Source organism: Convolutriloba macropyga, chromosome 8 (genome assembly GCF_964194025.1).
Source record: "Convolutriloba macropyga chromosome 8, txConMacr16.3, whole genome shotgun sequence".
NCBI classification, from domain to species: Eukaryota; Metazoa; Xenacoelomorpha; order Acoela; family Convolutidae; genus Convolutriloba; species Convolutriloba macropyga.
This window is the reverse complement of record NC_134475.1, coordinates 1,294,903-1,366,991: the sequence shown is the minus strand read 5'-3', so window position 1 is coordinate 1,366,991 and position 72,089 is coordinate 1,294,903. Positions and strand designations below refer to the sequence as shown.

Below are 72,089 nucleotides of genomic sequence, written 5' to 3'. Positions count from 1 at the left end.
AATGGATTTACGATGCATATCTTATCTCAATAGCACATGAGATCACTTTTACATCATTTATTTTAAAATAAATTTCCCCAAAAACAAAGCCAAGTATAATTATCAGTAATGATTATACACTGTACTTTCAATATTTACACAGGAAGGCCTAGAAATAGAAAGAGAGGAAAAATGGGAAAAATAATGTTATCTCCCATCTTCGATTTTAACGTACTCTCTTTCGTTATCAAAGCAAATTTCAAGTGTCGTTTCCTTGCTCAATAATTAAAAGAATATAGATTTTTCTACTGTCAACAAACAAACAAACGCAACTTTAATGCTTCCTTGTTAGTGGGAGAACATTCGAGGAACAGGAGAACTTGAAATTTGCTAATACCGCAAGATTAAAAGCAGCAAAAGTGACAAAAAATATTACAAATTAGCTTAATATATTAAAAGTTATTGCAAGTTATAACTTCCTTAATTATCATGAAAAAATGAGCAGCTAGCTTTGCTCGAGTAAATTTCTGCAGTTCATTCCATTTAACGTTATTTGATAAACGTGAAAACTAATTAATTCCGATCCATTTCCTATAAATATTGGAGAAAATAGTTGAAAACAGAATAGCAAAAGGCTACAAGAACGTGAAAAGTAAATTTTGACAGTGCTTTTAGTCTTTTATTCACGAGCAGTATTAATGATTTCACGCTACAATAGCAAAAATGAATTCAGGATTTCCCGTTCGGAACATTAAGGGAGAATTAATTCACCAAATCGGAAGTAATTCTACCTGCTAATTAAATTAATCACCCCCTCATCCCGCGATCATAAACAGCTCCAACTGTTTTCCATTGTTTGTTCACGCTGATTTGTATTTTCTCACCCTACATTTGCGGAAGTTGCGTCTTGTGCTTTCGGTAGGGTATATATTTTGCATCCTCGCTGAGATTATCAATATATGAGCAAAAAAGGGCAATCGATTGAAAATTGTCTGCTCTCTCTTCTTCCGAAAGTTCACAGCTAGTATTTGTCAATAAAAAGCCACACGAGGATAGAAAAACAAACAAAATGTATATTGAATGTGCAGTCTCTGTTTCAAGACAACTAACATTACTGTGATGTAAACGCATGAAAAGGAAAGGGCTATTGAAGTTTCGTCATCAGACAACAGCTGATTTTGTTTCAACCAAATATATATGGCCAAAAAATTTCTTCGCCGTTTTAACTCATTTTTTTTAGATGTTGCAAAACCTATTTCCAAATTTTTTGATCTGGTTATTTAATTTTATAGCCAGCAGGTTTACAAGTTAGAAGTCATTTTTACATAACAAAAAGCAAATCAAAGTTAGGGTTTGTTGTTAGGTATTGCCAATCAGGATTATTTTGTTAAAAATATAACATCATTTTAAAAAGACCTGATTGGCCTTTGTGTTCAAATAATAGTGTTGACTGCTGAAACTATAACTTACGTTCCACTAATATTTTTGATTTTATATTTCTGTTATAGGATTTTCATTTATTATTTGAAATAACGTCTCCGTGGACGTAAAAAAAACTGAAGATGAGAAATAAAGAACCAGTATAGCCGAGATAAAACGATGCTAAGCTGTTGCCTTTATTCTTATAGTTTTGTTCACCAAGTTACCATTTGTTTTTTGACAAATAACCCAGCACTACGAAAATATCAACCTTGAATTTGTAAAATTTAAGCGACAAAATTGTTAGGTTAGTAAAAAATAGAGTATGATGAATCCAATGCAGTTATTTTTGTTAAGTTCTCTGAGGACGCGCAAAACTCAGCCTCCCGTAATTATTTGAATAACCGTGGCATAATCGTGAACACTAACACTGTTTTTTATTTATCTGCATATCGAAATTGCTGAAAATTAAAGATAACTTTGTTACATTTCCAGTGGTTTTCCTTGATGCAAAACCTAGTTTCATTTTTAAACTAGCTATTAATTTTAATAACCAGCAGGTTTACAAGTCAGAAGTAGTTTTAATCAAACAAATTTTTACAAATTGCAATTGAATGTTAGGGCTAGATGTTATGTATTGCCAATCAGGGTTATTTGGTTCAAAATGTAACGTCATTTTAAAAAAAATGGTCCATGTGCTTAAATAAAAGTTTTACCTGCTGGAATCTTAAATTACCGTACCGCTGACGTGTGCAAATTTGAATTTCTATTACAGGATCTTGATTCATTAATTGAAATATTGTTTTCGCGCACATATATCAATACTGAAGATGAGAAATAAAGAACCAGTATGGTCGAGAAGGCCTTTTTTCTTTGATTTTATTCGTCGCCAATTTACCGTTGTATTGTGACGTTTAAGCAAGCACTAAAATTGTATCAACATTGAATTTGCAAGTTTTGAATTAAAAGATTGTTAGGTTATTAAAGACAAGAGTTTGATAAAAACCAATTTAGGTTTTTTTAAGTTCTCTTACGCAAAGCCTCCCGTGAAAGTTATGACTAACAGTGGCATAGTAGAGAACGCAATAAAAGTTTTCAAATTATCTGCCTTTTGAAATAGCTGAAAAGCTAAAGATGATTGTATTATATTTCCAGCGGTTTTTTAAGTTTTCATTTTTCAAACTAGAAAATAGCAAAGAGAAAAGGAGAAGGAGATGGAGAGAAAGAGAGAGAGAGAGAGAGAGAGAGAGAGAGAGAGAGAAATAGAGAAAGAGAGTGAGTGAGGGAGAGAGAAAGAGCAATAGAAAGAAAGAAAGAAGGAAAGGAAAAATGAAAGAAAGACAGAAAAAAATGAAAGAATTAAAGAAAGAAAGAAAGAAAGAAAGAAAGAAAGAAAGAAAGAAAGAAAGAAAGAAAGAAAGAAAGAAAGAAGAGAGAACAGGAGAAAGAAGAACAAGGAGAAAGAAGAGAGAGAGAGAGAGAGAGAGAGAAAGAGAGAGAGAGAGAAATTCACTTCATTTTTGAACAAATGTTTAGAAAGAGCAAAACAAAACAAAAAGATTGAATGGAGTGTCAACGTAAAAATTATGAAGCTAATTTTTTGCTTTATCTTTTCTGTATTATAACAAAGTAGCAGTAAAATAGGGAAGTATAGTCTGACCAACAGTTAGTCAACTGGCACTCTTTTGGTACTATTTTAATTAACCACCGTTTCGAATAGAAGTCTATGATGAAATCGGAACGCTGGGTAGCTAAATGAAGAATTATCATGTTTAAAAGATTGACAAACATCGCCTGAAACGACCTATCTAGAAAAACGTGAAACAAGTAAACATCTTACTATTCAAAAGGACCATGCATTAACTACAGGAGTTTTTTGCTCATTCGAATTCTAATGATACTCGATTTCTTTAAATTTAGCCAAATGTTTCAAGCTCTGCGTGGCGGTCCAATAATTTTTAATAGCTTTGGCCATGAAGTCAACTGAACAAAACGAATAGGTTATTAAATCCCAGTTTCGTTCATTATTAACAAGAAAATACAATCTGTTGTTGCTTTCGGGAGTTTTCAAAACAAAGAAGTATAAATCGATCTCCAAAATTCTATCTCAAGTTTATTATTTTGTTGAAAATTTTACGGCACTATGAGGGCACACTTCGTTACGATGAAAAAGTCTTTGTATTGAATTCCGAATTACTACTCGCCAAAGCACGTAGAACCGTGGCATGCATTGGGGTATTATATTTCACAAAGAGGCTGTTGGATTGAGAACTTGAACTGGGTTCAAAGAACGGCCGATACCCACTAGAGTGGTTTTTTAAAGAGCCTAAGCAGAGAATCTAGGCTCACATGCAAATGTTAGAAATGTCTAAAAGTAAAATGTTGACTTGACTCATTTTGCCATGCAAAGTTTTTGCTGCCAGGAAATTGTTTGTAAATTTTCATTTTCCAATAAACAAAGCTTTGAAAAGAGAGTCTATTGTACTTTAGAAAAATGACAAGCCAGAAAATAAAAAAATTATTTTTTTGCTGAGACATCAGTATTTCTTCTATTTTATATCTATATTTCTTCTACGATCAAGAGAGTTTTCAATACTGATATTTTGAAAGTTTTGAGATGATCTTTGTTTTGCACAGGAATGGTAGCCTTCTCTTATAGAAGAGTGAGCATTTTAGTGAATTTTATTCAGATTTAAAATGATACTATCAGATTAACGGATGTTTTTTTCAACATCTGTAACATTTTTAATGTCTGTAACCTCACACGCTTTTATTAATCGAAGCATGTATTTTTTAGATTCTTTTGAAACTAGGGCGAATTTTGAATTTTTGAATTCTTTTGAAAAGCGTATTTTGAAGTATCTTCAAATGTCTTCGAAATTGACCAGTAAGGGCTTTGACGGGAAACTGTGAAAATGGGGTAAAATTTGGAGTGTTTTTGTAGCCACCAGTTTTTAATCGATTCCGATAATACCTCTTAGCGGGTCAACAGTGTCAACAGCGTCAAGGTTGTTCTTTTTGCAACTTTTTTAATTTTTGCAAAAAATTTTCACTTTAGGCATCAAAATTACTCTTTTGTTTGATTTGATTTTGTTATGGTATGAATTGAGATATTATACTTGGCCGAACTTTTATTCAAAATTACCAGACACAGAGACACGCTTAAATAGCAAAGAACTGAGAACGGGTAATAACTCGGGCGAACAAATTGTTCTTGTTTATTAAATCTTTACATCTTTTATCTAAAATTAGATCATAAATAGCCATTATTATACATATATGCTTACTAAACATGCTTTATAAATATATGAATTTGTGACCCCAATTTAAAAATTGAATCCAAAATACTAGAAATAATAGCACCCTGCTTGTAATGTCATATTTAACTTTTCAATTTTAATTAAAACTTAAGTTTTAATTATTTTTGTTCAAATTCAACAATTATTCTTGCTATTGTTTATTGCACGTCAAGTTAATCTTTTAATCCCTTTTCAAAATAAAGCGCAGCCTCTGATTGGATCCGATCGCGAATGAATCAGCCAATCAGAATGCGGCATTTGCAATATGAAGTGCGCGCACTGCAGTTTGAAGTTGTCTTCATAAATGCAAATAACTACCCCAAAAATTAATAAATCATTGTTGACTTTTAAATATTGTCTCTCAGTTGAAATTATTTGTCATTTCGCACCATACTCACAAAAATTAAATATTTGATAAAGTACTAAAATGAGTAAGTTTATCTTTTTTCTTGTCGTTTTTCTACAACTAATTTTAATTTCTTTGCAACAGTATATAACACCCCAAAATATTTGTACAAGGAGTGGGGATTTTTCGTCGGCAGATTCGTTGAATCGGTTTCAAAACAGCGACAACTTCGGACCGTCTTTAGACGACGCCTACTGCAATGTTTTATCGCCGACGTTTAGAAATGCTTTACGAGCTGGCGTTTCCGACTACGAAATTCCAAATCTCGACCAATCTCAATTTTCTAACCTAACCAACCCGTTATTGTTAACCTTTTCGGATAGAACTGTTGAACTATTTTCAAATGAGCAAATCGCCGCAGTTATGGAGAGCAAAACGTCGGGTCTGGTCGCTAAAGCGGACTTATTAGCCCGGAATTGGAGAAATGCGGATGTCGAAGGAGTTCTGGACAAGTCCAAAACAAGCAGTGGAATATGGTCGGAAAAAGTAATCAAATCATCGATTCTTTACCAAACTTCGTACTATAAAATGGAGGGTCAATCAAGTGGGTGTTTTTGGGACCGGAGCTTCAGGCGTGAAAACTCTTTTTTCGACGAAGACATTCGGATTCAGAACATTGAAGGGGTCACGGTTGAAATGATTGACACTCTTTCCTACTGCGGGGTAACTTTTCACCTGGTCGCCTGGGGTAAACTGAGCCAGACAACACTGGAAAAGCCCAAATGTCGTAGACTTATCTCAGTATCGAAAGAGAAAGGGCTGACTGGAATAACTTCAAGAGACAACAGTGTTTACAGTTTCCAATGTATGAATTTGGACGATGTTAAGTTTGACGGTTTAAAAACGCAAGTTTGGCGAATCAGAAATGTGCGATACACTAATTTGCCGATGTTTCTCGGAGCCGAAATCTTTTACCAGAACATTGCTTACTTAGACCCCCAATACACTGTAAATGATCTGGCCAATTTCTTCAAATACACAACGATTAAAGAGCTTCAAGTCTTGTTAGCAGATTACTACGTTTTGAGGAACTATAATTCTGGTCTTTTAATTCCTTATGCCACAAATGGAAAACTTTTCCACCAAGTTTTTGCAGCTTTCAATCATGTTTATCAACGTGGAATAATTGAGACATTAAATTTCCCTGAACTTTTTAGCCCAGAATGGATTGTCCGGACGTTAAGACAGGCTAGTATTACATACGAGGTTAAAGTACCCAATTTAAACCCAGAAGTTCGATTGACAACTGCTCAAAAACGCGCTTTTCTTTTCGTAAAGTTGAGCCTGAAAGAACTTTCGGAAAACGGCGACGGGTTACCCGCGAATGGGGTTGAAACCTGCGACCCAATTTTGATTTCGGGCATCCCGTTAGAAATTTTCAAAAAGAGTTCGGAAACAATTTTCAAAAGCTCAGCTGCCTTTTCCATCAATACCAAATTGAAATCAGCATCGTCGCAAATGAACTATGCTCAAAAATTGACAGTTTTGGATCTTTGCAAAGACGTTTTAGGGGACGATTGTATGACACAAAACGCGTTCAAAATTGGGCTTGAGTTTTTTGATGTAATGCCGCTGAACGAAATGCAAGAACGACTCAATTCCAAACCTTTTGGTTTCAGCCGAGGTTTGAGCGACTTGAGAGTTTACAAATATCCGGACGGAACTTTCCAAATAAACCAACGAGATTTGATTGAATTTGATTGGTCGAGGCATCACTTAATTGCTATCATGGAAAAGCTTAAGGACGAAATAGGCAAACCCATGATTTTCAAAACCGAGTCGCTGGAATCGTTAGGAAAACTTGCGATGGGAATTCTACCCAAAGACGTGATCAGAGTACCATATATGGACTCGTTTGACTTAATCGAGGCCTTTACTAGTCGCAAACTTATCGACCCGAGCAACGTCAGAATTTTTGCAAAACTTTTGCAAAACTCATTGGATCAACTTTTTGCCCCTCGAGCGTGGTCTTTCGCAGTTTTGCCCAAAATTTTCTTGGAGGTTTTTGACGGTCTTCTGCTTTCTCAGATTCCGTTGGAAAAATGGGCAAGCTTGGAAATTGTTCCATCAATTGAAGGGTTCGTTGATTCCGAAGATTACAAAGCAAAGTCGGCAATTTGCCGAGAACTGGTCGCGAAAGTTGCGGGTTCCGAGTACCTTCCAAATATGGAAATGTCGAAGAAGTCCAATATTGCAAATTTTTACCTTCTTTTTTGTAGGTATGAATTACCCCTAGATCAAGAGGAGGGGTTGTCTCAGAACGACCTGGACATTTTGCAAGAACTCATTTGCCATGTTGACCACACAGTTCTTCTCAAAACAAGTTCAGACCTAATTAAGCAGAATATCCATTTATTTCAAGCCTGTTGCCTTAATCTAAACCAATCTTCGGTATTATTTGACAAATTTTTCACAGGTGAGTTATCTTTGTTCTACGCCGAGCTTGTAGTTGACCAATACCGTTTTTTAACCTCATTCGGAAACTCAATTTTCGACGTTCTTGGACATCGGCTGGAAGCGAAGTTGAACAACAGTAAAGACGCCGTTCTTGAATTATACCAGAACCTCAACACACAATCACGCGTTGAAGTTTGTTCTGAAGTTGAAGGTTGGAGTCGAGATAGATTTGACAAGGCAGTTCAACAAGCCGATAAGTTGGCACAGGAGTACTTAGCCGAAATGACACATCGCGTCTCTTTGCCTTGTTTCAGTTCTGTCTCACAAGCCTCCGATACTTTGAGCCAATCTTACGTAACCGGATTAGCGAACCATATTAGCCAAATTCCCCCCAAGTACTTTTCAAAATGGGCATCGGATTGTGAAATTCTTAACTCCTTGGAATTTCTGGGAGGCAAGGATCTTACGATCGATCAATTGTTAAATCTAAAACCGCTTGTCGACAATTTGTTCAAAGATGATTCGATCTACAAATCTTTAGCTATTCCTTCTTACAACAGACTTGGTTCTTTGTTGCAGGTTTATTCACCCGATGAACTTACAAAATTACTCGATTTCTCAGACGCCGACACAATTTATGAACTTGGACGGCAGAAATTTTGGTCGGACGATCAGAAACGAACAATCTTAGAAGAGTATATGGCAAAAACGTACGGTTCTAAAAGCGATTTTGGCCTGATAAATCCAGTAGATTTGGCTATTCTTGGAAATTTTATTTGTGTTTCAACCGTCCATGAGCTTTCTTTGGTTGAAACAAAAACTTTATTAGATTCTTTACAAGTTTTAGGTGGACTTGATTGCCTAAAAAATTCACAGAAAAGTAAAATTCTTAAGAAATATTTAGAGTATTTTAACCACAAAGACCTGTCACCTGCTCAAATTTCCTATTTAGGAAATATTGTCTCGGTTTTCACCGATTTTGCTCACCCAAAGCGCAACAATAACAACAACAATAACGACAACAACGTCGCCCAATTTTTACTTCCCAACAACATCAATGCTTTTAAAGAGTCGGTTTTCGAATCTATCTCCGATGAAGTTCTTTCTGAAATTTTGTCAAGGTCAGTGTCGCATTCGGAGCCCTTGTCACATTATTTAACCCTTCCTCAACTGCAAGTTATCAAAAAACGGCTAAAAACGAAACCGAATCAAGAAATTGCCAAAACTGTCCGAAAGTTACTAACATCAGGAGACGACAAACATTACAAATTCCAGATTTTTATCCCGGAAGAAAACGTTGACATATTTCCAGAATCGCCGGATTTTTACGACGATCAAGATTTGCCAAATAGGGAAGATAATTACATTTATGAGTACCAATACAGCAACGTTGTGTACATAACTTTATCATCGAAGCATTTTAATGCAAATCTAGCTGTTATATTTATATCGATAGTCATCAAGCTTTTTACATAAAAACTCTGAATACTTTTAGTATAGAAATTTCTAATTGATTTAACTATTTTTATACAATGTTTTTGAATGAAAAAATAAACCAGGCATTAATTAAAGCTATGAAGTTCATGTTTTAAAAGATTGACAAAAAACATTGAGGAAAATCAAACTTTTGTACAACCTGAATTGAGAAAAGTTGAAAAAACTTGGTGTGCGCAAAAACTAGGCTCAGTTTCTGCTGATACAATTTTCGATTAAAATAGAGAGTAAAATTGGTTTCAAAACTGCACATTTTTTCTTCAATTCCATTCTGATCAATTAAAATTTATTGCTACCTTTCATAACATTCCTAATTTTGAAAAAATGACTGTGAAACGAAATAGTTTTGTTTCGAACTTTTGATACTGGTGATATTATTTTGCTGAGTTCTTTTAAATTATCAGCCCTAATTTATTTTGGGCACGAATATTGTAAATTAAAAGGTTCACATAAATCTTTGATTAAAATCTCATGCCGCAAATCTCATGACAAAAGATTCACGAACTGACTCTGAATAAAATTTTGAATTAAAAATCCAGCAGCTATTCTTTATTTCAAATAGTAATATCTTAGTGCTAATTTCGGAAAAAGTCAAGGATTGTTAATGATTTTCAAATAACAAGCAAAACAATAGAAAAAAATTTTTTGGTTACATTATTAAATCATTTTCGAGTGTCACCCATAGCCTTACCATAGTCTAAACCGCGGTTAAATATAAAGGATACCGCACAAAAACTCATAATAAATAAGTTCTTAGTTTATTAATGTATAAACTTTGACAAAAGAGAGGAGAAATCTGAAAACCTGAGGAGCACAAAAGCAAAATTTCGAACATGACGATTTTAAAAATATTTTTGCAAAAAGTTATGAAAGTGCAACAAATTTATCTACAAGGATGTGTGGTTCATCTTCTGTTAGTACCTGTTGGTGGATAAAAAATATTTTGCCCCGAACTTTTTCTTCAAAACGGGTAAAATCAATTAGGATCCTGACTTAGTTTTTATCAGTTTTGCATGTATAAAAAAGTAGAAGAGAAACTCTCTTGACCATTTAATTTCGAAAACGACATAATTAGGTTGCATCTTGAAAACGTCAGAATTGTGCTCTCAATTAAATAAGTACTAGCTGAGAAGCGTGACAAAATCAAATTTTTGAAGAAAAACAATTTTCATTTCGAAAATTAGAAGTGTCCATTATAATCCAATAAACATATTTAGCTCTTTCAGCACATTTTCTTCGCTTATGCATTTTGCGCTATCTCCCTTTTCTCTGTTTTCGAGTCTTATTAGATGGACTGGCCGAAACACACATTCTTCAATGGCACTTGAGCACAAACAAAACCAACGACCCAACGATAACAATGAACCCTGCTCAGTTCCTTAACGTATTCTGAAGAAATAATTATAACAAATAAATTTTTATTAATATAGAAAAAACTTTGGTTATGATGGTTATAAGTCTCATTTACAATATTGTTATAAACTTTTTGCGATTTACAAAATTAATTTAAGAATAACGTCAACACCCGAGCAGACATAAAAACACACAATTAATCTTTTTAAAAAATTTGAGACTTTTTATTTTACTTATCTCACATTGTCAGCAACATTGATAATTAATCAGTTTTTAAGGAGTTAAATTAATTTGATGTCATGACAAAAAACTGAGAACCAGCGTTCAGACTAAATCAAATTGTAACGTAAAACCATCTCTAAAGGACATAGAGGATAATTTCTGTTCTAGAAATTAGTTCTAAAGTATTTTTCAGGTAATTTTTCGAAACTTTTGAGTATCAGTGATTACAGGATTGACAGACGCAATTAGTGCTAAGCTTATGCGTTTGTACAGATTTCGTCTTTGTCATGTTGACAATTGACTATTGATTTTAGTCAAATTGCAAAAAAGCAAACATTTTTGTGCTTAAAGTTGTGGTGTTAAATTTTTTTTTTACGAAATGAGCTGGCCATCAGAAAAGCGTCTTGACAGAAGCTATTTGTTCTTAAAATGGGGTTGTGAGAAACCGTTGTGAGCACAAAAACCTCTTCACCTTATTTAGAAGTTCACCAATTTATTTGTTCGCGATCTATTCGTTTTCTGCAATAGTAAAATGGATGAAAAAATTGTTGAATATGACAAAGGAAAAAAAGATAATAATTATGTGTGGAAGGAGTCGAATTCTCTTAAACTTGGCAAAAAATGACAAACAACTCTCACGAATAACACTTATTAATTTCGTTTAGTTCAGTGCAGGGTGCTTATGTGCATGAAAGGATTTCCTTGAAAAGCATCGTTTCAATTTGTTGCTTTGGTTCCACCTTACATTTGATGCATGGTATATTCATCTGATCGCAGTGAATTTAATTTGGCAATCTCTTGATATTACAGCTTGAGGTCAGTTGTGCCATTTCTCCTCTTTATTTAAACCAGGTGTGGTACCCAGTTATCAATCATTCTCCATTAATCCAGGATGTTACATAATTTTTCTTATTAATTAATATTCAAGTTTCTCTCCATTCTAAATTTGATTATGTCTACAACTGTAATGTATTCAGGCCCTTAGTTATCTTCATTAATCAGTCATGTTGTTCATACGTTGCAGTTCTGATTTTAAATCTGTTCCACTGAGTTGATAACATTTGTAAAGGTTCACGAGGTGTTTAGCTAATTAGCACAACAGATGGGCCGCTTTGCCGCACAAATAAGAATAATAATTTAATAAGCATTAAAACAATAAATTTGAATCTGCCCGTAATCCAGCACTTTAATCTGAACTCCTTGCTTCACACTGCAAATCAATCTACTGTTTCACTACACACAAACAATTTTTATCATTGTGCAGTCACAAGGATCAAGAAAAATACCTCTAGCAGTAGACACTTTTTGGGAAAGTGCATTCACTGAACCAAAACTTCGATAGGAGAGGTGGCGGACTCCAGTCAAATTAGCGATCCTAGCCAATGAAGGTTGACGTTGGATATTTTACTTGGATCAAAAGCTATCGCGGTGCAATTACCACTTAAACCAAACTACAAACAACAAATTGATTAACCCACAAAAACCACTGAGCAGGACCAAAGAACACGAATCGCCCATTTAAGAGATATCCCGGGGGATAAAGTGTCAACCAACGAGCCACATAGGCAAGAATCTTGTGTTGTGATCAACCTCGGGACATTTGTGATCGAATATGTCTCTCTCTCTCTCTTATGTTTAAATTTTGGCACTGAGGGAAAGCAAATTCTAAACAGAGAGGAGCCGCATACTAAAAATAATGATTTGACAACGGCTAAACTGTGGGAGGCGACGGTAAAAGCCTTTATAAGACCACTCAACATAACCTTTGAAAGCTATCTCTTGTTTTTAAGAAAACAAAAGGGAGAAAACGTCGAGTAATACTACAGTTGGAGATGAATACTGCAATGTCAAGGATTGTGAAGAGACAGTAATATTCGACGTGTTTATAACAACTATGTATGATATTGAAAATCAAGGCCAATTGCTACGCAAAACAAGCAATTTTGATGTAGCTCTCTAAACAGCAAAAAAGGGAAATGGCACAAGAAAAGCAAAAGAAAGTAAACAACGCTACGCAACTCAAAACAATGAAATCAACAACGTTCAAAATAAAAGTGGTTTTCGCACCGCAAATGGACAAAACCAAAACAATGAGTACTTTAACAGGCAAAATAAAAAAAAACCAGTGAAGAAATTTTGGACAAGCCTGAAACAAAACTGCAAACAAAACAGCACTGCGATCGAGAAAAACTGTATTCATTGTAGAATTATGAATTTTATTGCAAAAGCGTGTCAAAAATTGCAGTTAAAAAAGGCAACACAATACAAAATTTAAAAAACCGGAACCGAGGAACAATCTATAAACAATGAGAAAAGTTTCAACATTATTTACAGTTCCGACTGGAGTTCGTCAGATTAGAATTGTGTGACAATACTAACTAACAACAGAAGATTGTCACAAATCGACATCACAGAACATGAACGTTGAAATTGGAAACAGTAACGTTCCACCTCTACTAGATTCAAGGCGTGCCTATTTGATTGGAAGATTAAATAGGCACAAAAAAACCATAGAAATTTGCAGAGAAACAATTTGGCTAACCAATTAGAATAATAAAATAAAGATTTCTAAAACGAGCCAGCAACCACATTTTAGGCAAACCTATTGCACCAATTCATTGCAATAAATGGTCGGCATAAAAAGCGTTAGTCGAAAAAGAACTACAACCGTTAATCGGACTAGCGAAATGTTAGGCATCTGCATCTAACAAAATCAAACAAACCTACCAAATGAAACAAAGCAACAGATTGCGAGAAATTTTCCGCGAGTAACCACAAGAATCGATAAGTCAAACAATCATAAATGTTAAATTTGAGTTTCAAGAATACCTAGTACGTCACCAGAAATGCAAAAAACTCAATAAGTATACAAGACAATGCCGACGCAGAATTAGAATAGTTATTGGACAAGGCCACCTTGGAAATTTTGACTCGTGTTCCAATAAAAACTTCATTTCGACAAAAGTAGTAACTGTTAAGCAGACGGTTCAATTAACTGAGCAGACGGTTCAATTTGATTGGAAAATCTGATCAAATCAATACTCAAAAATAAAAAGGAAATACTGAACATATAAGGTCTGACAGAGCTCGTTTCACAAGACATAAGTGCAAACGCGGCGAAAATCGATTCATATATTATAACAATCGATTGGCTAGAGGTATATAGCCACTTGAGACTACTGAAACTACCGCTTAAAACCAGCTTTGACTGTCTAAGTTATAACCGAGTTTCAAAACACTTTTGATAACCTCTATCGGCCACACGAATACTTACTGTTTTCTTGACGATATGCTAATTTTTAGCAGCGGTTCAATAGATGATTATTTAAATCTGGTCAGAAAATGTCCCAACCAGTTAGGTGACAAAAACTTAAGAAATAACTTATCAAAATGTCATTTCGCTAAAACGAAAATCAACGGCTGGGGTATAATTTCATCAGAAACTACATTCAACAATAAGAAACCAAGGCAAGTGCGATTCTAAACCCAAAGCCACAAAATATTTGGAAGGAATTACAATCTTTCCTGGGGTTAGTCCGTCATTTAGGTAAATTTATCCCAGAATCTTGCTATATAATGCCATCAACTATGACCATTACATAAATATACGAAAAATTCATTTTGGTGCAAAAAACATAATTTGCTCTTGAGGAAATCAAAAATAAAGTGGCAGAATCGACCAAAAAAGCACTTTGATCCAGCTCTCGAAACTAAAAATAAGTGCGATGTTTATAAGGACGGAATAGGAGCAGCTCTAAAACATTTAGAGCATGAGTGATAGAAAACCATTGCTTCTGCTTCGCATTTTCTGAATTCTGTCGCATCCCGACATAGCTTCATTGAACTGGAACTGTTGGCGATAGTGTGGGCTATGAAATACTTCAAGAATTCTCGTTTTGGAAAATTTCAACCTTAAAACAGATGACCGTGCATGGCTCTCAAGGATGAAAGTGCATCGCTCGATCAAGTCATACAACAGCGGATATACACATGTGTCGACAGTGTTTAACCTTTCATTTTTAACTGGTCCAAGCTCATGGTTGGCTATGATCGATTGTATACTGCACGAAACAAGTCCGAATTAATTATCAACAAAAAGTACCGCATACCGATGAAAACAACCAAACATTACTCAAAAATGAATAATACACAAACGATAAAACCTTTCCCGCGCGGCGAAAAGACGACACAAAAAGAATTCACGCGGATCTGAAATATGGCCCGAAAACACATTCCACAATCGGAAAGAGCAAAATGTTAGACAGTATTGAGCAAAATCACTCGGTTCATTTGATCGCTACTATCATGTCATCCTAGCAACAGTCTAAATTGGAACAAAATGCGTAGCGATCTTTAAATCTCATTGAATTGTCTAAAAGAGCAAAGCAAAACACTCCATCAAGAGTGAGATTTGACGCTGACACACAATTTACACAAACGCAAAAGCCACTACTACGGACGAAACGCACACCAAAGACACTTCCCCCGATACTTCTACAGGTGTATATGCTGACGCATTCAACTTTGCACTCAGTTAAATCTTCACTAAATGGCTTCTTGCATGTTTCAGAAGACAAAGATGGAGCAGTGTTAAAGGAAGTTCAAGACTGGGTGTTTAGTGGAAACAAAAAAGGTGCAAGTAAATAAGCCCGTATATACATAGTTCAGGTATATAACTACACATATTGTCCTGATGTGTATGTGTCGGTGATCGCATCGCAATACCCCAATCGATAGAGGATGCATACATAGAGTCGATTCATTCAACCAACACCGGTAGTTAGAATATGACCGACTTTGCCATACCTGCATGGTAGCCATACATGAAATAGGAAACTGTTTCAAAAACTTGAAAATGTTGTTCATGTATCAAGAATGGCAAAGACTTAAAAAAACAATTATTCCTCCATGGAACTGCCCGCATTAAACAATGAATAGAAACAAACGGAGAAATACATATCTTCTTCCGCGGCCCCATTTATAATTAAAAGAAATCAAGAAGTATACTTCCTAGCTTGCATCAAAGGGTTTTTTAAATACCTTTAGCGGAAGTATGTGAAAAAGCGATTGGAAATGATATCCAAAACTTCTTGCATTACTACAATTTTCTACATGGAGTTCCGCGGAGCATTGACTCTAACAATGCTAGATGCTAAGCTGGGATGCAACTTATTGAATTAAATCATATTGATTTAATGCCAGCGCCAATCAACAACCATAGTGCTATAGGCCTAGTTGAGCGTTTAAAACAAACATTTAAAAGTAGACTAGAACAAGGCTGCGAAATTACAATTTAAAGTGAAAAGATTCCTGGGACTGTTCCTGGGGAGTTCCTGGGGCTGTTTGGAAGAGGATCAATGCCACTAATTAATAGCAACTCAATCTAGCCAAGAAACCCCTCAAATAAGATATCTAAAAGTTGTCTAGAGTACTTATACGAGGTTTTAGCCCCAGGTTCAACAATACTCAAAGGCGATGATCTGACATATGTCATCAAAGAGCTAGGCAAATCAGCAGTTACAATCGGGTAATCAAACGTGGCAAACTACGGCAATAAAGCCGAGATAGATACAATCCTTCCAGTAAACGCTGATAGAATACCAAAAATATAATCTGGAAAAACGACCAAGAAGAAAATAATTAAGCATGCGAACAGTTTTTGCCAAAATAAGTAACACGGAACGAAATTTAGTCGAAAACAAGCTTCTGACAATGTCTGTCTAAGGTCATCGGTAAATTTCTGGAGACATCGATGTTAGTATACCAGTGGAGCCTCTGTCACCACCAGCGGCTCAAAAAAAGATGCACCTAAACAAAAGGAAGAGAGGTATAGATCTACATCTAACGAACTGCACCACGGTAAACGCCATGGAGCAGAAAAATTATATAGCAATGAAATCAATAGTTTCAAGGCCAGTGATCATAACGGTTCCAAATAATCGAAAAATGAACACAAAGACACAACAGTCATCACCAATAGTACAATGCAGCACATCAGCATTCACTCCAGTCCCGCCCCAAACAAGCGTCATTGAGGGCATACAAGCGCTTGGGTGGCAAAACCCAACACCAACAACATACTTAGAAGTTGGAGTTGTTTCAGCACAAACAGCTCCAGTAATTCAAATACGAATTGCCGAACCTCACAACCGCTAGTCAGAACTGCTTTAGCGTCATATATCATTTCTGATTTCGACAGTGCATAGGAAACTGAAAGCAAATGAACATTGAAAACCTTCAACAACCACATGGTCTATTAGTAAGCTTATAAGTACATATTTTTTAAATTTTCCTTTCAAATACCCATTGATACAAACGAAATCGAGCAAAGCTTTGTTTTCTTTTTTGCCGAGGTAGAAAAGTGGTTCACAGGAACAAATCATTCTGCATTCATTCAGGATGTAAATGATTTTTTTTTGTGTTTAGTAATGTTCAAGTTTCCTTCCACTCTCAATTTGTTTATAATTACAACAGTAAGGATTTCACTCATTTAGTTTTCTTCATTCATCTCGGTGAAACGTTGCAGTTCTGTTAAATAGATTGTTCAATTGAGTCGATAAACATTTTTAAGTGTTCAGAGGCTTTTTTTGTCTTTGACTTTTACATGACTTAATTCGTTCCTTTATGTTCTCTCATGATATTCACTACTGAACTTAATACTTCCTGATTCAGTTCTTCTAATCACTAAGCGCCGCTATAGAGAACAATAGATGTGCCAATTCGCCTCGCAAATTGTCAAATTTGCCTCACCCAAGTTATCTTGACTTCCCGATTTGACTCAACTACGTTTATTTTTCACAAGTGTACATTCCGTGGTGTCGTAAACACATTGTGCTAGTGTTGAGCATTTAGATTGATTCGCAGTGAAAAAGGACGTTCAGATTAGAGAGCTGGTTCGCGAAGCGAATGATGCTTATTGCTTGTTAAATGTTTCTTGCAGTAGAGAACAAAAGATGTGCCAATTCGCCTCGCAAATTGGACTTAAAATTGAACAAGCAATAAACATGATTCGCATCGCGAACCAGCTCTCTAATCTGAACATCTTGTTTCAGTGCGAATCAATCTAAATTCTCAACATCACATACAAAGTGTTTACGACACCACGGAATGTAAACTTGTGAAAAATAAACGTAGGTGAGTCAAATTGGGAAGTCAAGATAACCTGGGTAAGGCAGATTTGACATGCAATTTCATACTCAGAGTAATCAGTATAACATGTAGCAATAAGCAAACCGCGGTTCAAAGAAAACAGATATTGGAGGGCCTTTACTTATTGTCGTTTTCGAAAAAGTAGTAATGATTGAAACCATGTTGATTTCATTGCACAAGGGCATTCTGGTCTTTCCCATTATAGCTTCCAGTTTCCAGCTGAGTGGTCAGATAACCTATATCCCCCAATCATGGTAAACATACTACTAGTATAAATATCTGCCATGTTACTGTAGGGGGGGGGGGGGGGGGTCCGGACCCCCCTACAAGAATTCTCACCACCAAAAAACTGATTTTCTCTTAGTGAAAGCAAGTTTTTTGGTTAAGTTTCGCCAGCCTGAGAGAAGTTCTTGGGTTAAGTTGACTGGCGAAACTTAACCAAAAAACTTGCTTTCACTAAGAGAAAATCAGTTTTTCGGTGGTGAGAGTACTTGTAGGGGGGGTGTCCGGACCCCCCACCCTCCAGTAACATGGCAGACACCGGCTGCTCCAATGTGTACTTTAGAAGAAAGAATGCGTAGTACGGAGTGCTTAGACTATGGTTATAGTCTGTTGTAGTAACTTTAATTTTTTTTAATCTTTGAGACCATGAGAGGCATACTTGAAAAACTTTGAAAAAATTTCAAAATTTTTTGAAAATTCATTGGAGTCCAAAAATGGTCTGAAATGGATTTTGCGCTATAAAAGAGCACTCAGAAGTGATTTTTTGTAGACTTCACTTTTTTCACCTATGAAGTATGGGGGTCGAAACATACAAAAATTTCAAAAATTTTTTCGAAAATTTTTCAAAGTTTTTCAAGTACTAAAATTGTCTGAAATGGACTTTGCGCTATGAAAGAGCACTCAAAAGTGATTTTTTGTTGACTTCACTTTTTTCATCTAAGTAGTATAGGGGTCGAAACATAAAAATTTCGAATTTTTTGAAAAACATTTTCAAAATTTTTCAAAGTCCTAAAATGGTCTGAAATGGATTTTGCGCTATGAAAGAGCACTCAAAACTCATTTTTTGTTGACTTGAAAAAACTTCTCGGATAATGTGTTTATTATAAAAGATAGAAAAATTTTCTTGAAAAAAGTCAATTTTTGTCAACTTGATTATTTTCATACATAAAAGTAACTTTTGTTCATTTATTTATTTTTCTGTTTGAGAATCAGCATGACAACCAAAGTGACAGTAGATTTGAAAAACATTCATGAAGTTTACGGACAAATAAAAGTCGACTATCCGGAATATAGTGAACGATTTGTGTACTTTTTGGCAGCATGTCTTTATCTGGACCCAGAAATTAACTTGGAAATAGTTCTCAAGTTGAGACCATATGTTGGTCTTATAGGTATGGACAACTCTTCACTAGACACTTACCTGAAGTCTTATAAATTCCTTCGATTACATGCAATACTTCACGAGGCTTCAGGGTTTATTGCAGAGCATAGTCAGAAAGGCCCTGGATATTCATACGTTTTACCATGTCCAATCACTAACCCCTACATTGGTCACATGACTGGATTAATGTTTTGCCTCTTCGTGAAAACGTTTAAAAGGAATTTGTTTAATTTGCTGGAATGTTGAAGCCAGAAGTTGTTGTCTTAGATTTTGAAGGTTTTCGTCATAAGTAATCGGGTTTTATAATTAAGGAGTTATCGATTTGCTCAAACAACTACACAGACACAATCTTGTTCCTTCCAACAGTTTCTTACAACTCACTATCCGCTAGTGAGAGAAAATCTCATCGGTGGGTTAGTAGGTTCTTACACGGTTTGTCGTGGAATAGTGGCAATTATCCCTACTGGTTTATATCTCAAATTTTTATTGCAATTAAACTTCGATTTCCTTCAGGAAAGTTTTATGCTAAAGGGAAAGAGAAAACTGAATCACTGCAAACACTTTTACAGAAAGAAGTGATAGATTTGGATACCCTTTCAAGCCCTAAAGTTGAGGAAATTGTTTCCCCAATTAAACATTTTACTTGTGCTCTACACTCTCTTTACTTGCCTGAGAAACAAAAGAAAATACATTGCGCTAAAAGTAAAGCACAGTTGTATTTCTATCGGCTAACATTGCCCGCCAATGAGCCGTCGAGTGGAGAAGGTAGCTCCTTCAGTTCTTCAAGTGAATTTATCTCCAAGTTTGACAGTATGCAGTTGCATAACGAATGACAATCAAATAAATCTATCTTTGGTCAGAGAGGAAAAAATTGAATCACGTGGGCAATCCATTCTGAGGAAACAACAGATTATTTGCAACTTATCGGAGGTTGAGACGCTGGAGAAATATCTTTCACTGCTCGAATATTTTCAAATGTACCATGTCTTTACAAGAGAAAATGAGAAGACTGAAATTAACCCATTTACCTATGCACAAGTCGCCAACCCCAGTTCAAGTGAGCCTGGACGACGAAAGTCTCCCTGATGAAATCAAGCAGGTAGTCAGCAAAGGAAACGTGGAGTCAATTGTCTACTACGCAAAGGATTGTGGCATGCAATCGAACTACAAAGTGACTTACAAGAAAGAAGACAAAGACTCTAGATATACTACATATGAATTTTTTATGGTTGAGAAAGTTACTAACAAAATAATGAGCTAACACAAAAAACTGATGTTTTAATTCATTTTTGATCAGAACGTCTTTTCAAATGAGTGATAAAGAAGACCAGATAGATTATCTTGCTGGAATAGGTTTGAAGAATTTAGTTTTCAATGAAGAAAATCAAGAGAGACGCTCATGGAAAATTTGTAACTCTAGACTACCACAATCAGAAGTAGTGTATTTTACTCAAATCGTAATAATACTGTCTCTTATTGATGTGTCCTTGATCAAAATTGTGTTTTTTCATCTCGATTGTGAGGAGTCAACATTTTGGTTTTCATTGCTTTCATGCACAGTTGGCTACGCGCTTCCTAATCCGAAGCTATGAACAAGATAATTTCAACAAGCGATAGACTATTCATGACTGTTTGTGGGCCATCATGCTGTGGTAAAACTGAGCTCATATTCCAAATGCTACTGCGGAACACCTTTTACCCAAAATTTAATTCTATTTACTACTTCTATCAACATGAGCAACCAAAGTTCAGCTCTATAGAGCGTAACTTGAACATTTTTTTCACAAAGTTTTCTTGATTTGATTTCATTTCACAGCTGGAAAACTGTCTGCTTGTTTTTTACGATTCTTGCGAGGAAATTTTCAATGACAAAGAGTTTTCTAAACTCGCAACTGCTGGACGTCATAGAAATATTAGCGTCATTTACGTTAAGCATAACTTATTCCAACAGAGTAAATGGTCAAGAACAATTGATCTCAATACAACCCACATCATTTTGTTCAAATCACCTAGAGACATACAGCAGATCACCTATATTGGCAAACAGTTGAACAACACAAGTTTTTTAAAAGAAAGCTACGAGTTAGCAACAAAATTACCTTTGGTTACTTACTCATCGACTTGGATTCAAAAACTTCAGACTTCTTGCGTTATTGTTCAAATATTGTACAACCAGGTCCCACAATTTTTATCTACCTTCCTCCAAAGCGGTTATAACTAATTTGACAGATGAGAGAGAAAGAGTTATGTATGCCAAAGCAAATGCTCGAGCTGTCTGATATTAATTTCAGAAAGTTCCTCAAAGAAGCACCAAATAGTTTTAGAAATATTCTGTGGGAGTTTTTGCTCAATGTAATCAGTGGCAATATTCCAGTCAACAAACAGCTACTAAAAAATCAAGAGGACTCATTTCAGCAGTTATTATCAAAGGAAACAAGTCTGAAGAAAAAACGATTTATTTTAGCGAGAAAATCAGAACTTATCAAAGCAATAGGACTCTCGTGCTATCTTTACTTAAAAGTCAAATAATGCATGCAGAAGAATTCGTTTTGATTCCCAAGAGAATGTTCATATCAAAAAATCCAACCAAGGAAGAAATTTTTGATAATCCAATATATCAACAAAAAGCCACTCAGTTATCGCTCCTACAAAGATCTAATCCAAACTTTGAGCAGAGCAGTGGAAAAAAAGATGCTGACACAAGCACTGATAGCCTGATCACGAGAATAAGGAGTATCGGTGATGGAACAAGTGATCAAGATGATGTAAAATCAGAATCATTTGTTAGTGATGAGTGAAATCGAATCTGTAGAGAAAAAACGGAAAGATTCAGGCTTTGACTCAATAATGCTGGAACTAAAACTAATGGATGAAAATAAAACAAAAAGAGCTGCAATAATCCTTTTGATTTCGATACTTTTTCTATTAGTGAAGAGAATAATGTTCTCCATATTGAAGATGAACCTCAAGGAGTGAAGGTGACAAATTTCTTGTACAATTTACAACAACCTACCAAAAAAATTGACGTGCAAAGGTATTCCAAAATATTGAGTGAACTTGATATAGCAGCGCACTTGGTTTACAATACTCATGCAAAATAAGTTCTCGATGAGTTTTACAGCGAAGAAGAGCAAGAGCAACCGACTCGAAAACAAAAGAAACAGCAACAAAAACAATCAAGAGGAATATCTGAGACAAATGAAAAAAGTGCAAAGCCAAAAGTCGATGAGAGAAAAAAGAAGACAGACGAAGACACGAGTAGAAAAGACTGGGCTTTCTGTAGATGATGTGAAGAAACTTGATAATCTCTATTTAAAAGGACCTGCGTCATTTGGAAACGCAAAACGACTGCAAATTTTGAGTAAATTATCAATTAACAAAGTAAAAATGTATCTGGAAACGAAACCATACTTCACCAAATATCGTTCACGTCGCCTCAGATTTCCAAGGCTTAAAGTAATTGTTAACGACCTAAATGAGATCTGGTCCGTAGATCTAGCATTTGTTGATAAACTTGCAAAGTACAACAGTGGTGTAAAATACCTTCTTAATGCAGTTGACTGTCTGTCAAGATATCTCAGAGTTGAACCATTAAAAACAAAATATGCTACAGAAACTGCACAGGCTTTCAAAAAGATGATCAAACATAAGCAACCTAAAAAAATTTGGTTCGATGATGGTAAAGAGTTCCTCGGTGCTTTCAAAGCCCTCTGCAATAAACGCGGAATTCATTTATACAGTACGTTCAGTGAGAAAAAGTCTGCTTTTGCTGAAAGAAATATACGTTCCCTCAATAATATAGTATACAGATACTTAGAAGAAAAGTGGATCTATTCATATCTAGATAAACTGGATTCATTTGTTAAAACTATCAATTCTAGAGTTAATCGAACAATCAAGCTTGCTCCAAACAAAGTCGCAAAAAAAGACGTTCCGCGACTGGTATCGTTGATTGCGAATACAACATTTTCTCAAAAACAAAAATTTTTTGTCGGTGATCTTGTACGAATACTGAAAAAAGAGGAGACGTTCGGAAAGGGTCTATCAACCCGAACTCCAATTAGTTCGAGAGTCACCTGTGCAAAATGGCAAGTACACGTTTTGAAGATGAATTTACGGAGCATGTAATCTCCTCCGCTTCGATGGAGATCTTCGATCAAAACACATTGGCTTCATTCAGGAATTTTTTCAATGATGAAGTACAACTGTCGGGAGACTGCAGAGTAGCTTTGAGTGAAATTATTTTTCCAACGAAAATAGAACACATCACAAACGGAGTCCTAATTTCTTACAGTTTAAGAGGTTTAGAAGATCACCAACGGAATATCTCTGGAGCCAAGGTCATATCACGTCCATACAACGGTGAGCGATTAGCTTTCATGCCAGGAACTTTTGATACTGTGCCACAGTTGTTAGCTACCATTAAAAGAACTGTTGGTTTACCGAATTTTTCTTTCAGAGAAATTAAAAGTTCAGGTAAATTTGAAATTGTCTTTGGAAAATATGAGGAAATTACGTTTCCAAGCGATGAATTTCCTAGCATTATTGGTTTCAAGGGTGTCCCTGATGGACGAGGAACACACATTGGGTACAAAATGGACACAACTGCAAATAAATTGATGAACAAAGATGATACTAAGGCTTTTATGGGTGACTTTCCAGCTGATCTGTGCGACGGGAAGCATTTGATATTCATTTATACAAACATTATAGAGTATCAATACGTGGGCGATGCGAAAGCACCTTTATTACGAGTCATTGATTCAAAACAAAGATTGAAAAACGGTAGCGTCTGCGAGCTTGAACCAACACATCGAATAGTTTTTTCGAATTTGGACTACTAAAAACTTCTTTCAAATACGATTCTGTCAATTTCTATAGAACTACGCACCGAAACAGGGCAATTAGTCCCCTTTTCAGGGACTGGTAAAGTCATTTTGACGTTACAGTTCAAAACATTTGGTGAGTAAAAGCAATGGATTCATACTACACCAATCAAGCATCTGCCTTGCCTTATTTTTCGGGACACTATAGGCAAAGAGGTAGCACTTTTGGAGCTTTAGCAAGTGGTATCAGAAGAATCGCTCTACCTATTGCAAGAAAATTTATTTTACCAGCAGCAAAACGTGTTGGAAAAGAACTTCTGTTACAAAGCGTACCAGAGTTAATGGACCTTGTCAGTAAAAAAAAATCTCCAAAACAAGCGCTGAAAAACACAATATCAAATACAGTCAAAAAGCAAACAGGAGGCTCATTGGCACTGCGAATGAAACAAAAGCGAATTAATCATAGACGATCTAAAGGTTCAGGTTCAAAAGCGAGAAAAGGTAGCAAAAAAAGTCAGGTGATCATTTCAAAATACAAACAGCCAAAGAGAAGTCAGTAAGATTTCTTTGCCAAAGTTAAAGATGATCGGTAATATGTTACCAACAGAGGCAACACATAGTTCTTTGGATTTATTCGAAAAACCAGCGTTTCTTGTAACTTTTGATGGGAGCTTTTGTCAAAAAGTAGGGCCAGTTTACAGTCCTAACGGACCCATGCTTGAGTTTGAGGTTGCTGGAGACAGAAATAATTTTATTGATCTGCAAAAAATTTTCCTGGAAATTAAATGCAAGATAGTTCAGGCTTCTGAAGCTGATTTAAATTATGATGCTGGAGCTGCAGCAGATGTAACTAAAACAGACGCTCCTTACTTTTGTAATAATGATTTATATTCACTCTTTTCTGACTTTGCAGTATCTGCCAACGGACTGAAAATTTCAAATGCAAATGGAAATTATGCTCTCAAAAATTTCATTGAAACCGAATTTTCTCACAACAAAGACGCAAAGGCTACTTGGTTGGCTTGCCAAGGTTATTCGTACGAGGATAATCCTGGAGCGATAGCAACAGCTGAAGTTAACAGACGAAAAGCTTTGGTTAGACAATCTGCTGAATGCACTTTTTATGGAAAAGTAGCGGTAGATTTTTTTACATGTGATCGATATCTTTTGAGTGGAGTCACATTCCGAATTTCCTTTCGAAGATCAATAGATGATTTTGTTGTAATATCTGACGATGCTGCAAAATCATACAAAGTAAAAATTATAGAAGCTAACTTGTATGTGAGAAAAATGACATTGAACGATGACGTCGTTTCTGCCATTGAAAAAATTTTTACTAACAAGCCCAGCGTCCTATCCTTACTTGGAAACTATAACAAAAACATTTCTGGCTTCTACTGGTTTGCAAAGTTGGAAACAGGAAGATGTTTTTAGCAGGGAGCCTATTCGACGTCTTGCCATTTGTCTTAACACAAAGGAAACTTCTTAGGAAGCAAACAACTCAATCCTTTTCACTTTCGTAAATTTAATCTGGAGCAGATTTGTATTTATCGAAATGGACTCCCTGTTGCAGACAGCCACATAAATACAGCTGACGTAAAGCGCTTGTACTTCAACACAATGTCAGATTTAGCCTATATTGACAATGGACATGGAATAAGTTTGTCTGAATACCCTAACCATTTTATTATGGTGTTTGATCTCACCAGCACTCAGTAGGCGTCACATGATTTTATTCACCCTGAACTTACCAATTGTTCAACTTCAATTGAACTTAAGTTTTCAGCCGCGGTGCCCAGTAATATTGAAATTTTCATAATTGGTGAAAAAGCGAGCACAATCTTTATCGACTCTGCATGAAGAGTTTCGAAAAATCATATTCTTACAAATTGATGGATGAAGACGAAAAAAACAACCTCGTTCAACGATGTAAATTGTTAAAGCATAAATTTCATGGTGTGTTTGCTGCAGATAATTTTCCGCTTGGCCTATCTCAGAACAGCTTCATTATAGTGAATGTATCAACTTCTCTAACAATTGGAACACATTGGACACTTATTTGTCGGAAAGAATGGGAAATATATTTTTGCAGATCCACTGGGACAAAATCTATCTTCATATAAACATTTACACAATAGACTTGTTTCCTCTGCTTGTAATATTCAAACTGTGCTTGAATTGCTTAGAAACCAACCAATTCAAAACCAAACTCAATATTGTGTGGCTTATTTTGCATTTATATTGCTCATTATCTTTTTGATGAAAAAGAATTTGTAAAGATGAGTGATGTTGATTTGATACGTTTCGCCCTTCATATGCTGCTCTAACATTACTAACTTTTGTATTGAAATAAACTTTTTTTCAAAACTTTATTTTTTCTTCAAAAACTAAGCGAACACACAAAACATCATTGTCAATATCTAACTTTCCATAGCCACTCACAAAGATATCCAATATTTGGCAGAAAGCACCAGAATGAGGACCATGCAAAATTTTCTCAAATCTCTTAAGAGTTTCAGTAGACAATCGGTCAGTTTGCAATTGTTGGTTTGATTTTTTCTCAACACTATTTTCTAGAGTTTTAAAAGCAGTACTTCCAACTGCCCGATGAGTTTTGCAGCCAACGCCATTGACCAAATTGGGTAAACTTTTTTGAATGTTGGTAGTGTCTCCCTTCGTCTGTAACGTTAGACCATTGTATTCCACAGCTAGCTTCAATTTTTCGAAAACCGTACCGAGTGTCTCCAAGTCCTTGCCATTCGAGAATAAACAATTGAAAGTTGTATATAAACACGGAACAGAATAAAGTTTAGTTTTTTTTAAGAAATCTGTAGCAACATCTGACACATCAAACAAAACATGATAATGGTTAGCAGTTAAAACTCCACAAAAAAGGCTATCAGTGTGCATGCATATGGCTGAAACATTAGCAAACGTCGATTTTGGTTTCTCTTCAGTGATAAAAAACCTGAAATTTATTTGAAATTGCTTGAAGTAACCAGGTGAACGTTCATACATAGCTTTCTACCATTTTCAATCGAGCTCTTTAAATTATTCAGAGAATTCGTGTTCGTCGTCTTTTTGTTTTAATTTAGGTTTCTTTGCAGAGGGAGCTTTCAGAGTAGAATCGTTTTCAGTGTTGTCGTTAGCAGCAGAACGAATTTTTCCGTTCTTTTTCGACAACTTTTCAAACTTTTCTAAAGTCAGTGTTATTCTCTGTTGAAATTCAAACTCTTGACCAACTTTTTCGAACAACTTCAGGAAGATATAAGTTCCTGTTTTGTCATAAGTTTTCACTGTTGCTCGGATCAAACGTTTTTCAGTTTTGGAAACGTCAAAATGAGCGTCTCCAAACTCAGCGTCTCTCTCCGCTGTAAAAGGCATTTTGTGTTTCTTATTCAATATATTCAACTAACTGTTTTGCTTCAAGAAAAACCGTGTCAATGATTTCGTGCACTAAAATTTTAGAAATTACATGCAGACGCTAAAAATAGAATTGATTAACTGATAAGAAATATAATCTACTGAGTTAACAGTATTTGTACGTGTCCTGTAGGCAAACACATAAATGTCTTTATCTTATGTATGCAAACAAATTCCCATGGTACTAGAGCCTGCCTTAACTTCGGGGTGGTCTTGTCTGGAAACAATACAACTTTAATGTTTGGTTTAACAGATAAAACCAAAATGAAGAGTACATGTATGACCTTAGGTGTGTCAAGAGACTAACTTGATCAATAAAGTGAACACAACACGTGTGCCAAAACTTGACGCTTTAACGACATTGAAAAACCTACATACTTGTTGAAATTTTCATTCAATTCTATATTCAAGATCATGCTTTTAATACTGTAAACAAGTGTCTTTTTAAAATAACTGTACCTCAATTCGTTTTTGATTCAATTTTTCGTTTCAACATTACTAGTATTTATTTCAAGGAAACATTATCTTTCAAAATTTTCGGCATTGTTATTTAACTTCAATTATAACAGTTCATCTGAATTTTCCAGAGCAATTGCAACGTCTTACCATATTATGTCAGAAAGCGATTTGTCATGTGAACGCACAATTATCTATCAAACTGTACATGAAAACTTCACGGTAATTGTACAACAAAAACGTTCTCATGAAAATGAAGAGTGGACAACTCACGACCATTGCTTGCTTCCAAAAATATTCATCAGTTTTATAGCTCAGTTACCTGACAAACCCGAAACTACTGGTAGTGGATTCATTACATCAGGGGGAGTTGTACCACCAACAACACTTTTGCACCCTCTGGAACAATATGATATATCGAATTTACCAATGGGAACCAAAAAATTAATATACAAATACGATTGTGACTGTGTACCAATCTACGAGAACCTGCTCGGTCTATTGCAAGCATGCGACCATCTAGCGGATCTTTGGGGGCTTCCAAAACCTCCTGAGTCTCCAACAAATCCGTCACCATTTTGCACGCCTACTGCGGCCCCCGTCCGACACTCAGCCCAGATAGCTCAGAGCAGAGTCCTTCACTTTTTCGAATCTACAAGGCAACAACTTATGGATAAACTTTGACATTCCTGCAGACACAAACGATCTGTTGAAAAACATTTCTGGAGACAACTTTGAGACTCCCACAGTTACAATGGAATTGAAGAACAAGAAGATACCCCTACCAAAAACTTCTCTTTAACTCCCGAAAACACAGAAAACCCCTCAGTTGACAATGTTCAAAAAAAGAGAAAAATTTCAGCTATGCGAGAACTCTTTGCCAACTCAAAAGAAATTCATTTTTGATGCGCTGATTTTATAAAACTTGAAAACAGTATTGTGCCCTAACTGTATTCACTTTCATTCACCGCATATTGATCACAATTGGATTTCCATAATTGTATTTTCTTCAGAATATATAATTTTTCATTATCTCTAAGTAAGGAAGCAAAAAATCAAACAAGAAACAAACTATCTTGACATTTTTGCAGAAAAATTATTTTCTTCTGAGTGCTGAGAGTCAAATTGAGATATCTCTGCTTACAGTGAACACAAAATCTGTTAGAAGAAACAATTCAAATGTCTGAGAAACTTAATTTTTAAAGGTTCCTATATGAAAAATGATATTTAGAAAAGAACTCAGAAAACAAAATTTTAGAGTTTTAATGAAAATTGCGTCCAATTTTCACGACGTACTGTGAAAGTGATTGAACTAACTGTTTGGAATCGATTAAAAGAATGAAGGTACTGTTAAAAATTAATAGAGATATTTACTATTTTTCAACAGAAATTTCACAAAAAATGCAATTTTTAATGATATTTTGAACCTTAACTCAAAAACTTGACATACGATTTTTGTTTTTTCTACCTGAATCCATAGGTAAGTGATCTGGAATTACAATTTAATACTTTTTAGGCTCCATTGAAAAAATTTTTTCATAATTAATTTTTGATTCAAACTTTTTCATTAATTTCTCGCTGTTCTTGCGGTGATCAACAAAAAACAATGAAAATCTCATATTTGTTCAAAATACTGCGTTTAATATGCATATATTTGCTGAGCAGAAGGCATTTCTTTGATTTGACCCTCCCCTGATCTACAGTAAACGTTCAGTACGTTTCTAAATATAATCAACTTTACTGTTTAATGAAAAGGTTGTGTTTAGTACACAGCCCAAAAGTTGGAAAATTTAACAGTTTTTGTTATCTGAAGCATTCAGGATTTAGATGGAGTTCAGTTTCATGAAACGTTTTCATTTGATATGACACTCACTGCTCTACAGTAACCGTTCAGTACGTTTCCAAATTTAGTCAAGTTTACAGTTTAACGAAAAGATTGTGCTTATTACACAGCCCAAAATTAGGGAAATAAAACAGTTTTTGTTATCTGAAACGTTCAGGGGTTAGGTTAGAGTTCAATTTCATGAACTGTTTTCCTTTGATATGACACTCCCTGCTCTACAACAACCAATGGGTAAAATTCTAATTTCGATCAAGTTTACTGATTAATGAAAAGACTAGTGTTATTACCAAGCAAACATTGAAGGGAAAGAATTTTCGTTATCTGTGAAGGGGGAACTTAGTGTTAGGTTTGCACTCAATTTGAATGAAAACTCTCTCACTTTGTTTTATTATTCATTACAACACGTTTAACAATAACTAAGCATATTTTGGCCGATAAAATTTTCCTACTATTCTTATATATATTTCTGCAATAAACTCAAATTACAACTCAAATTCCAGAATTCAAAGAAATTTATTATGGGAGTACATGCAATATTTAGGAAGAACTGATAAGCCTATTTATTGTTTCTGCCATATTTTGCCTATGTTTTTCACAAAGGTCTCAGACATAGTTGAAATTTGTATATTATGAAATGTCATGATAAGAATTATATTTAATTGCGCCCCCTCATGGTTAGAAAACATTGTACTACTTAAAGCTGTAAACTGAAGGTCTGCTCAAGAATTAATCGAAACCCGTGTAGTGCCACGCAATCAAAACTTCATTTCTTGACTTGATTGCAGAAAATTCAGCTTTATCTGTTCGTCAACTTTTGGGTGAAAAAGTTTTAATAAATTGGTAAACATAAAGCAAAGAATACGTACCTCTATTTGGTCGCAAAAAAATTTAAAAGTTTTTCATACTTTTACTATAAATTAATTTTTCCGAAGCTTTTTAAAAACTCTCACAACTTAGAAATATCTCAAAATAATTCTTGACGTTATCAATCATTATTTTCTACATTTTTTACCCTATTATTCAAAAGTTTCAACACCATTCAAAGCTTTAAAACTGTGTTCCTTACTTCTGTACAGTATGCCAGTTCAGTGTCCAAACTGTTCTGCTCAGCTCTCCAACAGAAGGTCCCTTAACAAGCATATGAAGAATATACATAAAATATTTCCAGATATACAGACTTTCAGCTGTTTTCAGTGTTCCGAGAACGTTAGAAGTCTTCCTACACTGCGTAAGCATTCTCATTTTCCACGTCAACAGCCCATTTTAAAAGTCTGCTATACTTGTCGCGTAGGTTTTCAATCAAAACTCGAATATGCAGAGCACATAAACAATGAGCATGGTCTGCCCATTTTGGACTTGGAGACCCATGAAGTTGATACGTCTAGACCAACAGTCAGTTCAATTAGCGATGGCGTAAACTACTACGAATTTGAGCCGGCCCAGGGGGATTTATACATTATGGAATATCTGTTCAGCAACCGGGAGGAAATTTCGAAAACAGTCCAAAAACACACGCACAAGTTTCCACAAAAGGTTCAACTTGTAGTAGAAATGACGCTTCAGAAACCTTTGGATGATGATCAAGAAAAACTGAGCGTGTTTTTCAATACGAATACACGAATCGTATATCATTCAGGGATTTCGGATGAAATTTTTGAAGACCTTTTCGACAACATTGTTTCAAAACTTGTTTCGTTTTCAAGCTACGGAAGTGGTTAGCAGCTACTCTCAATAGACGAAGTTACCCTGAAGCTGGCCAAATATGTGCCTGTCCGGGGAAGCAGTTTCATACCGTTTCATGAGGGACATCCGTTGAGAAGGGATTCGAATTTGCTGAACATACACAATGGAAGCGACAACAACTGCTTTCTATATTGATACAGAGCTGGATACCACCTAGTTTACAAAAAAGAAAAACTGGAACCGCCAGCTCCGTGCGTCAGACCTAGGACATTTGTTCTTACATACAATAGAGAGAAGCCATCAGCCAAGATGCCGAAAGAAACTTTGAAATGCCAATGAGTCTTCATGACATATCAAAGTTCGAAGATCTCAATGAAGTGCAAATTAATGTTTTCAGGTAACGAGATATTTAATTTGCACTGTTGTCTACTATAAAAAGCCTTTCGAAGTAAAAACAAACTTGAGTTTTATGAAAAACTCCGTTATCTAATATTATTTTTTTTGTTTGATATCCCCCCCCCCGAAATTGTAAAAAAGTTCTGCTTCAGGTATAACAAGAAACAGCTACTGCCCCTGAGATTGTCGAAAAGAAAACCATTTCCCTTTGTTCCGGACTTGTTGCTCCTACAAAACGAAAAGACCTACCACAAAGTTCTCATTATCAATTTAAAGAAACTTGTTGCCAAAGTCAGACGAAGGGAGCACCGTGATAGGAGCGAGCTGTGTCGCAATTGTTTTCATGTATGTTCATCAGTAGGGCTACTCACTTCCCATCAAAAAGTATGTCTGGAAAACGAGTCAGTACAAATAACAATGCTCACACTCGACAAAAACAATGTAAAGTTTGAGAACCATGCGGCAAGGTGGTTTTCACTTTTGTTGTGTACCTGGATCTGGAATCTCTGTTTGTGCCCGTTGCAACGGCAAAAAACGACCCAACTATTTCAAGCACTTCTACATTCGAACAACATCTTCCTTGCAGTTATTGCATGATTGTTGTTGAACGTGATAACTCTGAGCCCCTGCATTTTGATATATACACTGGAACTGATTGTATGGAACGCTTTGTTACAAAAATAGAGAAACTTGCAAAATATTTCTATCAGCAAAAGCGGAAATTCCCGTGTTTTCTCGGCACAGCACCTCCAAGAGACACCTGGTCAAAGTGTTGGATTTGTAATGTTGATTTCAACAATGATAACGAAAAGGTATTAGACCACTGTCACTACAACGGACAATTCATTGGGTATGCGCACAGTGCATGTAAACTAAATCGAAGAACGCTAAATTACACTCCAGTGATCGCCACAATATGATGAATTATGATTTACATCATATTGTGAAGTCCCTACTTTTAGATTCACAGTCGACAAAAATTGAAGTCATACCAACCAATGATGAGAAGTTTATTGCACTCAATTTCGGCGTTTTTATCGAAACGCCAAAACGCAAGCGTGATGAACTTGCAGTGTACGAGTACCTTCGTTTTATCGATAGCTTCAAGTTCATGCCTTGTAGCTTAGACAAACTAGTACAAAGTTTACCCGACAACAAATTTTCTCTCCTAGACCACTTCTATCAGGGCTATACAGACGAGCAGCTAAAACTGTTGAAGAAGAAAGGAAACTTTCCTTACTCATATGTAGACTCATTCAGTAAGCTAAATGAACTTTCTCTTCCATGTCTAAAAAACTGGAAGAACAGTTTAAAAGACAACCAAACCGACGTCACAAATGAGGAACTCATTCAGTTGAAAATTGTGTTCAAAGTGTTTAACTGTGAAAACCTTAAACAGTTCCTCCAAATTTACCTTACAGGAGATGTTCTCCAGTTAGCATGCTGGTTTGAGGAGCTATGGTCCCTGTGTTATAACACATATGGATTGGACTGTTCGCAATTCTATACGGCCTCAAACCTTTCAGGAAGTGCCTGCTCAAACGTTTGTGAACCAGAACTTGAGTTACTGACTGATCAACAAATACTTGAGTTGACGGAAAGGATGATGCGTGGAGGGTTGTCCTCCGTCTTTAGCTCAAGACATGAGGTTGCCAACAACACCATGTTACCAGAATTTGATGAGTCAAAAGATGTTTAATCAATAATCTACATTGATGCGAATAATCTTTACGGTGGCATCATGCTCCAATACCCATTGCCACTCAAGGATTTTGAGCTCGTTGAAGACATTTCATTAGACACAATATTACAAACCGAAGATGAGGGGGATATTGGTTTCCTGGTTGAAGTCGATTTGGAGTACCCTGACGAACTACATGATAAAAATGCAGACTATCCACTCGTACAAGACAAGGAATCAATTGATCCTCTAGAATTGAGTGACTTTCAAACTTCTCTAAAAAACACCCTTAAATTGACTGTGTCAAAAACCAAAAAACTGAGACAGACCTTCCATCCCAAGAAGAACTATGTGGCTCACTATCGTAACCTGAAATTCTACGTTAACAACGGCATCAAAATTACAAAGTTTCATCAAGCTGTAAAATTCAGACCTTTAGAAAATTTTGTGAAAGTCTGCGAAACCGAGTGACAGTTTCATTTGCCACAACAGAAGAGGCAATTCTGAAAGCAACATCTGAAGGCAAAGTTTCATTAATCAAAATTATAGACGAAAACTTGACTCTGATTACTAAGAAAAAGCAGTCTATCCTGTGGAACAAACCAACAATTGTTGGTGCTAGCACTTTAGAGCTTTCAAAGCTCTTCATGCTAGAGTTCCATTACAATGTAATGAAAAAACAAACCGATTGTATGCTGTTGTATTCAGATACAGACTCTTTCATTTACAAGCTTAAAAGCAAAAAATTTTTTGACGACTTGGAAAAAAATTTGGATCTCTAAAATCATTTTGACCTCTCAAATTTTCCACCAGATCACAAACTCTACGATAGATCAAACAAAAGAGTTGTCTTAAAGTTCAAAGATGAACTTGCGGGAACACCAATACAGGAGTTTTGTGCCCTTAAACCAAAATTGTACTCTATTCTCGTTGCTAACGGGCAAACAAAAATGACCGCAAAAGGAACCAAAAAATTCGCTCAAGCCAAATTGAAAAGACAGCCAAATCGACGTCACAAATAAGGAACTCATTCAGTTGAAAATTGTGTTCAAAGTGTTTAACTGTGAAAACCTTAAACAGTTCCTCCAAATTTACCTTACAGGAGATGTTCTCCAGTTAGCATGCTGGTTTGAGGAGCTACGGTCCCTGTGTTATAACACATATGGATTGGACTGTTCGCAATTCTATACGGCCTCAAACCTTTCAGGAAGTGCCTGCTCAAACGTTTGTGAACCAGAACTTGAGTTACTGACTGATCAACAAATACTTGAGTTGACGGAAAGGATGATGCGTGGAGGGTTGTCCTCCGTCTTTAGCTCAAGACATGAGGTTGCCAACAACACCATGTTACCAGAATTTGATGAGTCAAAAGATGTTTAATCAATAATCTACATTGATGCGAATAATCTTTACGGTGGCATCATGCTCCAATACCCATTGCCACTCAAGGATTTTGAGCTCGTTGAAGACATTTCATTAGACACAATATTACAAACCGAAGATGAGGGGGATATTGGTTTCCTGGTTGAAGTCGATTTGGAGTACCCTGACGAACTACATGATAAAAATGCAGACTATCCACTCGTACAAGACAAGGAATCAATTGATCCTCTAGAATTGAGTGACTTTCAAACTTCTCTAAAAAACACCCTTAAATTGACTGTGTCAAAAACCAAAAAACTGAGACAGACCTTCCATCCCAAGAAGAACTATGTGGCTCACTATCGTAACCTGAAATTCTACGTTAACAACGGCATCAAAATCACAAAGTTTCATCAAGCTGTAAAATTCAGACCTTTAGAAAATTTTGTGAAAGTCTGCGAAACCGAGTGACAGTTTCATTTGCCACAACAGAAGAGGAAATTCTGAAAGCAACATCTGAAGGCAAAGTTTCATTAATCAAAATTATAGACGAAAACTTGACTCTGATTACTAAGAAAAAGCAGTCTATCCTGTGGAACAAACCAACAATTGTTGGTGCTAGCATTTTAGAGCTTTCAAAGCTCTTCATGCTAGAGTTCCATTACAATGTAATGAAAAAACAAACCGATTGTATGCTGTTGTATTCAGATACAGACTCTTTCATTTACAAGCTTAAAAGCAAAAAATTTTTTGACAACTTGGAAAAAAATTGGGATCTCTAAAATCATTTCGACCTCTCAAATTTTCCACCAGATCACAAACTCTACGATAGATCAAACAAAAGAGTTGTCTTAAAGTTCAAAGATGAACTTGCGGGAACACCAATACAGGAGTTTTGTGCCCTTAAACCAAAATTGTACTCTATTCTCGTTGCTAACGGGCAAACAAAAATGACCGCAAAAGGAACCAAAAAATTCGCTCAAGCCAAATTGAAAGATGAGATGTTTAAAAAGACATTAGAAACCGGTGATCTAGTAAGAGTAGAAAACATTAAGTTCAACACCGACAAACACCAATTACAAACTGTTTATGTCAACAAAATTGCACTGAGCGCATATGATGACAAAAGATATATCAGCTCGAATCGAAAAACTACGCTACCATTTGGACACTATTCGTTGAGGGATGAGTACATTACGAAGAAAATGTGCGTTGAAACCGATTGGGATACAGAATCGCACGAACCGTATAATGTGTTCGAACTTCCCGAAGTTTGGGAGGCATTGGGCTGGGAAACACCTGATGCCGGCTTTTATCAGCCATCATATTCGAATGAGGAGTTAAATGATGCTGTCGACCTTTCAAACCTGTCTGATCATTCTGACGACTCTAATCATGAAATCAATAACCCCATCATTCTCAACGAAGCCAAAGAAAGCCTGGATAACTCTACCAGCAGCAGTGACAGTGATACTACTTTAGCAAACAAAGAAAGAAAACTGCTAATTTGAACAGAAAACTATTCAATGAAAGCAAAAGTCTTGATTCTAGAAACTCTGACGCTGATTGAATTGGTATTTTGTTTTGTATTTTGAATTATGACATCTCAGAAGGAAAGTTTCAGAGTTTCAAGAGAATAAAATTTTGCTAACAAAGTAGTTTTTTCGAGGAAATTGTTATAGTAGACCTTATCTGAGAAAATTTTCAACAAAAAATGAGTTTTGAGTGCTCTTTCATAGCGCAAAATCCATTTCAAAATTCGAAATTTCCATGTTTCGACCCCTATACTACTTAGGTGAAAAAAGTGAAGTCAACAAAAAACCACTGTTGAGTGCTCTTTCATAGCGCAAAATCCATTTCAGACAATTTTTGGACTCAAAAAAATTTTCAAAAAATTTCGAAAATTTTTCAATTTCTTCAAGTATGCCTCTCATGGTCTCAAAGATAAAAAAATTAAAGTTACTACAACAGGCTATAACCATAGTCTAAGCACTCAGTACTACGCATTCTTTCTTCTGAAATACAAATTGGAGCAGCCGGTGTCTGCCATGTTACTGGAGGGCGGGGGGTCCGGACACCCCCCCTACAAGAACTCTCACCACCGAAAAACTGATTTTCTCTTAGTGAAAGCAAGTTTTTTGGTTAAGTTTCGCCAGTCAACTTAACCCAAGAACTTCTCTCAGGCTGGCGAAACTTAACCAAAAAACTTGCTTTCACTAAGAGAAAATCAGTTTTTCGGTGTTGAGAGTTCTTGCAGGGGGGTCCGGATCCCCCCTACAGTAACATGGCAGATATGTATACCACTCATACTATAATGGGGCTTTAATTTCCTGATGGTGGGCTTTTTTCTATCAGTTAGAGCTCGTAACATGCAGTTTCTGATCATTGAGGAGAAATTTGTGAATTTTGAGATTATTAGGCCTTGTTTTGTGAGAAGATCAGAGAATTTAAAGCACTTAGTATTTTGATTATTAAATATATTGGCTCTCGGATTATCTGTAATTATTGGCTTTATGCAATTGATTTTGCTATTCAATTGACATAAATCTTTGGTTGTATATTTGAGAAAAGATAAAAATTATACAAAGGTATTGAAAATCCTACAAGTTTCCAAATTCTCGAATACATTTTTCTACTTTTGACCCCTTTTTTTTAAATTTTTTACAAGAGGAAGTCTAGTTTTTTCCAAATTAATTTTTTAAAGATCTATATGTTTTGATTTCTTCCAGAACATCACAGCAATTCACTGACGTAGAGAATGTTTATGCTAATATTGTCCTCAGTTTGTTTTCTGCTTTTCCAGCAAAATTAAAGACACAAAAGGTGACATATGAAAAGTTTTGACGGCAGACAATTTGCCTTGATTTAACCTTTTTGTCGTATTTCCGAAACAATTAACGATTAAGAGTACTAACAACAAAGTGCATCCCTCTAAGATCAAATTCTATGGAATCTTATTTGATTTTTCATCGAATTTGTTTTCAACTTTATGACTGGCATCAGAGAAAGATATCAGAATACAATTTTGATCGTAAGCAGTTAACATTACTGGTTTTTCCTACCGCCTAGATTATTTTCTATGGTTATTCGTCTTTCTCTCTGCAGACACAAAACTGTCATGATTGCAGTTTCTTATTCAATAAAAAAGAAAAATTAATTTTTCGGATAAGATAAACAAAAAACTATTAATGTTATCTACACTTCTCGTATACACTTTTATATTTTGAACCACGAGATTTTCAGGATTTTCAGATCGTGTGGTGCCTCAAGAACCAAAAAATGCCTCATGAAACAAAATGCTTCAGTCATTTCATTAGTTTTGGAACAACTTGAAAATAACCTCAGCAGAAACCTTTTGAAAAATATGAACTACCTATTAAGAATTTTTCATGGAAACTTTGCAAAAAATCTTTTCAATAAAATTTGAAAGTGCTGTCTCTTTGCTAGCGAAATGATGTCCAGATAAAAATATTGTGGCCAAATATCTTCTTAGTCTAGTTAAAAATATCTCACTGTTTAATGATCTTTAATGTAAAACGTCTCTGTGTTTGCTCAATTCTTTGCGTTTTGCACCAATTCTCTGTGATTATATTAAAGTCATAAGTTTTCAGAGAATCAATAGTTTTTACTGCAATCATTTATGTCCCTCATTAATTCTTTAATTAATTTTAAAAGGGCATATAAATGTAACTCTCTTTCGTTATAAACTTTTGGGGCAATTCTGATGTCCTGAAAGGAATCAATTTTACGCTTTCCTTTGAAAAATTTTGTTGTTCAATTGATCAATGTCCACTTTGATTTGATAGCGTTTTTGCAATCTATTTTAGAGCATTGACAGAAAACAGATTCTCAACGCTCAAACTTAACTTATTTTTGTTCAAATAAATGTTGGTTTGGTCCAGTGCTTAGAAATGTTGACTAACATCTGACTTACTATGTATCAATGCTGTTTCATGGGCGTGAAAAATCAATATTAGGTTCGATGTCACGTCCGGAAGATGATTTTCATACAAGATGAACTGCAAAGGTCCCGAGATTGAGCCTTGAGGTACATCGATTCTTAAAATTAAGAATCAACATCCAATTATCAACGTTTTGTTTGTTCTCTATTTGTTAGATGGTTTTTCAACAACTTTTTCACAGGTATACGGAACTCCATTATGTTTTTTTCTATGAGAAAATGATTGATCTACAGCATCAGAGGCTTTTTTAATTCCGGAAACATTGCTAGCGTTTAGGCTACTGGATTGTTCAATTTGTATCTGATAGACCGCTAAAACTTTTTCGAGGTTTCCCTTGAGCCTTATTTTGATCAAAAATCAAACTGATTTTTGAGCAGCAGATTTTTACTGTTGCCAAAAATGATCAATCTGATGTAACTGATCTTTTTAAAATTTCGGGTAATAACTTTGATCAATTTGATATTGCAGGTAATAAAGAAAAAGGTCTATGATTTTTAACTGCAAAAATTGTCACATTTAAAATTTGGGAGAACAACTGTTCTCTTCAAGCTGTCCGGGAATTATCTAGCTATCACTGCTTCGTTCATGTGGAATGTCATGTGTCTATAATTCCAACAACTAAAATCAGAATTACTCAAAACTCTTATTTGAGAATAGTTAGTTGTGTTTTTTGTAATCAATGACACAACAACTTTTTTAGCCTCAACGTTACTAACATAACCTAGTTGCATTCAGCAGCGAACTGGCGGAAATTTGTCAGGATTCAGATTGCCATTACCTTGTTGTTCAATTTTTCTTCCACAGATGTGAACAATGGTTGAATTGTAAACACTGCTCTGCTTTCAGCTTTCAGTTTTGGTTCTGATCAAGTTTTTGTCACAATTAAGCAATTAAATTTTCTAAATAAAGATTTATTGTTTCACTTTCTTCCTGCAGCAATTAGTAATCGAAAATATAATCGCTTCAATTTGTTCAATTTTTTCTCTGCCGCTTTTTGAAGCGCAATAGCAGTCATTATTCAAATTTTCTAGTGAACTTGCAATTTCATATTTTTTCTGAGGCACAGACTTTGATTTTGCCGTTCTATCTTTCTTCGGAAAAATATTAAAATTTTTTTCCAATGTTTCTTGGATGGTCAGGCTAATGTTTTCAAAAGACGGTTGAATACCCTACTCTAGTATTTTTTTTCGACTTTTGCAGCTTTGTAAGAATTAAGAAATTGAGTTTGGTTTTTAAATTGCCGTTTTCCAGTAATTGGCAGTTTTGATGTTAGACTCTTTTTTTATCTTCCAGAGTTCCGACTGCAATTTTTTGGTACCGCTTGAGTATAATGGTCATCAATTTTTGTCCCCAAGAGGCCTTCTCTGACGTTTTTTTTACAGTTGTCGAAATCAATAATTGACCTAACTGACCTTATCTCCTTGGATAATTTGAGTTCAAGCAGTGCAGAACAAAACAGTTTAAACTATTTTGGTGATGTGTTTTTCCGCTAGTTTCTCTGTTGTTATCAATGTTAAATTCACAGCAAAAAAAATTGATATCATTCGGCTGTAAGTCGATATCGCTTATATGGTTGTCGAGAGCAATCAGGGAACGGCTTACAGGAGCTTCAGGTTTTATATAAACAGCCGTTACAAAGACAGAAACAGCTCCCAAGACTTCTTATTGGTCCCCTTTTGGTCTTCTTATTTTATATTTTTGTGTTCACTAGTCTTATCTTTGAGATAAAAGAGAAACGACTCCTTTTCTGTTGATGAGTACATGTTAAGGGTTAACTGTATCCGTCAATATTGAAAAGCCGATTCGTATGACTGTCGGATAACTGATTTTCTCTAAAACATTGCGTGACTTGTAAATCCCTGTTCTTATCGTCAAAACAAATGAGCTTGATGATAACTGATGGTAGCACATAATTCCTAAGGAGTATACGACATGCTTTTACTCTCGTTTCCTAGAATGCGATTCCAATATACGTTTCAAAGAAGCAAGGAGTGTCGCGAAGTAAATTGATGCTTATTGGCGTATAAAATGTTTTTTATAAATGCGTTATGTGCTTTGGTGACTGCATTGCTTAACGATTCTAACTTTGTTTTCAGTTTGGGTATTTTTGTCTTTTCCAGTTCATTCATTATTTTTTCTTTCACACTGGAAAAGTGGCGCATCAAATGTTTTTTTTTATAAATGTGTTATGTGCTTTGGTGACTGCATTGCTTAACGATTCTAACTTTGTTTTCAGTTTGGGTTTTTTGTCTTTTCCAGTTCATTCAGTATTTTTTCTTTCACACGGAGCAATAGAGTGTGTCAGGCCGGATATTAACTCAGAGACATTGATGAAACGAACACAGTCATGAGAAAACTATTGTTGTAACCAGGCCTTCTTAGCACACATATATGAGTGTGTGAGGGTGCGTGCGCGTGTTTTTGTGTGCGTGTGTGTGTGCGTGTTTGTTTGTTTGTGTGTGTGTTTGTTCGTTTGTGTGTGTGTGTTTGTTTGTTTGTGTGTTTGTGTTTTTGTTTGTTTGTGTGTGTGTGTGTTTGTGTTTGTATTTATGTCTGTGTGTGTCTGTGTATAGGTGTGGTGTGAGTGTGAGTTGTTTGTTGGTGTGTCCGGCGTGTTTGTGTGTGTGTGTGTGTGAGTGGTGTGCGTGCGTGTGTGTGTGTGTGTGTTTGTTTGTTTGTTTGTTTGTTTGTTTGTTTGTTTGTTTGTGTGTTTGTGTGTGTGTGTTTGTGTGTGTGTGTGTTTTGTGTGTGTGTGTGTGTGCGTGTGTGTGTGTGTGTGTGTGTGTGTGTGTATGTGTGTGTGTATGTGTCGAAAAGAATTGTCTGGCGGACACATGGAATTTTTTCCTGTCGAAAACATTGTTTTTTTTTTAAAAAAAATAATTTGTGGAGTCGATATAGAATACGTGGGCTGATCGAAACTATGAAGTCGAGCGCTGAAAAGAGCTAGTACCGTTTTAAAAAGTGAAATGTTATCTGAAGTGAGCGTTTTTTTATGACACAGCCCAGCTGTTGAAGCCGCCAACACAGTTCAAAAGTTTAAGCTCAACAAAATGGTTTCGGGAAATTTGACTGTTCTTTTCTTTAATTATTTTGACCGATTTTTTGGTAAAAATATTTGGTCAAAGTTTTTATTTTGGCCTTAATACAAAACTGAATTTTCTACATTTTTATGTGGGCCTGGTTCAGGGTCCGTTTAGTCTACCTCGCATATGGTGTGGCTTAGGTTTCTCTCAGTGATTGTTTGCCCTGGTCAAGAGTGGCATTCGGTCTGGACGTTTGAACTAGGGTCTGTTTGATCCCGTCAATGGTCTGGCTTAGACCATATTCGGTCTGAACAAACTTCTGACATAAGTTATGTTGTACCATGTCTGCAAAGGATCTGGCATAGGTTTCCTCGGTCTGGTCAGTCGCCCGGGTAGGAGTTTTTTCAATCTGGCCAGGAGTGGTTAAAATATTTATGCGTTGGGAAACAGCAACTTTCGATCATTTCGGTCCGGCTCTCTTTTTAACGATCCACGTCCTCTTAGCCTATATTTATCTTGGGCTGCTAACCTCATGCTTGGAAGGGATAGAAACCATATGTAATAGTGTAACATTTTAATTTTGAGAAGTGATTTCTGAAATTGATATGAAGACAGTTTTGACAGATTTTTTAAGCTGTATTTTTTAGCTGTATATTGTTCCATGAGATTTATTTGCAGACAATGTCGAGGACTGTGACCTGTGATCAGACTAGACTCTGGTGCGAATTATGACCCAACAATGCTGCTAAGATCTGCCTTTTATTAGGCTTTTTTCAACTTATGATCATATCGTTTTCTCGTCTCTGCCCTCAGATTAAACACTGGACTGTCCATCGACCTAGATGCACACTCCAGCTCGCCAAGGAGAATTTTTCTTGTTCGTCATGGCAGAAGGTCAGAACGCGGTTTGTTTTATGCGTTAGAATATGGCAGGTCTATGAAGCAGAGCTGGTGCGTCTATGGGGTCTGTTTTAAAACATATCTCTAGTCTAATCATTTGTTAAAAGAGCACGCCTAAGTTTCACGTTGTTGGACAAAAGAGTCAAGTTTTTGTTGCAATTTTGGCGGTTTTTGAATCATCTTGAAAGTTGCAATAACATTGGCAACACGCTGCAAGGGCACAAAGGGGGCATCAAGGGTTTTCGGAGGCATCAATTGATTGGAGTCTTTTGTCAGTAGTATAAGTAAATGACTAGTAGCACAACACGGGGGGGTCACGCACGGTAAAAAAAACGACCCCCTCTAAATCTCTACATTTCGCCAATAAATTTCTTCAGAAAAGCCCTTGGGCGCGATGGGACAATATATGAAGACAAAATCAGAACATGAGTTTGGAAATTTGTCTAGCAAGATCATTTTTCAAATTACAGTTCCAGAAAACAGACGTTAAGTAAAAATCGATAAAACTGTTTCAATGAGTACCCGAGTTACGAGAGACGAAATTGATGGGGGTATTACAAACTTGGTTTTTGATGATGGAAACCGAGAGAGACCTCCATGGCGTTGCTGTTCCAATACCGTAGTCCCTCGATCAGAGATTATATTTTTCGTTCAAGTGAGTACTATCGTGCTCATGATTAGTCTCTGTTTTGCCATGCTATTCTTGATATCGGAGAGTTGCGAAGAGAAATCAATTTGGATTGCACTGCTTTCGAGTCTAGTTGGTTATATCTTACCAAATCCTAAATTATGAATAAAGTCATTCTCACAAACGATAGGATCTTCATGGCGGTTGTAGGCCCAAGTGGTTCTGGGAAAACTGACCTCATATTCAGCATGCTGCAAGGTAGGTCCTTCTACCCAGCATTTCCCAAAATTTATTACTTCTACAAAGAGTTCCAGGACATATTTACAGCTATGCAACAAAAAATACCGCACATTGAGTTCATCAAGTATTCCGGATTGGATATAACGAAACAGCTTTCGGACTGTCTGCTCGTTTATGATGACTCATGCGAGGAAATCTTTAACGACAAAGAGTTTGTGAAGATAGCAACGTCAGGAAGACACAGAAAATGGTCGCGGACAATTGATCTAAACACAACTCATATAGTTTTATTCAAATCATTGCGTGACATTCAACAAATAGAATACCTCGGGAAACAGTTAAACTGTCTCCAATTACTCAAGGATGCATACAAATTAGCAACAGCTCAACCCTATGGACATTTAATCATTGACCTGGATCCTAAAACAAGTCAAGGCTTACGATTTTCTTCTCAACTCATTGGTCCCGAACCATCAGTATTCTATATTCCTTCGGAGGAAGCTGTTATTACACCAATTACGAATGAAAAAGAGACATTTGCTTATGCTGAAGCGTTGGTGCGTTAACAGCAACCCCAAATCGAAAAGCAAAAGAATTTTTCTAGCCCAAGATATTGAATTCATTTGGTTCCTAAGCGATTGTGTAATGAACGTGCTCTCTGGTGTTGTCCCAATCAACAAGAAAGAACTACAACAATTTGAACCTCAACTACGACAACTTTCTGAAAAATATTTTAGTGCTCTAGAAAGAAGTAAATTATTCCAGACAACGAGAGGGCATTCTCTGATTCAACTAATTGCCAGACCTTGTCTAGAGTATCTACAGAAAAATGCCAACTGAGGAATTTGTGCTCATTCCTCGCAACATGTTTACAACTGAACAACCTCAAGTTTCGCAAATATTAAACAATCCATTAACAAAAAACAAGTCGAAACAACTATCGCTTCTACAGAGAACTTCAAAACAAGAGCCACCTGAAGCGGTCATACAGCAGAACACAGAGCAACAGAAAGATGACGTCATGGTTTCCGATGAAGAAGAAAAGCAACAAAGTATCCCAGACAACACTAAACGGAAAGAGTTTGATGAAACCAGTCAGAGTGTGATCGATGATATAGATTTTCTCGATAAAGACAAATTTGGAAAAGCAAAAATAATTTTGAAGAGAATAAACAGATCACGCAACATTTCACTGGACTTTAAAGGTAAAATCCTGATTAATGGAAGGAACAACGACATTCCAGCATCAACTTTCCTCTACGCATTACAACAAACATCATCAAAACTTTTGCCTGACGATTATCAAGTGTTGAATTATTTGAATCTTGCACCACATCTCACTTGTAATACTTACGCAAAGGAGTTCATAAAAATTCCGAAAGAGCAAAAACTGCGTCAGTTTCCAGATGGAGCAGCCAGTGAACAGAAACCTGCTATCGAGAGAGCAGAAAAAACAGAGACTGCTAGCTTTGATGAGGAAGGCTTCGCAGACGCAGAAGAAGAAATTAAAACACCAACAGGCTGGAAAACTCCATTCAGCGGAAATCAAAAAACTAAATAAAGTTTACACGAAACGAAAAGCAGCATTTGGAAGTGTTGCTAACATAAAAGAGGAAAGCGGCTTTTCCCACAAAAAATTTGAAAAATTCCTTCAATCCAAGAACTCATACACTAAATATCGTCAATTCCGGAAAAGTTTTCCACGATTGAAGGTAGTTGCTTACAGAATAAACGAAATCTGGTCCATGGATGTAGCCTATATGGACAAAATAGCCAAGCACAACAATGGGGTCAAATACCTATTGATTGCAGTTGACGTTTTATCACGCTATTTACGTGTTCAACCTCTCAGAACGATGTATTCAAAGGATTGCGTTGAAGCCTTCAAACAAATGATAAAGACGAAACAACCAGAGAAAGTGTGGACAGACAAAGGCACCGAATTCAAGGGCGAGTTCAAAACATTCTGTGAAAACAAAAAGATTCATTTGTATACAACCGAAAACGAAACCAAATCTGCGTTTGCGGAATGAAATATTCGATCACTTAAAAACATTATATACAGATACTTGGAAGAAAAATGGACTTGGAACTATATAAAGGAGCTTCCGAATTTCGTAAATATCATTAACAGTCGTGTTAACCACGTTACAAAGTTAGCCCCAAATAAAGTATTCAAAAAACATGAACCATTTTTAATTTCGATTGCTTTGGACAACAATAAATATAAACCACGATTCGAAGAGGGGGACCTGGTACGAATAGCGAAACCTGACGATACCTTCAGAAAAGGTTATACTCAGAATTATACAGGCGAAGTTTTCTTAGTACTACGATTGGCTACAACAAGTCCACCTACCTACAATCTGATTGACGTAAACAACGTTAAAATCCTTGGGAAGTTTTACGAACCGGAATTAGTACAAGTTGATGCGTTAAACACTGAAGAGGAGCAATGATTTCCAACAGCAATGAGTTTACAATTGACTTGTTATCAAATGCATCAATGGACGTTTTTGATGTAAATACTATGGCATCATTTCGGAACCAATTATCACAACCGATACATTTACAGGGAGAATGGCAAGTAGCATTGACATCTCTATCTTTTCCATCAAACATCAACAACGTAAACTCTGGAGAAATAGTTGTTTACAAGAATTCAACGACCAATCCAAATGAGTCGATTAATCGATCAGGACAACTCAGAAAAATTCGGACTGGTATTTACAACAGCTGGGAAGATCTAGTTTCGGAGATTGTTCGCATTGCAAAACCAAAACAGTTCGATCGAAAGTTTGACATGATAACGCAAAAGCTCGTGTTAACATTTGGGGAAAATGAAGGATTGTCATTTCAAGACGATGAAATTCCCAGCATTCTTGGTTTCAAGGGGACCCCGGACCCTGCACACAGTGGTTTTGTTCACATTGGTTACAAGACAAACTTCGAAAATGGGGCTCCGAACACTCCTAACAGACTTTTTGGTATTTTCCCTGTTGATATAACATGTGGGTCGCAGCTTATTTTTGTGTACCTTGATATTATTGAGTATCAACATGTGGGTGACTCACGTGCACCCATTCTCAAAATCATTGAATCGGAGAGACGTCTGAGAAACGGTAGCCTCAACACAGTAGCACCTATTCACCATAAAACATATACAAACTTGGACTACTAGCGTTTACTTTCAAACAATATCCAGAGCATCAAAGTTGAGCTGAGAAGTGAAACTGGGAAATTGATCCCTTTCACTGGAATTGGTAAAGTTGTTATAAGTCTCAAATTCCAGAGAACAAGCTAACTGATGGAAGCCAATTATAATAATCAAGCATCCAATTCAATGCCCCATTTCTCAGGACATTATAGACAAAGAGGAAGTGGATTCGGCGCATTAGCTGCTGGCATTAGTCGTGTTGCATTACCCCTAGCCCGAAAACTTATTTGGCCAGCTGCAAAAACAATTGGAAGAGAATTGCTAGTGCAAGGTGCACCAGAGTTATTAGAATTTGCAACAAAAAAGAAATCAGCGAAGCAAGCTCTGAAAAGTACAGTCGCAAAAACAGCGAGAAAACAAATCGGAGGAGCACTTCAACGCGGACGAAAAGCAATCTATCGAAGGAGGTCGAAGAACAAAGCATACAAAAAGCAGTCTCCATCAAAGAAAAAGATCATTTCGCGAAAAACGAAGCCAAAAAGAAGTCGATCAGATTTCTTCTCAAAAGTAAAAAATGCGTACTAACATTGTTATTCCCACAGAGGCAACACATAGCTCATTGGACTTGTTCGAGAAACCTCCCCTTCTTGTAACATTTGATCAATCGTTCGAGCAAAAAACAGGACCTTTGTACTCGCCCACTGGATCTTCGTTAGAATTTGAAATAGTCGGTGACAGAAATAACTTCATCGACCTACAGAAAATTTATCTGGAAATCAAATTTCGAGTTGTTCGAAATAATGGAAACGATTTACGCTTCACTACGGGAGATGCCAACAACAGTGACACGCCACATCTAGACAATAATGTCTTACATTCCCTTTTCGCCGATTGCATAGTGTCAGCAAACGGCATCAAAATTTCTTGCGCCAATGGGCACTACGCACACAAAAGTTTCATTGAAACAGAATTTTCTCATGGATCGGATGCGAAAAAAACCTGGCTGAAATGTCAAGGATATGATTATGAAGCAGACCCAACAGGCGTCCCAGCCGCTACAATCACAGCTCGACAAGAAACTGTGAGAAGATCTGCTCAACTCATACTGTATGGAAAAATAGCTACCGATTTCTTTTCATGCGATAAGCATCTAACGAGTGGAGTAACGTTGCGAATTTCTTTCCGACGATCACAGGATGACTTTGCGATTGTGAGCGAAGACGGGGCTAAACACTATAAAATCAAAATTGATGAAGCAAATTTGTTCGTGCGAAAAATGACAGTCTCCGATATCGTGCTTGGTGCAATCGAGAAAACACTTCTCAAGACACCTGTAATGTACCGCTATAATGAAGTTATTTCGAAAGCTTTTCTAGCAACAGCGGGGCAACAGAGCTGGAAGCAGGAGGATATTTTCACAAAAGAACCTATTCGTAGACTAATAGTCGCCATGTGCCGCAGCGATGCGTTCATCGGTACTAACACGCTCAATCCATTTTCATACCAGAAGTTTGATTTGAATGAGATAATAATTTACCGAAATGGGTTCGCCACAGCTGGTACACCAATGTCAACAACTGATAATAAACGACTATACTACAACTCAATGGCTGCACTAGCTTATGTAGAAAATGGTCACGGGATATCTCTATCTGATTTTCCTAACCATTACAATATGGTGTTTGATCTCACCAGCACTCAAGAAGCCACGCATGATTTTATTCATCCCGAGTTGACAAACTCTTCATTATCTGTGGAACTCAAGTTCGGTGCAGCGTTGCCCCGCAACATTGAAATTTTATTTATGGGGGAGAAATGTTCAACAGTTTATATCGATTCTTCGAGAAACGTTTCCAAAAACGCTCTTCCTATAATCTAATGGATGAAGATAAAATATTCAAATTGATTCTACAATCCGGTCGTTTGATGTTTAAATTCAACGGTGTTTATGCAGCTGACAATTTCCCCTTGCACATGCCAACCAACTCATTTGCTATTGTTAACGCTTCACCAGCCCCTTCACCTGGATCTCATTGGATTGTGCTTGCAAAGAGATATGCCTACCCAATAACATACTTTGCCGACCCACTGGCATTACCTCTCTATTCATATAAACACATATCAGACCAATTTCGACAAAGCACTAATGATAGCATTATAGTGGACCTCATGGAAGACAGACGTGACACAATGACTCACTAACCAAAAATTCACCTTCATAAAGAACTAAATTCCCCCTCCCCTGGAAAAACAAACTAAATCGTTCAACTATGACAAAAACGTTGATGGCTTGTAAACAATTTCAAGTTCTTCAGACTTGTATTGATAGCTTGTAAACAAATTCTTGTCTGGACCCGAGTGCACTATGTAAACAAAAAGTAACGCTACCAGGTTGAATTGCGTCACTGTAACGCGATGGCCCCTCGATAAAAACAAAAAAGAGACAGCTTGCTTGCATCCGATTGGCTAATCAACTTGTTGAAAGCGGGGTCCCCCGGACTGAAAAATTACTCATTGCCTTTTGCCTTACACTTTGCGTTCAGTTGATTCAAACTTGATACATTTTTGTCACTTCTAAACTTCTTAATTAATCGTTCCTTTTTCCGGTACTCTCTTACAGCAACAATCAATTTTTGTGGGATGGGGCAAGCCAAGAGCGAAATTTGTCATAAACTACTGGCAAATAGAAGAAGCGTTCGTCGACATCGGAAAGAAGTGCATAAGATCTATCCTCAAACAAACTCATTCGAGTGCACTGAATGTGGATTCACCACGAGAAGCCTGTATGAGCTAACAGGACACATGACTGTGCAGCATGAGGCGACCAGTCCACGATACTGCATATACTGTCAAAAATGTTTTCCACGTGACGCTGATTATCTTGAGCACATGAACACTTTTCACGGTATACCAGCTTGGAGTGTAGATGTAAACAACCTACAGGACTCAGGCATCATACCAAATGAACGCGCTTTCGGCGATACACTGAAAGTCTATGAGATTACCGTCGGGTCAAGAGACGTTGATCTATTACACGTTATGCAGCTAAAACGTCGAGAGATTGAAAACATTATCAACATTAGTGTTCAACAACACTCACAAAAAGTTCAGTTCAAATCAATTATCGATCTCGTCAAACCCACGAAAACCGATGATGATCTATCATCAAGCCAGCCCGATAGAGTTTCGATTCATGTTGCATCAAAAAGGGAACGAGTGGATTTCGGTGGTCTTTCAGATAAAACCTTCCATGCAATGGTAGAACAGATGCTCCTAGCGCTCAACAATTTTGCTTCCCATGGTAGCGGTTGGACTCTCGACCAAATTGTCAATATTGAAATCCGATTAGCAAAAGCTAATTCGATAAGGGCATCGTCATATTTGGCGCTTCCAGGCAATCTAGCGCGCACATGCTCTCTGCTGAACATCAGAAACCGAGAAGACGAGAATTGTTTTCTGTATTGCTATACTGCCGCCTACCATTTTAAGTTTGGCCCTCGACTTCTTCCTCCTGGTGCACCGGCACGCAGGATAACCAGCCCAGTAACATACGGACCAGACAACCCGCTTGCAAAACAAGCAGATGGTGTGTTTGACATGCCTATGGGCTTCCACCAGATGACTCGCTTTGAAGAGCTGAACAATGTCTGCGTCAACGTTTTTCGGTAAGTTAAAAATCTTTCTTTTCGAAAAACTTTAAAACTAAAAATAAGATTATGGCACACAGGCAAATGAGGGAAAAAAAGATAAAAAACAAAACAAAAAAATAGGTTGAATATTTTAGCTACGCTGAAAACGGACTGATACCATTCCGAGTTTCCAAAAAACAAAACTGTGAATTCAACATGGACTTTCTTCTTCTTAGCGACGGTCAAATGCATCACTACGTTTTAATCAGAAACTTGCGATCTATTATTCATAAAGTCAAGGAACGAGTAGTTAGAACAGATAATCATATTTGTAGAAACTGTTTTCATGTTTGCACCTCAAAAGAACGATATGAAAAACATTTACAACTTTGCTGGAAGAACAAACCAGCAATCGTGCGTATGCCAAAAACCACAACGTTTGTATACAAAAAGTTTGAGTCCCGTTGGTTTGCTCCAATTGTTGGCTTTTTTGACTTGGAGTCAATAATTGAACCTATCTCAGGATGTCAAAACAACCCAACCAAATCAGAGACAAGAACAATAGAAATACATAAACCGTGCAGCTATGCAATGTTGTTTGTTGCTCAGAACCAAACTGAACCGTTTCCTTTTGAATGTTTGTCAGGACCGAAGGTCATGGAACAATTTGTTCAGTCTTTGGAAATCATAGCAAAACGAGTTTACAGTGTTAAACAGCAACACAAATATTTCTCTGGCCAGCCTCTCATCGCGAAACAAGATGCCGCCAATTGTTGGATATTTGAAGAACCATTGGAACACAGTTTCAATAACCCGACAGTTCTAGATCATTGTCACTTCACTGGAGAATTCCTCGGATGGGCGCATTACACTTGTAACATCAACAGGAGGTTTCTCAACTATACTCCGCTATTTGCACACAATCTCTCAAACTACGATCTTCACCATGTAATTCTCGCTCTCCAGGGTAGCAGCATGCGAAATACTGTATCAATTGTTCCAAATACAGATGAGAAATATATAGCTCTGGAAATTGGGGTTCTAGTCTACAACCGTCAGGACAAGAATGGAGTGATCAAACCGGTGTATGAGTATATCAGGCTACTAGACTCATTTCGTTTCATGGCCTCGTCATTAGATTCTCTAGCACAAAACTTACCCTCTGATCAGTTCACTTTGCTAGAACATCACTTTAAGGATTGGCCAGAAAGTTCAGTGCAAATGTTGAAACGGAACGGATTTTTCCCCTATTGTTACATTGATAATTTCACTAAACTGAAAGAGACCGCACTCCCACCACGAGAAAAGTGGATGAATATTCTCCAACAGTATCAAGTGAGCGTTACTGAAGACGAGTACAAACAGGCGCTGGAAGTTTTCGAGAAGTTTCAATGTGAAACAATTGAAGTTTACTATAGTTTGTATCTCAAAACTGATGTGTTTTTTCTAGCTGCAGTTATGCTCTGCTTCCGCAAGGTGTGTTACGAAACATACGGACTGGATTGCTGTCAGTACTATACCGCTTCCAATCTCTCTGGTGATGCTATGTTAAAGTTATCTAAAGCGCCTTTGAGACTCCTAAAAGAGAGAAAACAATTGGATATGGTAGAAGGATTGATCCGTGGTGACGTAAGCTCGATTTACAACAAGCGGCTGGCGGTTGCGAACAACAAATATCTACCAAATTTCAACCCCAAAGCACCCTCAACCTTCATAGTGATGATTGATGCAAACAATTTGTATGGGGGGCATAAAGGAAAAGTTTCCATTGCCATTGAACAATTTTGAGTACACTGACGGAAACTGGGATCCTGAAATTCAAAAAGCGTTCATCCAAAGCGTGTTGGAGACACCTGACGATAGCGATATTGGCTACGTATTAGAAGTGGATTTGTTGTACCCAGATGAACTTCATGATCTTCATTCAGATTTTCCCTTGGCCCCAACAAAACAGAAAGTTGACGCATGCTGGTTGGGTGACTATCAGGAGGAGCTTTTGAATGATATGCAGATGAATGCGCCGCCTTCGAGTAACAAATTGATCCAGACCTTGTTCCCCAAAAAGAACTACATTTTTCACTATCAAACATTGAAGCTCTACGTACAGTTGGGGTTGAAAGTTGAAAAACTACATCGATCACTCGCTTTTAACCAGTCGAAATGGCTAGCGCCATATGTAAATTTGAACACTCAGAAGCGAAAGCAAGCCAAGAACAAGTTCGAGGAGAACTTCTATAAACTAATGGTGAACAGCGCATTTGGGAAAACGTGTGAGGGGAAACGCAATCGCATAAAAGTGAAACTGGCTCGAAGTGAAGAAGAGACACTGAAATGGACCAGCGCTCCACAGATGAAGTCGTTCAAAATCATTGATGAGAACTTGGCAACGATAAGCTTGAATCAGACTGAAATAGAGTGGGACAAACCAACTATCGTAGGTGCTTGCATCTTCGATCTTCCGAAGAAATTCATGTACGACTTCCACTACAATACAATGAAGAAACACTTCAATTGTAATCTACTGTACTCGGACACGGACTCGTTTGTTTATGAAATTTTCTCAAACGACTTTTTCGCAGACTTGAAGCGGAAGACCACAGTGAAGGACCTTTTCGATTTCTCAAACTTTCAAACTAATCACGAGATGTACGATCAAAGCAACGCAAGGGTGACACTAAAACTTAAAGATGAGATGGGAGGCAAGATGATTTCTGAGTTTGTGGGGTTGAAGCCAAAGCTGTATTCCATCAAACTGGCAGATGGTTAGTCAACTAAGGCTTTTTTTCAAAACCTGAAAAAAGCCAAGAAAACAACAAAAAGCAGAATGAGTAAAGAAAAACCAGATAAAAAGTAAGAAAAAGACCTAGGATTAGATTTCCAAGACAAAACGAAAGAAAAAAAGTGAAAAACAAAAACTAGAATGCATGAACTTCTTTTTCAGGTCTTGCAAAGCAGTCGGCGAAAGGTGTGACTCAAGACGCCAGGCGCATGATGACACATGAATTATACAAACAGGTTCTCACAGGAGGGGAAACTGTTCGACTTATCAACACCAAAATTGCGTCGAGCAAACACCAGCTAATGACAGTTGTGTGCAACAAGAAGTCACTCTCGGGATACAATGACGAGCGGTATATTTTAAACGACAAGATCTTAACTCTACCATTTGGCCACCACGCTCTGCGCGAGGAAATGTTCATGCGTAACGTAGTACAGGATCCAGATTGGGGTTCGAGTGACGAGGAAGAAACTGTTGTACACGTTGCCGAGTCATTAACGCCAGAAAGTCAACAACAAACTCAATTCACAGGTCCCCAAATGTCAGCAGAAGTCTGGTCTCCGCCTGATCCCGGTCTCAATCAGCGTGTTTACAGTGACGATGAGCTTGAAGCGGACATTGCAGATTTTGCAAAACTGACTCAACAAGTGATTGAGGACGAAATTGAAAGATGTTCCTTTATAGACGATCAGGCTGCTGAATCAGGTTCGTCGCCTAGTCTTCTAGACCCAAGACCCGTATCCCCCATTCATTTTTCTACTAACTCTTCAAAAGAAGAGCAACCCATCAACCATCCCGGACCCTCAAAAAGTGTGAAAAAATGCGCAAAACGACCGCTGGAGCTGATATCAGACAAAGAATCTATCAATGTAGATAGAATAAAGAAATGGAGAGTAATACAAATTGACTCTGATAGTGACGACAATTAACTTCTGTGAAAGAATTTGCTTTAGTTTTTGTGACTTATGTTTTGTTTTTCCCGTTTGAATAAAAAAGTCTTTTCAACTCGAGTTACAGAAAAATTGTACTGCATGAGTCTTTTAAAGGTCCCGCATAGGCAGTTTCAGTTTATATCTAAGTCATTTTCATCCTCAGTGCCTTCAATCCATAGTATAAGTCTTTTAAAAGCTCGCATATAAGCAGTTGATCAATTTATATCTAAGTCTTTTTTAACCTCAGTACCTTCAATCCATAGTATAAGTCTTTTAAAAAATCACATAGAAGCAGTTGATCAATTTATATCTATGTCATTGTCATCCTCAGTACCTTCAATCCATAGTATAGGTCTTTTAAAAGCTACCATATAAGCAGTTGATCAATTGCTATTTATGTCATTTTTGTTCTCAGTACCTTCAATCCATAGTATAAGTCTTTTAAAAGCTCCCATATAAGCAGTTGATCAATTTATATCTAAGTCATTTTTGTCTTCGAAACCTTCAATCCATAGTATAAGTCTTTTAAAAGCTCGCATATAAGCAGTTGATCAATTTATATCTAAGTCTTTTTTATCCTCAGTACCTTCAATCCATAGTATAAGTCTTTTAAAAAAACCCATAGAAGCAGTTGATCAATTTATATCTAAGTCATTTTTGTCTTCGAAACCTTCAATCCATAGTATAAGTCTTTTAAAAGCTACCATATAAGCAGTTGATCAATTTATATCTAAGTCTTTTTTGTCCTCAGTACCTTCAATCCATAGTATAAGTCTTTTAAAAGCTCCCATACTAGTAGCTGATCAATTAATAACTAAGTCTTTTTTAACCTCAGTACCTTCAATCCATAGTATAAGTCTTTTAAAAGCTCCCATATAAGCAGTTGATCAATTTATATCTAAGTCATTTTTGTCTTCGAAACCTTCAATCCATAGTATAAGTCTTTTAAAAGCTACCATATAAGCAGTTGATCAATTTATATCTAAGTCTTTTTTGTCCTCAGTACCTTCAATCCATAGTATAAGTCTTTTAAAAGCTCGCATATAAGCAGTTGATCAATTTATATCTAAGTCTTTTTTAACCTCAGTACCTTCAATACATTGTATAAGTCTTTTAAAAGTTCCCATATAAGCAGTTGATCAATTTATATCTAAGTCATTTTTATCCTCAGTACCTTCAATCCATAGTATATGTTTTTTAAAAGCTCCCACATAAGCAGCTGATCAATTAATAACTAAGTCTTTTTTGTCCTCAGTACCTTCAATCCATAGTATAAGTCTTTTAAAAGCTCCCATACTAGTAGCTGATCAATTAATAACTAAGTCTTTTTTAACCTCACAGTACCTGCAATCCATAGTATAAGTCTTTTAAAAGCTCCCATATAAGCAGTTGATCAATTTATATCTAAGTCTTTTTTTATCCTCAGTACCTTCAATCCATAGTATAGGTCTTTTAAAAGCTCCCATATAAGCAGTTGATCACTTATTATCTAAGTCTTTTTTGTCCTCAGTACCTTCAATCCATAGTATAAATCTTTTAAAAGTTCCCATATAAGCAGTTGATCAATTTATATCTAAGTCATTTTTATCCTCAGTACCTTCAATCCATAGTATGTTTTTTAAAAGCTCCCATATAAGCAGTTGATCAATTATTAACTAAGTCATTTTTATCCTCAGTGCCCTCAATCCATAGTATAAGCGTTTAAAAAGCTTCCGCGCTATCAGATGGAAATGAAAAAAGTAGCTGATGTTTATTGCCAAACAAAAATTCCTCTTTGTCTCGAAAAAATTAGAAACATGTTCATAGTTACCTCCGTAGATCATCTGTGTCGATTGTAGCAATCTGTCATAATCTACCCTACAACTGATCTAAGTGTCTAAGTGAACTCAGTGAGTGTTTGTGAATGGTGGTGCGTGTTAAAAGTTTGAACTGGTGCCGTCTAATTTTCGCAATGGGGTTTCTCTAAACCAGCAAGGTCCGCTTTTCGATCATTGGGGTTGCCAAAATTAAGAAGGCAAGGAGTTTACTGGCGTCAAGTGAGTACAGTTCCTGCTACTCTTCAGACTGTTTATCTCAAGACTTTGTACTCCAGACAAGATATTAAAATTAATTCCCAATATATATAGAATTTATCAACAAAGAAAAATATAAAGGTGAGCAACATCAGAAATTGGTGATGAATTAAAATGCCATGAGACAAAGAGGAGAGTTTTGAAATAAAAAAACCCAAACAAACTGGACAAAAAGATGTAAAACTTAAAAGGACTAACTGAATTATTCCTTTACTGCAGTCGGTTTCCAACTTGCTCTCCTCGTTGCTCTCCACCTTGCTCTCCGCTTTGCACTCCCTTTTGCTCTCCACACTACTTTGTTCGGCCACAAAAATGTCACCAATACCCTTGATATGTACAAGTTAAAACTCGCTTAGGTATCCACTAGGTAGCTTAGGATCCAATACACAAGTTATTTTTCACCATTTCTCTTGATATGTACAAGTTAAAACTCGCTTAGGTACCCACTAGGTAGCTTAGGATCCAATACACAAGTTATTTTTCACCAATACTCTTGATATGTACAAGTTAAGACTCGCTTAGGTATCCACTAGGTAGCTTAGGATCCAATAAACAAGTTATTTTTCACCAATACCCTTGATATGTACAAGTTAAAACTCGCTCAGGTATCCACTAGGTAGCTTAGGATCCAATACACAAGTTATTTTTCAACAATACCATTAATATGTACAAGTTAAAACTCGCTTAGGTATCCACTAGGTATCTTAGGATCCAATACACAAGTCATTATTCACCAATACTCTTGATATGTACAAGTTAAAACTCGCTTAGGTATCCACTAGGTAGCTTAGGATCCAATACACAAGTTATTTTTCACCAATACCCTTGATATGTACAAGTTAAAACTCGCTTAGGTATCCACTAGGTAGCTTAGGATCCAATTCACAAGTTATTTTTCACCTTTTCTCTTGATATGTACAAGTTAAAACTTGCTTAGGTATCCACTAGGTAGCTTAGGATCCAATACACAAGTTATTTTTCACCAATACTCTTGATATGTACAAGTTAAAACTCGCTTAGGTATCTACTAGGTAGCTTGGGATCCAATACACAAGTTATTTTTCACGATTTCTCTTGATATGTACAAGTTAAAACTCGCTTAGGTATCCACTAGGAAGCTTAGGATCCAATACACAAGTTATTTTTCGCCATTTCTCTTGATATGTACAAGTTAAAACTTGGTTAGGTATCCACTAGGTAGCTTAGGATCCAATACACAAGTTATTTTTCACCAATGTCCTTAATATGTACAAGTTAAAACTCGCTTAGGTATCCACTAGGTAGCTAAGGATCCAATACACAAGTTATTTTTCACCAATACCATTGATATGTACAAGTTAAAACTCGCTTAGGTATCCACTAGGTAGCTTAGGATCCAATACACAAGTTATTTTTCATCAATACCCTTAATATGTACAAGTTAAAACTCGCTTAGGTAACCCTTGGGTAGCTTAGGATCCAATACACAAGTTATTTTTCACCAATACCATTGATATGTACAAGTTAAAACTCGCTTAGGTATCCACTAGGTAGCTTAGGATCCAATACACAAGTTATTTTTCATCAATACCCTTAATATGTACAAGTTAAAACTCGCTCAGGTGTCCACTAGGTAGCTTAGGATCCAATACACAAGTTATTTTTCAACAGTACCATTAATATGTACAAGTTAAAACTCGCTTAGGTATCCACTAGGTATCTTAGGATCCAATACACAAGTCATTATTCACCAATACTCTTGATATGTACAAGTTAAAACTCGCTTAGGTATCCACTAGGTAGCTTAGGATCCAATACACAAGTTATTTTTCACCAATACCCTTGATATGTACAAGTTAAAACTCGCTTAGGTATCCACTAGGTAGCTTAGGATCCAATTCACAAGTTATTTTTCACCTTTTCTCTTGATATGTACAAGTTAAAACTTGCTTAGGTATCCACTAGGTAGCTTAGGATCCAATACACAAGTTATTTTTCACCAATACTCTTTATATGTACAAGTTAAAACTCGCTTAGGTATCTACTAGGTAGCTTAGGATCCAATACACAAGTTATTTTTCACGATTTCTCTTGATATGTACAAGTTAAAACTCGCTTAGGTATCCACTAGGTAGCTTAGGATCCAATACACAAGTTATTTTTCGCCATTTCTCTTGATATGTACAAGTTAAAACTTGGTTAGGTATCCACTAGGTAGCTTAGGATCCAATACACAAGTTATTTTTCACCAATGTCCTTAATATGTACAAGTTAAAACTCGCTTAGGTATCCACTAGGTGGCTTAGGATCCAATACACAAGTTATTTTTCACCAATACCATTGATATGTACAAGCTAAAACTCGCTTAGGTATCCACTAGGTAGCTTAGGATCCAATACACAAGTTATTTTTCATCAATACCCTTAATATGTACAAGTTAAAACTCGCTTAGGTAACCCTTGGGTAGCTTAGGATCCAATACACAAGTTATTTTTCACCAATACCATTGATATGTACAAGTTAAAACTCGCTTAGGTATCCACTAGGTAGCTTAGGATCCAATACACAAGTTATTTTTCATCAATACCCTTAATATGTACAAGTTAAAACTCGCTTAGGTAACCCTTGGGTAGCTTAGGATCCAATACACAAGTTATTTTTCACCATTTCTCTTGATATGTACAAGTTAAAACTCGCTTAGGTATCCACTAGGTAGCTTAAGATCCAATACACAAGTTATTTTTCACCAATACTCTTGATATGTACAAGTTAAAACTCGCTTAGGTATCCACTAGGTAGCTTAGGATCCAATAAACAAGTTATTTTTCACCAATACCCTTGATATGTACAAGTTAAAACTCGCTCAGGTATCCACTAGGTAGCTTAGGATCCAATACACAAGTTATTTTTCAACAATACCATTAATATGTACAAGTTAAAACTCGCTTAGGTATCCACTAGGTATCTTAGGATCCAATACACAAGTTATTATTCACCAATACTCTTGATATGTACAAGTTAAAACTCGCTTAGGTATCCACTAGGTAGCTTAGGATCCAATACACAAGTTATTTTTCACCAATACCCTTGATATGTACAAGTTAAAACTCGCTTAGGTATCCACTAGGTAGCTTAGGATCCAATACACAAGTTATTTTTCACGATTTCTCTTGATATGTACAAGTTAAAACTCGCTTAGGTATCCACTAGTTAGCTTAGGATCCAATACACAAGTTATTTTTCGCCATTTCTCTTGATATGTACAAGTTAAAACTTGGTTAGGTATCCACTAGGTAGCTTAGGATCCAATACACAAGTTATTTTTCACCAATACCCTTAATATGTACAAGTTAAAACTCGCTTAGGTATCCACTAGGTAGCTTAGGATCCAATACACAAGTTATTTTTCACCAATACCATTGATATGTACAAGTTAAAACTCGCTTAGGTATCCACTAGGTAGCTTAGGATCCAATACACAAGTTATTTCTCATCAATACCCTTAATATGTACAAGTTAAAACTCGCTTAGGTAACCCTTGGGTAGCTTAGGATCCAATACACAAGTTATTTTTCACGATTTCTCTTGATATGTACAAGTTAAAACTCGCTTAGGTATCCACAAGGTAGCTTAGGATCCAATACACAAGTTATTTTTCGCCATTTCTCTTGATATGTACAAGTTAAAACTTGGTTAGGTATCCACTAGGTAGCTTAGGATCCAATACACAAGTTATTTTTCACCAATACCCTTAATATGTACAAGTTAAAACTCGCTTAGGTAACCCTTGGGTAGCTTAGGATCCAATACACAAGTTATTTTTCACGATTTCTCTTGATATGTACAAGTTAAAACTCGCTTAGGTATCCACTAGGTAGCTTAGGATCCTATACACAAGTTATTTTTCACCAATACTCTTGATATGTACAAGTTAAAACTCGCTTAGGTATCCACTAGGTAGCTTAGGATCCAATACACAAGTTATTTTTCACCAATACCATTGATATGTACAAGTTAAAACTCGCTTAGGTATCCACTAGGTAGCTTAGGATCCAATACACAAGTTATTTTTCATCAATACCCTTAATATGTACAAGTTAAAACTCGCTTAGGTAACCCTTGGGTAGCTTAGGATCCAATACCTGTAAACTTTAAATTGAATCAAACAGGTGAAAAGTTAGCTCCTCTTAAAGTATTTCTTAACCAACATATCTCCAAAAGGTTTAACGAGTCTGGGATGTTGAGTTCTTTTCTTTTTTTCTTTTTCTTCTTCGTTTTCTGTGGCTGGGAAAGTGGCGCAAGTACAATTCGTTCGGTTTCTCTCGTGGACCTAATTTCTGAGTTGTCGGCTTCGTGTGAGTCGCTATCGGAAAGTGTCACCAGCTCGACAACTTGACGAGATTGAATGTTCTCGGAAGTATTGGAATTACTCTCATCATCGGAGATAAGAACAAGGTCCACCACATCATTCTCAGCGTCATCTTGCTCGAATCCATTGTCCACTGGTTCGTTATGAGACAGTTCTGGTGTTGCGCTGGCCACGTCGGTCACAAAATCTAAATCTTGGTTTGAATTTGTCCAATCGTTAACAATTGGTCTGACAACTGCGACATTCACCGGAGTATGTATAGAACAGCGGGGGCACGGACACCAGTTGATATCTATCACACCCAAGTTTCGGCAGTGAAATTCCATACCTTGGTATTATCTAAATTGGTGGACTTGTTCAGAAAAGGGATAAATTGTATTACAAAAAGGGTGAAAGATTTTTGCTAAGGAGTCGTTATTATACCAGCTTGGTATTTTATCTGATGTTTTCAAAACTTAATACTAAATCCACCAATTTAAAACAAGAATTGATCTTTGAGACAACAAGGAGAATAAGAGAACAAGTGTAGAACAAACAGATATTCTTTAATTTCGTAACTGGAATGAAAATTGAACCAGCTGAAACGATTTAGTAAATGTTTTCAGTCCAGATGCTTGATAAATTTGTTTTAAAGATTATAATCACGAGGTCGGAAAGTGGACGCGGAGTTCAATTGTCTCAACATTCTCGGAAAACTTAGACAAAAATTCATACCCAAAATTTAACGATCGTAAACAAAATGATCTCGGATAAATCAGACTAGACTATGATTCACTGAGAAAGCATTTGACTCTGATTCTAGGGAATGTACTATATAACGGTGATTAAATGTTAACAATGAGGCCGCGTCAGTTTGCTTGGGTTTGTTATTGTTTAGTCTAAAGAAGGTCTATTTAACTCAAGATGATGTATGTGGGGTAAAATAAGTTCAGAAGGATTACCAGCACTCAACTCAGGACATTTATAAAAGCTTAGCAGGAGAATATATACAAGCTAACTTTACAATAGATTACAGCTGTAACGATTATAAGCAGATTTGGTCCAGTGGTAAGATATCCGCTTCCCATGCACTAGATCCGGGTTCGAATCCCGGTGGGGCGAAAATCCTTTTGCAAGATTTAGAGGGGGTCGTTTTTTTAAAGTGCGTGACCCCCCCCCCCCTAGTACTACTACTAGTCATTTACTTATACTACTTTTGTCATCTTCTTTGAAATTGGCTCTGAAACTGTAGGCTGAAATGTTGTCAATATGGTCAGTACATCAATTTGTGGGAAAGGGTAACTCACGTTGCCTAAAACAGGAGCGAGAAAAATCGAAAAAAAACTACGGAGAAAAAACGCTTGCGAGACCGGAAACGGGGCGAACGAACGTGCCGTAAGCCGTTTTTACCTTTACGACTCGTGTTTCTCCATCTCGTCCTGGCGTTGTCTCCATGACTCTTCCCAGTGGCCAAATGCCTCTTGGTGTTTGGTCTTTCAACACCCAAACAATCTCGTCCACTTTGAGAGGTCGATCGTTGCTGTCTGACCATTTTGACCGTCGGCTAAGCGTTGGCAGATACTATTTCACCAAGCGTCGCCAACTATGGTTCATCAGATTCTGCGTGTTCTTCCATGTCTTCAAGCTGGCAGGTTGCTGGTCTCCAAATTGTCCTAGTGGCAAGCTATTGAAGGGACGCTGGATAAGAAAGTGGTTTGGAGTCAAAGGTTCGTCGTTTTCAGGCTGCTCAGCAACGTTAGTGAGTGGTCTGGAGTTGAGGATTGATTCTGTTTCCACCATAATTGTTAGGAAAGCGTCAAAAGAGAGTCTTCTGGATCCTAGAATAAGGAGGAGCGTTCTTTTGGCGCTCTGGATCAAACGCTCCCAGACACCGCCAAAATGAGGGCCGTATGGGGGATTGAATTTCCAAGTTGTATTGGCTACTGCTAAAGTTTTGTAGATTCTGTCATTGTCCAAGGCTTTAACAGTTTTCTTCAGTTCTTCAGAAGCGCCAACGAAAGTTTTCCCGTTGTCGCTGTAGAGAAGTTGGGGCTGGCATCGACGACTGCAAAATCTTCTGAGGCATTGAGAAACGTTTCTGTATTGAGGTCTGGACACGTTTCTAAGTGAACTGCTCGCGTCACCATGCATGTAAATATTAGACCATAATGTTTTTCTGAAATGCCTTTGGAATCTACGATGTAGAAGGGTCCAAAGAAATCTACACCAGAATTAGCAAAGAGGAACTGTGTTTTTGCTGTTGGAAAACGAAAACTAGGTAATGGTACCATAATTGGTTGAGTGTTTTTCGTGTCAAAGCGTCGACATAAGAAACAATGAAACCGTACGCTTGCTAACACTTTCCGAAGGCCAATCACATGGTAACGTTGTTGAATGAATGCTTTTTTTGGTTCTGTGGACTGGTGAATACATATTTGATGGGCATGTTCCAAGTACAAACGAACAATTTTGTCCGTGGCGTGCAAAAATATTGGACGTTTTTCCAAATCTAGTTGTGTTGGTGCATTCTGCAATCGACCACAAGATCTGAGTAATCCGTCCCTATCCAACAGCGGATTTAAGCATCTTATTTTGCACTTAGAATATAGTTTGATTCCACGTTGTAAGGAATTAACGGTCGAATGGAAAAAACTGTCCTGAAATAATTTCAGGAGATAATTTCTTGATAATTGAATGTCTCGAGTTGTGTATTGTGATTGTTCGTTCGCATTTTCTTTGCACGATTAATTAGGTTGAAAACTGTTGCAACTGTCAGAAGAAGTTTGTTCCATGTTGAAAATTTACTCGGATCGACTATAGGTTTAATTGTCTTGGGACTTCTCGTGACTGCCGCACATGTTGCGCGTGGTTCGTTTATCTCATTCCAGGTCGATTCGCTTTGGCAAAGAAATTGGGGTGGATCTAACCATTTCTGCTGAATTTCCTTTGTCTCAAGACCGCGAGTTCCGTGATTGGCGGGATTGAGATAAGTTGAGATGTGATGCCATTGCTGGCGTAAAGAAATTTTATGAATTTCTCGCAATCTGTTTGAAACAAAAACGTTTTGCTTCTTATTTGAATCTATCCAGTCCAAAACTACTTGACTGTCGGACCAGAGAAAAATTTGGTCGGATGTCAGTGTCATTTCTCTTTGGATCAGTTGTAGAAGGCGAACTCCTAAAACAGCGGCTTCTAGTTCCATTTTTGGCACACTTATTTGTTTAATGGGAGCAACTTTGCATTTTCCCATGAGAAAACATGCTTGTGGCGGAATGGTTTGACTATTGGCTGTACGGAGGTAAGGAACGGCTGCCATAGCTGCCATTGAGGCATCCACAAATATAAGAAGTTGGCTGCTTGTGATTTTACTGAAATTGTGAACAGTTTCTTGGTATTCGGATTTCGGGCATGGCAGAGTAGCTGTTTAGAACTTTCTGGAGGTCATAGTGTAGTTCATGTGGTATCAAATCATCCCATTCTCTTCCAAGTTTCCAAATCTGCTGCAAAACCATTTCGATTCTAATTGTCAAGGGAGACAACAGACCGACGGGATCGAAGATTGAAGATACCAAACTGAATATTTTCCTTTGTGTGTACACTGTTGCATCTTTAGGAAATTGTTGTAGGGGAAACATGACAAAATCGTCAGTTGTTATGTTCCATTTTTGACCAAGGACTCTTATGATCTCTTTTGTTTCGTCTTTGTCGACGGATGAGATTTCAGTGAGTACATCTGGTTCGTTCGAAACAAATTTTGTCAACCTGAAGCTACCATTTTTCAGGCATCTTGTTGTCTGTGATATAACTTTTTTGGCTTCTGAAATTGTTGGTCGGGACTGGATGTAGTCATCCATATAAAAGTGGTGCTTAATAGCGTTCAAGGCGGCTGGAAATTCATTTTTGTTGTCTTCTGCACATTTATTGAGCACATCAATTGCGCAAAATGGTGAGCATGTTGCGCCAAAGATTAATCTAGTGAATTGGTATTGTCGAATGTAGTTGTCTATCATCCAAAGGAAACGAAAAGCAGACTGGTCTTCTTGTCTTTGGCAATCTGCATAAAAATTCCTTCGATGTCTGACAAAACAGCAACCTTGTGTTGTCTGAATCTCAACAGCACTCCAACTAAGTTATTTAGCAAATCAGGACCAGTTAGAAGATTTGAGTTCAGTGATTTACCGCGGAATTTTGATGCTGCGTTGGCAACTCTTCTCACTTTTCCGGGTTTGTTTGGATTAGTGACTGCATGATGAGGTAAGTACCATATTAACTCTGGGGGTGGTGCTTGCATTTCGACTGGCTTGACAAAATTTTTATCCAAGTCTGTTTGGAGTGTCTGGTTGTACCTCTGATTGAGACCGGGATCGTTTTGTAGTCGTTTTTGTAGACTTTTTAGTTGACTGACTGCTGCTGAGAAATAGTTATTCTGGAGTTTCTTTACAGGTTTCCAAGGAAAGCCAATCTGATATCTTTCACCGTTGTGACAGATTGAGTTTTCCATTGTTTGCACTGCTAATTGGTCTAGTGAGCTGTCTTCATTCTGTTCGGGTAATGTACCTTCAGCTTCTATTTTCCAGAATCTTTGAACCAATTCGTCCAATGGTTCTTCTTCAATGTCTTTCCGGCAGACATGGTAAATGAATGGTTGGCGAGGGGGCTTGTTTGCGTTCATTGTTTTAGGAGATAGCTCGCACTCTCCAGCGAGATTCCAACCAAGCTTTGTTTTTACGCCGAATGGACGCTTTTTGCTACCTTGGATTACGTCGACTGGATATGTGAAGACAAACGTATTGACACCAAGAAGGGCGCCTATTGCACCGTTGGCTATGTCAGGGAAATAAATGTGACTAAGTTCCTTGAAGGTGTCGCATAATTGATCGAGTTCAAGAACGTTAGCGGGTTATACATTTAGACAAGGCGTTGTATAGGCTCTTGCAATGCTGAAGTGTTGATTGATTTTGTCATAAGGCGTTACTGTCACTGTTTCACTAATTTCGCACAGTGGCATTTCATGTTCAGTGTTTAGGTACTGCAGAGTTGTTGATGCTTGTGCTTCGCAGGGAAGCTCAAGAAAGCTAGTAACTTTATCCAGCAGGAGGGTGAACTGGCTTCCGGTGTCAATCAAGGCGTAGGTATCAAACACTTTACTTCCGTTCACAAATGAAACTGGTATTATTTGTAGTTTTTCATACCATTCAGGAGGAGGAATTGTATTTCGGTTGATACTGAAGTTTGGGTCGGATTCGAAACATTCAAACGGGCGCGTTGAATATTTTGTTGCTGTGATTGTCTTTTACCAGAAAACGATTGACCGTATTTTGTCTGCTGGCTCTTTGTACTGCTGACAGTGTCAGTACTTTTGTTTTGATTTTGTTGTTGAAAGGATGGCTGTGTTTGGGGGCTTGCTAGATTTTGTGTCGGCTGATTGGGATTGCTTGTTGAGAAGGCAGCGGTGGGCCGCTTAAATTGTTTCGAAGGATCATGCAAAGTTGTGTGGTGAAATCTTTTACATGTTTGGCATCGTTTTGTGGACGGACATGACTGCTTAAAATGTTTTTTGCTTAAACAGTTCGAGCAAAGATTGTTCTTGCTCACAATGTCATACCTTTGGTCTGGCGCACATTTCTGGTATTCAGGGCATGTTGCGAGTATGTGACTTCCTTTGCATTTCACGCAAGACTTCTTTGACTGATCACCATCTTTACGCGGAGGAAAGGGTGGTTGACCATGCTGGTTTGCAGGGCGACTTGAGTGCAATGAATTCTGTTTCCAATTGTTTTGTGAATTATTAGAAAATTGATTCATAGCATTGCTGTTGCTATTATCATTGTTGTTGTTAATTCTGCTAATGCTATTACTGTTTTGACCGAAAGTGTTCCAATTATTAAACGGCTTATGAACATTTTCTCTGTTGATTTTGTTGTATACTTGGGTCTGTACTTCAAGCCACTTCTGAAAATTAGAGACGGTTGGTTGATTTCCAATTGCTGTTATTGTATACTCTGTCCATTTTATCAGAATATTATGTGGAATTTTTTCCTTTGCCTTTTTCATCAATGTTGAACTTTGCAAGTCGGCTGTGAAGCCTAAATATTCAAAAGCTTGCACTAATCGTTTGAGAAATGAAGCAAAAGATACGAAACTCTGTTTGTTGTAGTCATTGTTCGGACGCCAGGCTTCCAGTTGAATGATGAAAGCATTCACAACAATGCTGGGATCTCCAAAGTAAACCATGAGCTCTTTCAAAGCAATCGCGTAGTAAGCTGGGACACACGAGTAGGCTTGAATTTTTTCTTTGGCTTTTCCTACGACCGAGTTCTGTAAGTATGTTATACGGTGTGTATCCGTAAGGCTAGTATTATTGTGAACTACCTTGAAAAAATAGTTTATCCACTCATGGTATTTCAGTGGGTTACCATTGAAATTTGATATTAATATTGGTGGAAGTTTAATGGAATTTTTGTTTGTGGTTTTTAAATTAAAATTTTTTCAAACGGGATTGTTTCTGTTTGTATTTCAGTTCGTGGCTGAAACAGTTGCTTTCCAGAAAAAGACCAATTTAGAATTTGTTTTGAATTTCCCGAAATGTTTGGCTGGCTAATATGTTGAGTAAAGGGGGGAAGAATGGCTGTTTGGTAGTTTGTAAAGGGATTTTCCGGAGTAGGCGGACAATTAGGTGGCTGAGATGATGTACAGCAAACAAGGTTGGTAACTTGGTTGTTGAGTGTTGTATTGGAGGGGAAAACAATTCCATCGTTTGGTTCTTCCGTTCGATTTCCATTGCTAAAATGAACTCCAGTTGGGTAAAGTGGGTTCTGAAATTGTTGGGAAACGTTTGTTTGTACTACTGTTGGTAACGACATTGCTGACGCCAATTTTCCGCTGTTCTGGTTTTCACTTATAGGAACAGCTGAAAATTGAGTGTTTGAAACAGTCTGAGCAATTGCACTTTGATTGTTCTCAAAATTTAGGGGATTGTGACGACTGTCTTCGTAACAATATGGATTTGGCGTGGTCTCATTTGTCACTGTATTTGTTCCTTTTTCTGAATGAAATTGACGCTGAAGCATTTGCTCATTCAAATTGCATGAACTTGATGTTTGGTATGTATTGGTTTTGTTAACTGAGCAGTTATGTCGAAGTGAGTTTTGTAAATTTAATGCAAGACGTTGTATGCTTTGATCTTCTCTTTTGTTATTTAAGGGAACAGAAGACTTTCCTTTTGGTCTAACTGTGGCATTTGCTGGTTGATTCATAGGCATTTCGGGCAATGTGATCAGCTTTGAACTGGAGAACTGGTTCAATTCTCCCATTGATGAGAGTAGTAATAGGGTGAGCAAGTCACCCCGGGTATAGGTGAGCAAGACCCCATGTATTAAGATAGGGTATAGGAGTAATTTTTGAGAGAGGGTCTACACTAATGTATTAAGATAGGGTATAGGTGGCGTACATGTTTTAAGATTAGTAATAGCGGCCGCCACGTATTAAGATTAGTAATAGCGGCCGCCACGTATTAAGATTAGTAATAGCGGCCGCCACGTATTAAGATTAGTAATAGCGGCCGCCACGTATTAAGATTAATAATAGCGGCCGCCACGTATTAAGATTAGTTATAGCGGCCGCCACGTATTAAGATTAGGAATATCCTCCGCAATGTATTAAGATTGGGGATAAATCTAGGGGTGTTCCAGGGGGTGAGTAGTAAGGTGGGAGCAGATCAGGGTGATTTTTCGGAGCCACTTGTCACGTGGTTTTAGAGGTCATTTAGGGATTAGCAGGGAATTATACATGCAGCGCGCAGGGAATTGCACAGTCAGCGCGTACGTACAGGCGGGGAATTATACATGCAGCGCGCAGGGAATTGTACAGTCAGCGCGTACGTACAGGCGGGGAATTGTACAGGCAGCGCGCATTAACGGATAATTTCCCTCGCAGTAAACTTCAACATTTTTTGGTTTAACCACAGCAATGTATTAAGATTAGGTATAGCCGCCGCAATGTATTAAGATTAGGTATAGCCGCCGCAATGTATTAAGATTAGGTATAGCCGCCGCAATGTATTAAGATTAGGTATAGCCGCCGCAATGTATTAAGATTAGGTATAGCCGCCGCAATGTATTAAGATTAGGTATAGCCGCCGCAATGTATTAAGATTAGGTATAGCCGACCCTAAATAGCAAGATGGCGCAGCGGAAGCGTGCTGGGCTCATAGCCCAGAGGTCGGTAGATCGAAACTACCTCTTGCTGATCTGGCATTGTCACAGTACTAGTGGACTTTTACGCTCTCATAACATGGAAAAAAGTTAAATAAAAGAAAAAAAATTGAATTAATAAGTACAAAATAACAGACACAGTACAAATTAAGCACATGCAAATACAAATTTAATCAAACGTTTACATGATGATAGTACAAAAGAAAAGAGTATTAAAGTACATTTAGCCGTGTAGTTAATAAAGTCGACAACAAAAATTTGAGTAACTAACGAAGAATTAAGGAATTTAGAAAAAAATTACTGACGACTTTATTACACTTCGACGTATTTTACATTAAATTTATCTACTTCACATATAATTACTTATAAAGTTTAAAACATGAACGTCATGAACCTTGTTCAGTTTTGTTTGAAAAAATTTAAATAGTTGAAATGCTGCAAATATTGTTTAAAATCCACACAAATTATCAGTTTTCTGAACTGGTTGTTGTATCATTTTCTGATACTTTTTATTCAAAAATTTGTATTTTGTGATTGGACGAGCCAAAGAATCAGCATAGTAATAAGTTCGATTGAGTCGAGCAATCATTATCCAATGCTCTCCAGCTTCACTGCTCGGAGAAGTGTTGATGATAGCAAAACTGAATGTGGGTAGCCTTGGAACACAATCTGCTGGAAACGATCCAATATAGCGGTATTTGAGTTCTGGGATTCGTTCAATAATCTGTATCAGGGAAGTGTTATCCATGACAAACAATTTTTCTCTGCTTTATTTCGCAAGTACCATTAACACACGGATTTCTAACTGTACAGTCAAGCTGAAAAGACTCATTCTCTTCATAAAAGCAACAATCATTGGACTTTTTTTCTTGCTCTAATAAAAGGTTGCTTGACTTTTTAATTTTGTCAACAGAATTGTTATGGGATTTGGGGTAGAATAAAATAATTACAAAAAGAAGTACCAGAAAAATTAGGAGAGGAACGTAAACAAAAAAGTTCGAATTAGTTCGCCCCCAGTTAACGTCCATTTTAAGAAATTATTTGGTGAAGAGAATGGCAACTGGGTGACGATAATATATAACCCAAAAATGTTCCAATGCAGAAAGCAATGATGTAAAACCCATAAAAAACTGAAAAAAATATGAAAAAATTTTCGTTAACGCAAAAATCTTCAGACATTTTTAGCAACCGTTCCGAACTGATCAATTTTAACAGTGGACATCCTTTCTCCTAGAACAATTAATTCTGTCACGCTTCTTAGCGGGCGGTCGAAAAATATTTCTAATCGGATACTTTCACCGCTGAGCTCAGGATAATGAATACTTTCTCCAGCATCTTGAAGTGAAGTGAGATCAAATACAAGCACGTAATGGTTCTGAAATAGATTACGTGGTAACGCGGGAATCTCTTCGTTAAAATTCATTGCTTTCATTGTTGTTACATATGCCCTACAGTCATTGGTTGTATCAACTGATACTATAGCTCTACCTCCTCGAACAATTCTTAGTTCTCGTAAACCAAATTTCTGATAATGGAAAGGATTTTCTTGAAAATGTCCTGTGAATGCTGAATTTGTGTTCATCGCAATAGCTACTCTTCTGATTGGAACATTGTTAAAAACATTTTCCTGAATAAACTGGTTCTGTCCTGAAGGAATAATAAATGTGCGTGCAATTGTTTCCATAAAGTTGTAACAAGCAGGTTGATGAGTTAATTGATATTTGATAGTCTGGTGATACACTTCGTTAACAACAACACGTCTTGTAAACAGGGAACAGTCAAGAACTTTAAGGGAGACGTGAGGATTGTAGGAGATCATGTAAAAATTGGGTCTTGCACGAATCAATTTCAGTCTAACTTTTGTATTTGGAAGCAGTAACTTTTCACATTGGAACAAATCAATTGCTAATTTACCGTAATAAGTAGTTCCATTTTTCAGCAAAAGTTCTTCCTCTCGATCTATAAAAGGGCTTTTCTCAAAATCGCTGGGTTCTTTTTCAAATTCATATCCATGACAAGCCAAAATACCTTCATTATTTCTTGTGGAAGCGTTAAATTCATTGGAAATTATAGCTTTGTGTCCATAGAGACCATTTGAGTTGTAAACCTGTTGATTGTTCAGATACACCTCACAGTTCGAAAAGAGCGAGTGCAATAAATTGTTGACGTGAGTTAGATAATGTAAATCATCATCTGTGAAAGACATTCCCATATCTGCTTTTCCATGCTCGTCTTTTTTCATAAAGTCATCAAACAATCTTCCCTTTTGTAATCCAACTTTGATTTGAAGGTGGATATCTCTCATATCAAGATATATGCTTCTATCTGTTTCAAACTCGAACTCAATGCTGCTTTCATCCAATGAAGTACTGGGATAAACTTCTTGAACGTGAGAAGATTCAATTGGTTCCAAAACAGGAATTTTGTCAAAAATCTCCAAGCAAGAGTTCGTAAAGTGACCATAACGAAAGTTGCTATCGTTTGTTGATCTAGTATTCATTTTAGCTTAGAAAAAATATCTCTTCTAGTTCGACGACGTCGACTGGTTTTTGGGGCAATTCTTCGAATTATTCGCCGTTTCCTAATTTTTCCACCACCTAGCTGTTTACGTAATGTTTTCTTTCCAACATCTGCAGCCACAGATTTGAATTTTTTCTTTCCAGTTAGAACATTTCCAATTTCTGGTGCAGCTATATCAAGCAAATCAGCACCAACTCTTTTTGCTGCTGGGACAACATATCTCCTCAAGAATGGAATAGCTGTCCTCCCAATTGTTTGTGCTAACGCTCCGAATCCTCTTCCCCTCTGTCTTGAATAACCACGAAAATACGGTAAATCACTATCAGCAACCATTTTCTACAACTTTAAATCTAAAAATGATTGTCAGAAGTTTTTCTAAACATTAGTACCACTCTTGTCACACCAACAGAGTTGAAAGGAACTTTTTCACCATAAGAGTCCCGGAGCTCGAGTTTTATGCTGTGGAATGAGTTTTTTAGAATTTTTTTAAATTGTAAGTTTGGAAAATTTTGATAATTCATGTATTGTCCCGTTGAGATGATATCTCCATTCTTAACTTTTGATATAAACGGAATGCATCGTAAAAGAGCAGCTTTTGTATCACCCACAATATTGTATTCAACAATATCACTATATATCATTAAGGTGTGTATTCGTACAATGTCATAAGGAAACTTGGGAAAATGTGGACCACCACCACTCATGAAAACACCCATACCATAAACAGCTTCTTCGCATCCAAAGACATGACAAAGATCGGCACTAAAAATGACAAGTAAAGAGTTCTGATTTGGAAGACTCAAAGAAATTCGCTGTGTAATTTTGTTAACGTGTAACTTGATGGGCGTTTTTTCATATTTTTCACGTTCCTGAATTTTTCTATTCATTTCATTGACAATATCAGAGATCGAGGGGTATAGACCTGGACCAAG

The 72,089-nt window shown here is 36.8% G+C and overlaps 3 protein-coding genes across 3 annotated transcripts; 1 reads left to right on the top strand and 2 right to left on the bottom strand.

Moving 5' to 3' along the window:
* The first annotated feature begins 47,259 nt into the window (after window positions 1-47,259).
* LOC142344312 (uncharacterized protein F54H12.2-like) lies at window positions 47,260-48,887 on the top strand. The gene is made up of 2 exons (XM_075395900.1): window positions 47,260-48,244; window positions 48,640-48,887. Exons 1-2 carry the CDS (start codon window positions 47,260-47,262, stop codon window positions 48,885-48,887), a joined length of 1,233 nt encoding a protein of 410 aa, XP_075252015.1.
* A 13,118-nt stretch (window positions 48,888-62,005) lies between these two features.
* Window positions 62,006-62,575, bottom strand: LOC142344311 (uncharacterized). The gene has a single exon (XM_075395899.1). The coding sequence runs from the start codon at window positions 62,573-62,575 to the stop codon at window positions 62,006-62,008; it is 570 nt and encodes a 189-aa protein (XP_075252014.1).
* A 1,855-nt stretch (window positions 62,576-64,430) lies between these two features.
* On the bottom strand, window positions 64,431-65,096 carry LOC142344310 (uncharacterized). The gene has a single exon (XM_075395898.1). The coding sequence runs from the start codon at window positions 65,094-65,096 to the stop codon at window positions 64,431-64,433; it is 666 nt and encodes a 221-aa protein (XP_075252013.1).
* Window positions 65,097-72,089: the final 6,993 nt, after the last annotated feature.

What these genes read in the sequence shown, in the direction of transcription:
- LOC142344312 (XM_075395900.1), top strand. Translation starts at nt 47,260, where the DNA reads ATGCGTACTAACATTGTTATTCCCACAGAGGCAACACATAGCTCATTG. An exon ending in AAATGGGTTCGCCACAGCTG is followed by an intron (nt 48,245 to 48,639) that starts GTACACCAATGT and finishes GTGTTTATGCAG; the next exon opens with CTGACAATTTCCCCTTGCAC.
- LOC142344310 (XM_075395898.1), bottom strand. Translation starts at nt 65,096, where the DNA reads ATGAACGCAAACAAGCCCCCTCGCCAACCATTCATTTACCATGTCTGC.
- LOC142344311 (XM_075395899.1), bottom strand. Translation starts at nt 62,575, where the DNA reads ATGCATGGTGACGCGAGCAGTTCACTTAGAAACGTGTCCAGACCTCAA.